At 41.1% G+C, this 72089-nt stretch overlaps 1 protein-coding gene and 1 pseudogene across 2 annotated transcripts; one reads left to right on the plus strand and one right to left on the minus strand.

Annotated features, from left to right (window-relative positions):
• Positions 1–17498: 17498 nt before the first annotated feature.
• CCNG2 (cyclin G2) lies at positions 17499–27470 on the minus strand. Of its 2 annotated transcripts, none has more exons than XM_068542791.1 (8): positions 27177–27470; positions 26056–26193; positions 25243–25380; positions 23542–23792; positions 23266–23344; positions 23066–23164; positions 20582–20787; positions 17499–18792 (listed from the first exon to the last, which is right to left on the minus strand). In XM_068542791.1, exons 2-8 carry the CDS (start codon positions 26191–26193, stop codon positions 18669–18671), a joined length of 1035 nt encoding a protein of 344 aa, XP_068398892.1. In that variant the 5' UTR covers positions 27177–27470; the 3' UTR covers positions 17499–18668. The 2 variants fall into 2 exon arrangements, with proteins under 2 accessions (XP_068398892.1, XP_068398893.1); XM_068542792.1 differs by lacking the exon at positions 27177–27470 and adding an exon at positions 26281–26607.
• Positions 27471–69719: 42249 nt separating this feature from the next.
• Positions 69720–70183, plus strand: LOC137763681 (peptidyl-prolyl cis-trans isomerase A pseudogene; annotated as a pseudogene).
• The last annotated feature ends 1906 nt before the right edge of the window (positions 70184–72089 follow it).

The raw sequence follows: 72089 nt of genomic DNA on the forward strand, positions 1-72089 counted from the left end.
AGGTCTCCTGCAGGGATCTCAGCGAGAGCTCATCTCAGCACTTGATCCTCTCTGCAGGCGCCCTTCACGTCCAGGAGTCAGAAAAGGCAGACAGGTTCTTTGAGAACAGAAAAGAGGAAGCATTATCAGTGTCTGTGATTCACGTTCCTAATGGTCATTTCTCTGAGTTCTTAGATTTTGGTAGTATTTAATCCCACTGTTACTTCGTCCAATAGGAGTGATGTTCCGCCTCTATCTGGAATGTTCTTGTTGAGCACCATGGTCAAAAATGCTGGTTCCACGTGTCTTAGGCTTTTCCTTACAACACTTTATTCACAGATATTAAAGCATTTGTTAACACTGTCATTACATTTCACATCATCTGTGAGTTTTGAGAAGGTATTGTTATTTCCATTGTATAGACAGTAAAAAACGGTTGCACAGAAAATTAGGTGACTTTTCTGAATCATAAGTCAGTGGCAAAACTAGAACCAATATCCAGTGTTTCTGACTCCAGATCAGATTAATTAGTCTCCTAAAAATACCCCGTTTTGGGGGCTTCCCTGGTGGTGCAGTGGTTGAGAGTCTGCCTGTTGGTGCAGGGGACGCGGGTTCGAGCCCTGGTCTGGGAGGATCCCACATGCCGCGGAGCAACTGGGCCCGTGAGCCACAACTGCTGAGCCTGCGCGTCTGGAGCCTGTGCTCCGCAGCAGGAGAGGCCGCGATAGTGAGGGGCCTGCGCACCGTGATGGGGGGTGGCCCCCGCTTGCCGCAACTAGAGGAGGCCCTCGCACAGAGGCGAGGACCCAACGCAGCCAAAGGTAAATAAATAAATAAATAAATAAATAAAATACCCCTTTTTTCCTTCTCCATATGTCCAAAGCCATCATTACCTACAGAATAAATGCCAGTCCTTTAATAAATACCAGTATCTGAAAAGTACCTAATAAGTATCTAATAAACCAGCTTCTAATAAACCAGTTGTTTAACGCTATGTTAAGGTAAGAAGCCAGCACCAACCTTCCATTACAGCTCTATGGCATTTGCTTTGGAGTCAAAAAGAACAGACTCTGAATCCCAGCTCCATCACTTATTAGCTGTGAATTTGGGGGTAAATTCCTTAGTTTTTTGTCAGATGGTAGACACTGCTAGTTGTCTGCCCAATATCTACTCCCCTTTCTGTCTTCCACTGGAAACCTGCCTTGGGTCAGAGCCTCCATCTACCCAGGTAGAAACGCTTGTTTCCCCAGACTCCCTCGCAGCTAGCGGTGCCCACCTCCACATGATGAAGATCAGGGCAATGAGTCATCAGCTGAGGGTTTCTGGAAAGCCTTGCTTCCCTCCATAAGTGTCCACCCCCTACTCCTTCTTCCTATTCAGTCCCATTTTCTTTAACACTAATTTTCATTTCTCTGTATTTTTCCATTATGTTATTGCTTCGATGAAATAACGAGTTAACTAGTTGAAAGGAGAATTCTTATTCCTTTAATACCAGCCAAAAGTACATTTCCAAAAACCCTCCTCAGCATCTCCCCACAGAGCCTGCTGAATCCAAGTCTTACTTGAAAGACTGAAGTTTTTATTGATGTGTTTTCGGACTTGCTCAATTTTTGAGGAACAAGTTACACCATCTGCAAATGATCCAGGCCTGGTTTCTGTATCTCTCTCTTCCTTGTCTTGGTCCTACAGTTGTTCAGTGCCACCTCTGCAAGGACAGAGCATCTTCTCTTTGTCCTTCAGACCCACTCTCAGCTCTTCGCCATTGTGATTTCTAGCCAGGAAATGGAATTGACGGACTGTATAAATGAGGCTCTCCTGCACACTCTCTGGCTTCTGGTTGGGGTAATGAGGGGCCCTCGCAGAGATCAGAAGGAGGGAGGAGTATGAGGTTGGGATATTTTATCCCCCTGGCTCCCACAGCAAACAAAGCCACAGATTCTCTCTCAAGTCATCTTTTCTACACAACTCTTTCCTTCGGGTTCCAGAATCCATATCCTCCTTTCACCTCTTTGGGCCTAATTTGGTTACAGCTTTGCTGTTTCTAGCTCTGGCTCACTGCACTGTCCCTTATGCTTTCCCTATACGCTATCTTTTACCTTTGAAACAGTCCTTTTATTAAACCCTCTTTGAATTATCCTAATTTGAGTGTGTCATCTGTTCCCCTGAGAACACTGACTGATACAGATGAGAAAATCAAAACAGTATATTTTTGTTTCTAAATAGGGCCCCTCAGATGTCTCAGGCATCTAGGGTCCTCATGCGAAGGCACAGATAGACCCTGAATGACTCCACACTCTATTCCCACCCCATACTTCCTTCAACCATGTTTAAAACTTAACTACTCTGTATCCTTTTCCCATGTCTCTGTCTTCCAATGTGACAGTTAATGAATTTGCTCATGGGTGTTGACACATTGATAATGAATTTGCTCATGGGTGTTGATACCTTGATAAAAGAAGGCTGACATAATGTTTGTCTTCCATAAAAAAAAAATTACATCCACTACTCATCTTCCTATACAGCGCCATAGTGTGTATTCCATAGTATTCCATTATTGTCCCACACACTGTAATTAATCAGACCTGAAGATTCACTTAAAAGTACTTGGGCTTCCCTGCTGGCGCAGTGGTTGATGAGTCTGCCTGCTAATGCAGAGGACAGGGGTTTGAGCCCTGGTCTGGGAGGATACCACATGCCACGGAGCAACTGGGCCCGTGAGCCACAACTGCTGAGCCTGCGCGTCTGGAGCCTGTGCTCCGCAACAAGAGAGGCCGCGATAGTGAGAGGCCCGCGCACGGCGAATAAGAGTGGCCCCTGCTTGCCGCAACTAGAGAAAGCCCTCGCACAGAAATGAAGACCCAACACAGCCAAAAATAAAATTAATTAATTAATTAATTAATTTAAAAAAAAAAAGTACAGGCTCTTTTTTATGTCTTCACTGCAGAAGAGCCAATCAAATAGGTTACAGGTTTCAGGCTTTTAATGTTTTAAAACTTGTAGCTGACTGGGACACAGAATGTTAGTTTACCCTGGGGCTTGAATAAATGCAAAACCACTTGCTAAGACCGGAAAGCACAATCTCAGGAAGGACACTGAGTGAATACACACCGCCACCCTTTCCCATGAGTAGTCTTTAGCTTTTCAGGCCTCAAAACCATTTTCTCAGTGCACTCAGTGAATATTGATTTCATAAGGTCTGGCTCACTCTAAGCAAGGGAGTAAGAAACTGATAGGTAAAGCAGAATGCCAACTTACTAATTTAAATGGGAACTTATATATGCATTCTGTAAGTTATGGGTACCAGGCAATGAGTGTATCAGTTAACTGCAAGTAACAGGAAAAAAAAGTAGATTAAACCATAAGTACATTATTAGTTGTCTATTCAACAAGAAGCAAGAGCAGTCTCATCAATATCATCAAAGAACTATACACTTGGCACATTTGTTTATGGCCTCGTGGTTGCAAGATTGCTGCCACCCCAGATATCAATACTGCATGCAAATGCAGAAGACAAATAGCTGGTTATGGGAGAAGGGGGCATGCTTTTCATAAGGCTTTGTTTTTTGCGCAATTAGCTTCCCAGAAGCCCCACTGACCGGAACACGGTTGCATGGTCATCCCGATTGTCAAGATGGCTGGGAAAGCAAGCATCTAACCCTCTAGCCACTGTTTTTTTTTTTGTTGTTGTTGTTGTTTTTTAATTTTTATTATCAATATATATTGGAGTATAGTTGATTAACAATGTCGTGCTAGTTTCAAGGGTATAGCAAAGTGATTCAGTTATACATATACATGTATCTATTCTTTTTCAAATTTGTTTCCTATTTAGGTTATTACAGAGTATTGAGCAGAGTTCCCTGTGCTATACAGTAGGTCCTTGTTGGTTATCTATTTTAAATATAGCAGTGTGTACATGTCAATCCCAAACTCCCAACCGATCCCTCCCCCCTACCCTTCCCCCCTGGTAACCCTAAGTTCGTTCTCTAAGTCTGTGAATCTGTTTCTGTTTTGTAAATAAGTTCATTGACATCATTTTTCTTAGATTCCGCATATAAGCAGTATCATATGATATTTGTCTTTGTCTGACTTACTTCACTTAGTATGATAATCTCCAGGTCCATCCATGTTCTAGCCACTGTTCTGTAGTGGGAGTTGGCATGGAATAGAGATTTGGAAATGGCTTTGGAGAGTGTGGCAGCTGTGGTTGTGTGCCACACCGATCTCCCTTCAAGAAAGTTTGCTCTCCAGCTTCAAGGAGGGCAGTTGACTGGCAGCTTCTAGCTGCAGTGCCTTCTGGATCTGTTACATGTTTGAGCTGAGGCCATGTTCTTCCTGGGTAGCCCCCAGCCAATACTGTACAAGCTGGGATTACTAGGATCTGGCCAGGTCTGCCCAATACAGGACTCCTCTGATCTTTGTTCCAGAACTCCCTGTTGAGTTGGTAGAGACTTGTTCAGATGCATGCCACCGTCTGAATCTCTTCCTGTTTATCCTGCTTCTCCCACACCCCACCCCACCTTTCGTGGCCATTACTGCCCAATAAACCTCTTATACCCCTAACTCCATCTCAGCACCTGCTTCCTAGAGGAGCTGAACTGACAGCAGAGGGCAGCTTCAGCATATTTGTTCCCTAAAAGGAAATCTCCATGGAAATCAAATATTTGTGCTAAGAGAATACAGGATCAGAACAAGTCTACTCTGACTAATATGTTTTCACTGTGAAGATATTCCTCTTGTGGGTGCTCTCTCGTATTTCAGAAAGGACATACATGCCCCCAGCCTACACTGGTGAATAATGGCAAAGTTGGTCTCTGATTCTCTGACTCCTGTTTTTCTGTTTCCACTCAAATCATCCCTGTTCTGTTGGCTTATGCTTTCTTAGCCATGTTGATTCCAACATGGAATGCTGTAGCCAAGCCCTGTTTTCTCCACCTTGGGGCCCAGAAGACATTCTGTTTTCTTTTTTGATCATTTGTTTGCTTATTTTGTTCTGCTTTAAGGAGAATTCTCCCAATATCTGCTGTCTTCCATTATGCGTAGACTCCACAATTTCAATTCTCAGAGTTCTGAAGGAAAGTCACTGCCACTCCCTTTTACTTCATATGTAGTCCTGCTGTGGGCTTTTAAAATAGCATCAGTTCTAGAGCATAATTTCCTCTGAGGAAGTAGCTTCATCTGTTTTTTTGTTCATTCAATTTTTTTTTTTGGTCGTCCCATGCATGGGATCTTAGCTCCCGAACCAGGAATCAAACCCAGGGCCCCAGTAGTGAAAGCGCCAAGTTCTAACCACTGGACCACCAGGGAATTCCCTCAACTTTCATTTCTTAAGCAGCTACTATGTGACGGGCACTCTTGTAGGTGCTGGCCATACAACAATGAAGAAGACACAGGAACTGTCCCAAGAAGCTCATGGAAGCTGTTTCTAAGTTCAATAAAGCTAAAAGAAAAATCAGAAGATGTGAAGTTTCAGCCAAGGGAAGAGTGAATCGCTCATCAGAGCTTTTCTACAACATAAATATTATAAGCTTTCCAGCCTCCATGAGACACAGCTTCAGAGATCTGCAGACTGGCCTGTCCTCTCCACACACACTGGATATTAAATATGGATGTGGTTTATTTTCTGCAGGTCTATGTTGCTTGCAAATGTCTGGCACCACTCTCACATCCACTCTGCTCAGAGCTGCCTGCCTGAGATGGTTCTCTCTCACCAGGGCTTGAAAATTATGGAGCTGCCCAAATGGTACCTACTTCTGGATCAGGCCCACCTGCAGCACATCCCCAAGGATGTCTCTGTTAAGGTCTTTATCCTGGCCTTGGTTTCAGATGGTATCTGTGCTGAATGTGCTTGCCCCATTTATGAGTGCTTATCATTCCATTTCCCACCAGAGTTGTCTATACAATCATTTATCAGTTCTATCCTTCTAAGTGAAAATTAATAGACATCAAGATAAACTGGACTGGGTGTAATCCAGAGCTTAAAACAGACTTGACCAGATCACAGACTGGAGGTAATCTTTCAAAAAGATGACAACCAGTAGTAATGTTAGTCCTCTCATCTAGGATTCAAGAAACTCTTTCCCAGAAGACAAAAGTCTTGAGTTGCTTTGGCGTTTTCTTCACAATTTTAGAATGAGGATGACAGAGCTACACGGGACCTCAGGAAGTCACCGAGTCCCATCCCCTAATTTTATAAGGAGGAAAGTCAGTTCCTGAGCATCAGAGTAACTAGCTTAGGTCAGACAGCTGTCAACAATCTGGGGCTAAAACCCACGATTCCTTACTCCCGGTCCCGGCTCTTTCTAACAGCTGGCCCACACTGAATCTGCCTGGGCTCCCTGGCTTCCCCAGTAAATTCCTCTCCTTCCGTTTTTTAATCCCCGTTCTTTCATCTGTTGTCATCTGCAGCTTCCTTTCCTTCCCTCTTGCTTCTCTCTCCACAAGATTTTTTACATTCTTGTTAGTCCTGTGTTTTTCCCTCTTCCTGAACGCTTTGTTTTTTCTGCCTTTGCTATCAGTAAAGGAAGAAAGCCAATATGCGTGTCTATCTTTGTATCTTCCACATTTAGTACTTAAAAAAAAAAAAAAGCTGGATGTATATGGAAATTCTGAAGTATCTTTCAAATTACAATTCTGTGAATATACTATTAAGCAGACTGGAAAAATAATACTACCACATTCTCAAGACTTAGTACTAAAGCACTTCTGGGATGGCCGTGTAGGGGGGTTTTTGTTGTTTTTTTGTTTTTTGTTTTAATTTTTTTAAAGTTTATTTTATTTATTTATTTTTGGCTGTGTTGGGTCTTCGTTGCTGCACGGGGGCTTCCTCTAGTTGCGGCGAGCGGGGGTTACTCTTTGTTGAGGTACGAGGGCTTCTCATTGCGGTGGCTTCTGTTGTTGCAGAGCACAGGCTCTAGGTGCGTGGGCTTCAATAGTTGTGGCCTGTGGGCTCTAGAGCTCAGGCTCAGTAGCTGTGGCTCTCGGACTGAGTTGCTCTGCGGCATGTGGGATCTTCCCGGACCAGGGCTCATACCCTTGTCCCCTGCCTTGGCAGGCGGATTCTTAACCACTGCACCACCAGGGAAGCCCGGCAGTATAGGTTTTGAAATGATTGCATAGGGGCCCTCAAGACTTCAAGAAAAGACATAAAGTCTCTACAGGGGAATTATAGTCTTCCATAATATAACCAGATCAAAATGTCATAGATGCTATTAGCTCTCTGCCATAGCAGTGGAAGTGAATGACTGAAGAGAGTGAAAAATAAACACACAACAAAAACAGCTACGCGCATCAGGTTAACTGGAGAGGGCTGCTTGGGGGGCAGGCTGATACACCATATTCCATCAGCCCTGGATGGGATAACGCTCAGAACCAAACCCAGTGTCTGCTCTCACATCGTGCTCTCCAAGCGTGGACTTTCTGATTACAGTTAGCTTCCTATGCATTCTGCTAGCAGGAAGGGCATGTTTTGATGGCAGGCATTAACATCCTGGATCCAAGGGAAATCCTCGAATACAAACTAATTAGTTGATACCCTCACTTGCTTTCACTAAAGGCTATTCTACTCCATGTGTTAGACTCTTAGCTCTGGGCCTGCAGAGCTGAGGTCCTGATCTTGAACTCTGGTGACCCCATAAAAGTGTTGTCACCACGAGCTCTGCCCTACAGTCCAGCCAGCTTCCCTCTTTAGCATTCCAAGACCCTCTTTAGCTTTTGCGAGTTGATAAAATAACAAATATCTATTGCGCATAATTGCATGGATTTGACTATGGTTGGGCAGTTGCCCTTCAAGAGTGGGCAATCTAGTTGATTTAAACAGACCAGGAAGGAGTAATGGGTGCTAATGATCTGAGGAAATGGATAATTAGGTCTGCTTCCCTGTGTGTCATCTTTTTTCATGTTCTTCTAATAGCATCGAGAAAGGAAGGGAAAGCAGCCCTGAGAACCTGCTGGGGCCAGCCCTGGTTAAGCAAACACCTAGCCCGCTCTACTCCCTGGACAAAGGAGAAGTGCTTCTCATGGGACCATTTTACTTCTTGCTTGAGCAGTCCTGTCTGTTCCTGGAGCTCAGAGTCCTAGAAACTGCATAAAAGAACTATGTCACTGAGCCTCAAACAGGGGTCCTGCCCTAAGTCCAGGCGACAGCTGTTAGGCAGCTGTACCAGTGTGCCCTAAAGCTGCTTAGCGTACGACGCAAAGGGAAAAAGGACTAGCTCTCAGAAGCTATGTGGAAAACACAGACCCCTGTGGCAACAGCTGGCAGGTAATGTATATCATGAAGACATTTGTGGCATGAGAATGGACACATAATAGATGACCTTTAGAGTTATACTTTAAGGGTTTTTTTCCCATAAAAGTTACGTGCCCAAATCTTTTCAGTTTAAGAAAAATTAATAAGAGGAAAAAAAGGGGGTGAAAGGGAAGAACCCTGGCAACTGGTACAACACAGGCATGGAGGCAGGTAAAATGGGACTCCTTGTCATCCTTCACCTCCTTCCCGGCCCAGATGCTCCACCCAAAAATAACATGAAAGGCTTCCCTTGAGCAACCAAGATAAATGTCTGCTCCTGGAGCCGGGCCCCAAGTTCAGGCACAGCACCACTTCTGAGACTTGGCAGCTTGTCTAGCCTTTGATCGCCTTCCCTTCGTGGGACATGTCAACTTTGCTCCTCTTTAATGTACAAGATGGGACAAGAGCTGGGGCCAGGCAGCTATAGCTGCAGGCAGGGCTTTCTCCTGCACTGCGCAGGGAGGCTTTTGCCTGCCCAGGCCCAGGGGGAGCAGCTGCAGTTGCCTGCCTGCACATCCTGTGAAAAGACGTTCAGTGTTCTGGTGGCTTAGCACGCGTGATGCCCAACGGTGGACAAGCTGGGACGGGGGACCCAACGGAAAGCAGGAAGCAGGTTACTTTCTGAGCCCAGATTTTGGTGTCTATGCCCCCCCATCCCTTTTAGTGACAACTTTCTCTGTGTCCTTTAGGAATCTAATGATCCCATTCACTTTTTCTAAGCTGTTCCCACCCCCATCCCCCATCAAAATCCTCTGGCGCAGAAGTAAAAAAACTGTCACTAATGCGCATTATTGATGGGAGTGTAAACCCATATAACTTTTCAGGGGAGCAGGTCAACCATGTATAAATTTTAAATATGTATTCCCTTAGACTAGACCCAGGAATTTCACTTCTAGAAAGGTATCCTAAAGAAATTACTGCATGGGTAAGCAGAAGTGTATGTTCAAGAATATTTATTGCTGCTCTGATTAAAAATACTGAACAATTGGAAACAATGTAAATATCCATTAGTAGGGGACCTTAAGCAAATTATCCCATGAGCATAAAATGAAACACTCTGCAGCCATTAAAAAGTAGAAAGTAGATCCATGTTAATTGATGCTGACATGTGCCTCATTATATTGTTAAATGAGAAAAGTGTGTTGTAGGAGAGCATATAGAGTAGGATGCCACCTATGCAAAAAAAAAAAAAAAAAACAAAGAAAAGTGCATGTGTTTATACTTGCACCAGAAGACTGAAATGATAAATATCATTTTGTTGACAGCAGTATCTCTGAGGGGTAGCATTGCAGGCATTATCCACTTCCTCTGTATTGTTTACATTTTTAGAGAGGAGACGTAAGAACAGAAAAAATATTTTGATGTATTTTTCAAAACTTCTCAGGAAAATATATGCAATGCCTTCATACCGACAACAACTCACATTTGTAAAGAGCTTCACGGTTCACAGAATACTTTCTTTTCTCCATTAACTTGTTCAGTTCTCAAAACCCTGGGAGGTAGGAAAGGCAGATCTTAGCATTGTCAATGATAAGCAAAGCTAGACGTTAGTGAAAGCAGTGAAAACAGACCCCAGGAGGAGAAGGAGCTGAGCGCCATCCATCTGGGAGAGAGGCAACGGGAGATTTTAAAGGGAGAAAGAGCATGAAGGGAGGGGAAGTGAGTGGAGGCTCAATGAAAAATTATGACGTGTTGGTGAGTGTAAATGTGATTAGGGCAGTTGTGTCTGCTATCCGGCAACTATCGAAGTTAGGATTCTACCCTCCCACAGACACTGGAAGACAGAGGCCCAATCCTTCCTGATGATTACATGTCAAAGGAATGGCTTTCAGATCCTTTAGAAAGACCCTCCTGAGGTGTAGGAGATACACATCTCAAAGGGACAGAAAAAGGATTCACAATTGTCAACACTTTAGAGTAAATGCCTTAGGAAAGGGAGGTCAGGTGTTGGCTAGAACAAACTGTAGATTCTTTTTTTTTTTTTTTAATTGTATTTATTTATTTTTTGGCTGTGTTGGGTCTTCGTTTCTGTGCGAGGGCTTTCTCTAGTTGCGGCAAGCGGGGGCCACTCTTCATCGCGGTGCGCGGGCCTCTCACTATCGCGGCCTCTCTTGTTGCGGAGCACAGGCTCCAGCCGCGCAGGCTCAGTGGTTGTGGCTCACGGGCCTAGTTGCTCCGCGGCATGTGGGATCTTCCCAGACCAGGGCTCGAACCCGTGTCCCCTGCATTGGCAGGCAGACTCTCAACCACTGCGCCACCAGGGAAGCCCCCAAACTGTAGATTCTTTAGACAGCCCTGAGCTTTTCCAGAGAGGAACTCAAAAGGCAGCAGGGTTGTCCCAGGAATGTGGCCTTGGGCTGCAAGAAGCCAGTTAAAGTTCGGCCAAGTCTCTTAGTGCAAGCGTTTGAATGGAGTGTTCTTGCCAAGAGTTTTTGCAGTTCTAGGTGTCTCCTCTTTTGGGATTAAAAAAGTAGTTCTCAAAGAAGTTACGGCCCTTTGGAGATGCACCCCATGGATCTCCCTTCCAGAAAGAAGCTGCCATTCCCCTGCAAGGACAGCCTCCAGCTGCAGCCCCTTCAGGAAGCCCCTCGGCATTTGAGCTGAAGCTATACTCTTCTTGAATAATCCTCAGTCAGCCACTGAGCACTCAGGTTGCTAGACCTGGCCATTGCTACCCAACACGGGGCTCTTCTAATGGGCAACTTGTGTTCCTAAGGCCCAGGTTGGCTGAGTCTTGTCAGATTTGATCACAATCCCAGGCTCTCCCTGCCCAACCCCTCGTCCTTCCTCCCCATTTCTCATTCACATCCCCCAACACAACTATTGCATGCACTTCAGAATTCATCTCAGTACCTACTTCCTGGGGTCCCCAAATAATCACAAGTGGCTTGTCCAAAACTACACTCACAGCAAATAGGTGTTCAAACCATAGTTTCTGAATGCCGTGAAGGTGAAAACTCTATTGGAGATATTTGCATTTTAACCAGATTCAAAATCTTTAGCTAAAGGAAAGACTTTCCAAAAGTGGGAATGACAGAATGAGCTAGAGGGAAACAGGGATGTGAGGGGCACTGGAAAAAAGATGGACCATCAGGACCTCCCTGGAATGACTGAAATCACACCAAATGGTCTTTTAGTTCCATCCAGAAGATTAGAGAACTCATGCAGAGGCAACATCAGGATGCTAGCACCATGCCTTGTACATATTTCAATTACTATGGTTCTCACATTGCGTGGTAACTGATATGTCTGCCTCTCCCTTTAGAGGATGAGCTTCTCAATGGTATGACCTGTGTTTGATTCTATTTGGCATCCTCATTGCCTAGAACAAAACTTAGTACATCATATTAGCTCAGTAATAGTTGAATAAATAATTGAGTCTAAGGGAAGTGGGAGAGTAGGGACAAAAGTGGGGTCATAATTATTATAGCCAATATTTACATAAGTGCATATCAGGTATTGTTCAAATTTTTTATCATGTATCGTCATGTCATTCAATCCACACGGTAACCCCACGAGACAGTTTTGCAAATGGTGGTGTCCGGGAAGCAGACACTGAGACAAAGCTTAGGGTGCAGGATGTTCAGTAGGAAACACCACTGTGATCCGCCCCCATGGCAGGGTGGGGAAGGAAAAAGGAAGGTTGGGTGGAGGAAATTGAGCCACAACATAGACCCAACAGCAGCCTCAGCCAACCCCATGGAGAGCTCTGGGACAAAAGCAATCCATCTGAGTTGTCTTGTGCTGAACCAAAGTGACCAAGACTTTATGCGTCCTCCCCCCTCAATCAGTCATTAGATGCTGGCCCTCCTGGGCAGGGCATGACCTTGGGGGAGGCTGCTTTCCAGGTCATAGTCCTAAAGGGGCCATCAGCGGAAGGCTGTGTGCCAAAAGCACTCCCAGCAGCTGGGGCATCTCGGCAGTACATTTCTGTGTCTGTCACAGGTCCATCCAGTATCGACCCCTTTATACAGACGAAGAAACTGAGGCACAAACACTTTAGTTAATAGCCAGCCAGGTCAGACAGTGAGTGGTGAAACCAGGATCAGACTCTGATAGCCCAGTGGGAGCCTATGTTCCTGTTCACTACAGCTTACTCTTGATTGAGGTGCATGTAATTGTAGCAGTGGGCCACGGCCCCCCGCATGCCCTAATAATGACTTGAAATCCTAACTTCGGAGAGGGTGACTTCATCCTTGCATGCATGAAGGTTGACCTTTACAAACTATGAATCGCTGCAATCAGGAATGGAAAAGACACTGTCGGGCGTGTTACATGTAGAAAAGTGTTAACACGTGTTCTTGTCCAGCATTACGCTAGGCACCTTGAAGGATATAAAGGTTCACGAGAAGCTTAGAGTTTAGGCAAGAGGATAAACCACAGACACATGAACTGCTGCAATCAGGAATGGAAAAGACACTGTCAGGTGTGTTACATGTAGAAAAGTGTTAACACGTGTTCTTGTCCAGCATTACGTTAGGCACCTTGAAGGATATAAAGGTTCACGAGAAGCTTAGAGTTTAGGCAAGAGGATAAACCACAGACACATGAAATAATTATTGGAAAAAAATCCCAGAACAGTAAATGAGTAAGTGGGGGATGACTGCTATGTTGGATAAAGGTAAAACAGGCAAAGGGCAAGTAAACCTTTAACAAGACAGTCCTCTATTGTGACAAAGCCCCAGCCCCATTAACACCAAATGACTGTGGGTCTTGGAACCCAAGTTAATAATAAAGTATAGGGCTTCCCTGGTGGCGCAGTGGTTGAGAATCTGCCTGCCAATGCAGAGGACACGGGTTCGAGCCCTGGTCTGGGAAGATCCCACATGCCACGGAGCAACTGGGCCCGTGAGCCACAACTACTGAGCCTGCACGTCTGGAGCCTGTGCTCCACAACGGGAGAGGCCGCGACAGTGAGAGGCCCACGCACCGTGATGAAGAGTGGCCCCCGCTTGCCGCAACTAGAGAAAGCCCTCGTACAGAAACGAAGGCCCAACACAGCCAAAAATAAATAAATAAATAAATAAATAAATAAAGGAATTCCTTAAAAAAAAAACAACAACAAACCTGAACAACAGGAGAATACTGTGGTTTACTTTACTGGGATTATGAGTAGGATTTTCTTTATAAGAACTTCTATTTTTTATTACTTCATCATTCAACAACTGTTTAAGGAGTACCATCAAGGTTGCAGTAGTAGTTTAGCACTGTGGTTAGGAGCACAGGGTTTGGCAGACAGACTTGGTTTGAGTTAGAGCCCTGCCACTTAACAGATCTGTGTCAAAGTACTTCTCTAATCCTCAGTTTCTTCATATGAAAAATGGGACTAAAGCAGTACTTGTCTAGTAGCATCATGGGAAGCACTAAAGAATTCATGTAAGGTGCCTGGAACATATTAAGTGAACAGTGAGGTTATTTTTTTACCAGTAACAGCCAGAGTAGGAGGAGTTTGGCCCAGATACTATGCTGGGTGCTGGAGATTCAACAATAGCAAGAAAGACAAACATTCCCTGCCTTCCCAGGTCAGACAAGTAAGGTAAGCGGACAAGCAAGGTATTAACTGGTAGGATAAGAAAAATATAGAGTTTTATGGAAACAGGTAGCACAGACAAGGAGACGGAAGTAAGTAAGTAGGTAAGTTCCAGAAAGATTTCTTGGAAGAAAACACATCATCACAACCTTTAAAAAATCATATTATTTGCTGTAAATTATTTGGTTCTGGGCTAGAATGTAAGTTGCATGAGGGTAGGGACATTGTGCGTTGTGTTTGGTTTTGTATATCAAGCCCTTAGTGTGGTACCTGACCCATAAGAGGCATTCAAATAGCTGGTGGTGAATAAGAGAATGAAGCGACTCCTAAGGTGGTAAGTAGGAGTTTTCCAGATAAGGGTGACAGGAAAGGTGTTCCAGGCAGATGAAGGAGTGTGCATGGAGTCACAGGAGGGAGCGAAAGCATGGTGAGTGGGAGGAGCTGAACTGCAACGAGGCTGGAAAGCGTGTGGATGTGGATGCCGTGAGAGATGAAGCTGAGAAGGGACCAAGTCAAGTAGGGTCTTGGAAACTGTGCTAAAGAGTCTGAACTTGATGCTCAGGAGTGATGTTGAAACCAATAAGGATTTTAATCAAGGAAAGGATATAATCAGTATGTGTTTTTTAGAGTTCATTCCTTATTCTGTCAATACACTAATAACTCAAATCCATTTGAAGGAAAAAAATGGATACTGCACATAAGCATAATTAGAAAAAAAAGTCATCTGTCATCTCACCACTCAGAAATAACCACCATTTGACTATAAATAACAAGCAACCTGTCGCAGCTATCTATCTACTGCTGTGTAACAAACCACCCCAAAACCTAGTGGCCTAAAATAAGGATTTATTATTTTTCAAGAGTCTGTGGGTTAATTAGGATCAGTTGGGTGGTTCCCCCACTCCGTGTGGCTTAGCTGAAGATGCTCATACAAGTTGTGTTCAGCTGGGAGTTTAGCTGAGGCTGGAACATCCAAGATGGCCTCCCATCTCCAAGAGCCTCTCTCTGCGTGGGCGCTCTACTATCAGTAACCCAACCTGCTTCTTTGCACCATGGTGGCTGGCTTCCAAGAGGGATAAAAGGGAAGTTCTTGAAGCCTAGGCTTAGACATGCACTGAACTTCTTCCACTGCACATTAGTAGGCAAAGCTAGGCACAAGGCCAGCTGAAATTCAAGGGGAATGGAAACCACCTCTTGATAGGAAGAGGAGCATGTGTACACAGGGATGAGAGGACTCATTGGCTATTGGGAAACTATCTACCACACAATCCAATTTGCTAACCACAAAGCAAAGTTGTTGACCATTTCTGGTATAAATAGTTAGAAAAACTCAGGTCAAGTGACAACTGCAAAGTACATGGTGTTTGGCCATGTAAGAATCTGATAAGTCGGTTGCTTAAATAAGCTGGCACTTGGCATGCATGCCACGGAAGGTGGGAGGCAGTGGGGAACATCATATTAGAACCCAGTGTGCAGTGAAAGAAAGTGAAGGAAAAAGGACGATTCTAGACCAAGAAAATGGTTAAAATTGTATTCTGGAACCAATGCCTGTACACTTAACCTGAGTATTAACTCCAAGCATAACAGGTGAATGAAACACATTATTTGTCCAATCTCGCTTCCTGAGAGTCAAATGGGTGGGGACCAAGGGGTCAGGGAGAGTTGTATTTCAGCATGCACTTTGGCAGAAGCAGCAAAGTGTGCACACCACATCCTAGGAAATGACAGAATTGAAACCTGAAAAGCCAAATCTCTTGCCAAATCAAGGAGCAAGTATGAGACCAAAATGGCAGCCTTCTCCTCATCTCTGCTGTGAATGGGGCAGGAGGCTTGATTCTCAATTTTATTCATCACAATTATGGGAAAGCCAACTGGTTGAATGGCCCGAAAAGGGCATAACCAGGCTCCTGGACTTGTCTGTGAGTCTACTTCGAATGCCTAAAGACAAAGGACAGTGCCTCTCTAGTCCTACCTGTCTTCCTCATCCCCATTGCCATTGCCTTAGTTCAGTCCTTCATCATTTATTGGGTTTTTGCAGGACTCCTGATTGGTCTCCCCATTACGTTATTCATCTCTACCTGCTCCATCTTCCACATAGCTGCCAGTTACCTTTTTTTAATACACATTTTATAGCTCTAGGAAATGGCAACGAAAAGAAAGACCAGAGAAAGGTGCCATGTTCCGATTAGGAAGAGGCCTGTATGTCACAATATAGACTTTATCCTGATTGAGAGGTACCTACTGAATAATTTTTCAGGAGAGACAATCAAATTTGCATATTTTTAAAAGTTTTGCATATTTCAAAAGGATATCCAGGGAGCAAGGGGATCAGAAGTAAGCCTGGAGACTGAGAGATGATTAGGATATTGTACAATAGTAACCCTGCTAATAGAGAACAGGTCTGAGCCAAGCCAGTGGCAGAAAAGTGGAGACAGAGTAGATACGCAGTATAAATCATAAATGGTGACCTCCAGGCCGGAGGTAGCAGGCAAGAAGAAATGAGAAAATCACCTAAGTTTCCAGCTTGAGTAGATGGAATACCTACTCTCAAAACAGACACACAGGAAGAGCAGGTTTGGGCGTAATCAGAAACTTCCAAGTGGGACGACCAGTTTTGAATAAGATAGGTTGGGAGTTCGGGAAAAGGGTCTAAATACAATGAAAACCAGAAAGGAGAACAGATGAAGTCACATGTGGACAGATTCACACAGAAAGACCACGTAGTAAGAAAAGCAATAAAACCCTAGAACAACTGAAGAGGGTTCAAGACTTGCAAAGCCACAAATAACTTTTACAGCTCAACAAATCAAAAACTGAAAGCAGAATATATCGTCTACTATTTGCCAAAATTGCTTCATAAGAGAGGGAGGGTCATTCAAGCAGATTCTCCACTAGGAGGGTAGGAAAACATGTCCCTATTGCCAGGGGAGAAGTGGTATTACGTGAAAACCATATTCTGTATATCTCATTTTCTAACCAACTAGAGCAAACAAAGGTCTACAAAACCAAACTAGATAGGGAAACCCATGCAAAAAAAAAAAAGGGTGGTGGAGGCCACCACTTGCAGATCAAGCCTAAAGCTTGGGAAAAAAGATCCAAAGAGCTAGAGGCTGGCAAGGTCCAGTCAAAGCTAACTCCCCTAGTGCTTATTCACCAAGCGACCTTCTGAAGAGAATTTGCCTTGTCTGCAGAGAGAGAAACTGTACTAACCTGCCAACGTGAGTATTCTGGTCTACTTGATACCTTTTGGCTTTCGCTATAAACTAATAGGCATTCAGGTTAATATGTCGCTCTTTTAATATGAGTACCCCCCCGAGAGAGGTCAACTCTCCAGTGACAGATTCACTTTCAGTATCTCCAAGGCTCAGGGCCAAACTGCAGTGAGGAAATACTACCTGGAGGACTCCTGGTAAACAGAGACAGGGCTTATCCTGGAGGCGCTCCAGCCTCACTTCAAGCCTCCCCTCTGAAATACAGCAAGCACCTTTTCTTTTTCACCAAAAAGTTAAAAATTAAAATGTGACTGCAAACAAGGAGTACAATTCATTAATATTTTTATTTTGAGTTGTAATCTATTATTACTTCAAAAAGATTCACTTCAAAAAACATCCAATGGATGCTGACTTACCAATAAAAAAGTAAGTCATCGTTATATGATTTATAATACAGAATACACAATAAATTATATTTACATGCAATGACTAGACTATCACACACACAGTAAAAAAATACAGGATTTTTATGTACATTTTTAAAGATTTACATTTTCATATAGTTTATAAAGTTTAAAAAAATTCTCTGTACTAAATCTCATGTGCACAGAGTTTATAAATCCCTATTCTTATAGCTGTACCACCACACAGATACACTTAAAACTATAATACTACAAACACTTAGGTTTTTTTTTTTTTTTTACACTTCATATTCAGTCTTGGCACCCATGTACAATACCATTATTTTTGAAACGTGAATTACAAAGGAAATACAATGTAATCATGCAGACTTTTTTAATAGAAGAAAATGAGACAAAATGTGCTACTAGATCAACATTTATCAATTCCATAGTTACCTAGTTCTGTTCAACTTGCTGCACTGCTCTCATACAGGTACATGCAAAACTAGATTATGGATTGTTTTAAAAACATTAAAATAATACTATAGTCTGACAACACTTAGGCATTAGGAATGCAACTATCCAACAACCCTAGTCTGTTGCTTATTTCTGTTTTGGCAGAAACCTCAAAGAAATGAAGATATTACATACTAAAATTCACAGAAATGTCAACATTATAATTCCTAAGTTTCTAGAGTCTGCATCAGATAGAACACTGATCATTTAAAAAAACAAAAAAACAACAAAAAAAAGGTTTTTGACATTTAAGAGTATATTCTCTGCTCTGAGAATGGAGGGGGAGAGAGAGAGATCTAAGATAAACCATTAAAGGATTATCCATTGTCCCTGCAAAGGAAGCACTTGCACACTCCCAATCTGTTTCATTAAAGACACCTGAAGGCTTTATAAAAAAGTTGAAGCTACACTATTCATCTTTAAAAATCTTCTTGAAAAGTAATAAATTGAAGGTATCAGCACCTTCCCTCCTCCCCCATGTAGCTAAAGATCAAGGAGAAAAATAAAGTGCCAATGTCTGAAGTATTGTTAATTGTTTAAGAGGCACTAACCCATTTGATGGCTTAGGATTAAATATGAAAATAGGCCAGATCTGATCTGAATAATAAATAGAAGGTAGGTATTCCAGAGTCTGTGCAATTCCTGCCTAGATGGGGGCTGCACCAGGAAACTACCTACTCCCCCATTTATTGCTTTGAAACCTGTACACACACATTAATTTTGGACCCAGAACAATGAGATTTCTAAGACGGAAAGCACAGTGTCTGTGCCACTTTGAAGCTGAAGAAGAACGTGCACTCCTGATCACCGTGAGGGGAGCTGCTGAGGCTCTCTTCTCCACAACTCATATCTTCACAGGAGTCCTCGCTAAAAGGAAAAAGAGACAGAGAGAAGGATCCCATCATTTAAAACACATTTAAAGGTCGTACAGGCAAAATTAAACTGCTGAACAAGTAGCTCTAGTCTCAGGATTTTTACATTCAAAATTTAAGCTCTACAGAGACAAAATTTAACTTAGAAGGAATTCCTAAAGTGAAGTGTATTGTAATCTCCTTAGAAAATACAGATTTGCTTAAGAGGTTTAAACAAATTACCACTTGCCAAACTATTATTGTTGTACCAAGTAATAACTCTGTCAGCAACTAACTATAGAATTCTAAGTATTTTAAATCCAATAAATGCAAACTAATGACAAAGATCTCCTATCATATAGTTTTGTTTTTTTTTTTTAATTTATTTATTTTCGGCTGTGTTGGGTCTTCATTTCTGTGTGAGGGCTTTCTCTAGTTGCGGCAAGCGGGGGCCACTCTTCATCGCGGTGCACGGGCCTCTCACTGTCGCAACCTCTCCCGTTGTGGAGCACAGGCTCCAGACGTGCAGGCTCAGTAGTTGTGGCTCACGGGCCTAGTTGCTCCGCGGCATGTGGGATCTTCCCAGACCAGGGCTCGAACCTGTGTCCCCTGCATTGGCAGGCAGATTCTTAACCACTGCGCTACCACGGAAGCCCTATCATATGGTTTTGATGTCTTTCTTGCATCAATAATTGCATCACTGAACTTCTCAAATATCAAACTAAGAAACCAACGAGCTAGGAAAATGGAACTTATGGTCTCTTCTCCCTACAGCATAAAACAGTGAAATTCAATAAAATTAAATAATTCACTTTACTAACAAAAATAAACTCTGAATAAGACAACGGCATTTGACAAAACTAAAAATCTCTACAGAACTCTGCCACATCAGTGGTGGTAGTTCCCTTTACTTTCCAGTCATTTAACCCACAGCCTCTTTCCATAGGACCATTTTAGAAATTCATACTAATGTTAAAAAACCCAGAACGCTGTTTTTTTAACTAAACTGTATTTCAAAAAGCAAAGATGCGAAACAAGCAGTTTTTTTAAACAGGAGTGAAGTAAGTCAGAGAACAACAAATACTGTATGATCTCACTTATATGTGGAGTCTGAAAACACAAACAGAACTCACAGATGCAGAGAACAGATGGGTGGTTGCCAGAGTTGGGGGGAGGGGGTGGTAGGTGAAGGTGGTCAAAAGGTACAAACTTCCAGTTATAAGTCCCAGGGAGGTAATGACGTATAGGATGCTGGTTTTTGTTGTTGTTATTGTTGTTTGTTTAATTTTTATTTTATTTATTTATTCTTTGGCTGTGTTGGGTCTTCGTTGCTGTACGCGGGCTTTCTCTAGTTGCGGCGAGCGGGGGCTACTCTTCGTTTCGGTGCGCGGGCTTCTCACAGCAGTGGCTTCTCTTGTTGCAGAGCACAGGCTCTAGGAGCACGGGCTTCGGTAGTTGTGGCTCACGGGCTCTAGAGCGCAGGCTCAGTAGTTGTGGCGCACGGGCTTAGTTGCTCCGCGGCATGTGGGATCTTCCCGGACCAGGGCTCAAACCCGTGTCCCCTGCACTGGCAGGTGGATTCTTAACCACTGGGTCACCAGGGAGGCCCCTGTTGTTGTTTTTTAATAAAGAAAAGAAGTGGGGAGAGGCGGGTACACTTCCAAACTATTGCCTATTTTAATAGAACTATTTCTGGTTAATTTTCTTACCCAAAGAAATGATGGTATCAGAGGTAGGGGCTCTGATACACAAACATCAGTAACATTTAGTCTGGGGAAGTCTCATTAGTCAAGGAACCTGCTTACCTTTCACTTTCATCAAAACACCCCACCTCCGGTATTGTGGGCAACTCAGGAACACTATAGTAGCTATTGTGGAGGTTCTGGGCTGTGCGCCTTGAAACAATCCAAACCAACTTCTTAAGATCTGGTTTGCAACATTCAGGAGAAGAATATTCAGCTAGGCATTTAGAAACTAACTCCCTCCAGTAAACAAACTCGGAGTCATTAACCTGAAAAAAATATTTAAATGAAGAGGTTATGACAGCAGTTCCCAAACCTTGCCACACCTTGGAATCACCCTGCGATCCTTAAAAAATACTGATGCCTGGCTCCCACCCTCAGATACTCTTATTTAATTGATATGAGGTGTCATCTGGGCATCAAGGTTTTTTAAAGCTCCCCAGGTGATTCTAATGTGCAGTCAAAATCTGGTAACCACTGCTTTAGGGGAGAAGCACCACAGGTATAAATCATTTACATAGGATTCAATACAGAGAATACTCTGCCTATCTTAAGAAAGCACACTAACCTAAAAACACTAGGTCTGTTAATAAATCAATTATCAAGTATATACTTTGATAAGTCGCAATGCAAAGGAATTTAACATAATTTACGTTTCTGTAACATAGCATTACTTGGATTGCTAAAATACGCATTTACATTAAGACACCAGACATATGCAAATGGAGAAGTTGCCAATGTGTGAGAAGAGGAATTCCCCCAGAAGGGCACAGTTCCTCCACCACTGGGGAGTGCCCCAATTTATTTCATGGAATCAATTTTCACCGAAGATGTTTCCAAATGACATTATTATAAAAGGTTTAGATTCAAACTAGTAAATTCGTGCTTAAAACAAAAGCTGGAAGTTATGTATTAAAACAAAATGTTTCACGTTGCATGTACTTGACCACAAAACAGATGATGATTTTATATCATCTTGGCCTCCATTTCCACCTAATCCAGTCACATCTTAATCCCCTGGCAGCCTGGCTTCTATCACTCTCTTATTCTCCTGACATCACCTCCTACATCCCCTACATGGGGAAACTGCCAACACTGAAAACCCAGAGTATTAATCAACCCCTAAGCAAAGGACTCCCAAGAATTTCTTATGGTTTCAACTATTATTTCCTCATGGGAAATTGCTAATCTCAATCTCCAACTATAGTTTATCTGGAGTTTTTAGTCCAGACTGCCAAGTATCTGCTAGACATCTACCTATCTGAAAGGTATACAAGTACCTAAAATCATAATTCTTTGATCACAATTAACTTCTCTCCAATTTCCCTCAATGGTACCAATATTCTCTCCACCATTAGGTCCAAATCTTGGTCATTCGTGACTCCTTGCCTCATTTCCATGCTTGGCCTCTAAAAACCACTGAGTTGGGTGTACTTCCTCCTGCCTGTGACCATCACCTGGATATTCTATCTACAAACCGACCCCAAAATGATTCCCACACCCTTCTAGTCCACCAGCTTCCTGGCCGCGAGCCTCTGCTGCCCGAACCAGGTTCCCAGTCACTGTGCCTCTCACGGTCTACCCTCCTTCCCCGCTAACCACATCCCAAAGTATTCCCTATGCTCAGAGACACAGACCCTACGGGACCGTGACACAGAACAGTAAATGACAGAACACCCTGCTTCGTGTTCAGTTCCATACTTCTCCAACTAGACTATCAGTTTAAGAAAAAGGACTGTGCTTACGTTTGGTTTACACCTCTTTATGATTGAAAAACCTTATCAGGCTGGCCTGACAAAGGAGTTTCAAAGAAAAACATAGCTGATGTTATCTTGGTAATGTTACTAAAGGGACGATGATTAGCCTACAGATGTAATGGGATGTTATTCGTGCATTTACTAACTCTACTTCTTAATATGCATTTTATTTATTTTTAATAAATTTATTTATTTATTTTTGGCTGTGTTGGGTCTTCGCTGCTGCACACAGGCTTTCTTTAGCTGTGGCGAGTGGGGGCTACTCTTCGTTGCAGGGCATGGGCTTCTCATTGAGGTGGCTTCTCATTGCAGAGCACGGGCTCAGTAGTTGTGGCTCGTGGGCTCTAGAGCACAGGCTCAGCAGTGTGGCGCGTGGGCTTAGTTGCTCCGCGGCATGTGGGATCCTCCTGGACCAGGGCTCGAACCCGTGTCCCCTGCATTGGCAGAAGGATTCCTAACCACTGCGCCACCAGGGAAGCCCTTAATACGCATTTTAGAACAATGTGCATGGGGCAATGTAGACTGCCGTATTACCAACTGGCAAGAAGACTACAGAAGGGATGTCTAAACGTGGAAAGAAGCTAGCCTAAGTGACCGGGTTCCCTTCCAGCTTAACACTGTCTGGGTTGAAGCTGCATTTGTAGAACATCAACACTTAAGATACAAGAATAAATGAGTAAAAGTTAAAAGCCGCATAAAGTGTTACCTAATGATTAAGTCACCACAGAAAAAATAAAATAAAACACTAGGAAGAAACTTGCTTTAAAGAATAAGTTCTGAAGATATTTACCTTGGAATGTTTTTTAACAAGCAGGAGAATTTCCAATAATTCAATGGATTTCAAAGTTTCTACTTCCAAATTGAGAAGGCACAAAGCTAATACAGATGGCTACAAGAAAAAAAAGAAAAATAGTTTTTTTAATTCAAAATAGAAACTGCGGGGGAAAAAACAGAAACTGTGAGATATATATAAGAAAGAAATTGACTTACTTTTGCTTTTGAAAAGATAAGTCTGCAGCAGCAAGCTTTCAGCTGAGCTTCCAGTTTATCAAGGCTCAGTATTTCTTTCCTATACAATGAAAAGAAAGAACAAAATATTTATTTATTAAACTTCTAAAGATTTAAACAATTCTAAGCATTTGTCATTAAAAGTCCAAGCTGAAAGTTTGGAGCAGGTAAAAACATAAATTTCACTAGTGTTCTAATTCTTCACTGTTACTTATAGCAATGCTGAAGTAGAAAATCTTAATTTTTAATCTCACTGACCTTTCTGAAGTATGACAAAGTACTATAGTATGGTATAAGTGCAAAAAGTTTAAGGCAGTAGTAGCTTCCAATTCATAGTGCAATTTTTCTGAAATTATTTTTTCCATCCGTTTTATGTCAGAAGCAGTACATTTACATTGGCTAATCCGGATTACATCAAGAGTAGACGGAATATTGCATTCTTCTTCAACTATTCTAGCAGCCAGCAAAAAACAACAGACTCCAATGCAAGACAAATGTTTAGGTTTCACCTGAAAAACAAAGAACAAAAGATTTCTTCCAACAATTGTCACTTTAACTTAGCAAAGCAGACACTTAAAAGAATATTGTAATGAGCCCCTATTCTTAAGACAGAACACAATCAAGCTGCTTCCCTGTACTTACCCTTACACACAGTTATACTTAATCGTTTTTACATTTTAAGCTGTCTTAACCTCCCTTTAAAAAACAAAAAAGACATTTTGAGCATTTAAATTACTTAATTTAAATGCAGGTAAAAATTGTTAATGCAAGTTCAAAAGCTAGGTTTCTCACAGAGTTATACATTATATTTCAAACTTATGAAATTCATAATAGTACAACCTCCCCCAAAATAAATTAAGCCTTCCAACACCAAGAAAATATACTTCTTTGGATATAAAAATAATACATTCATCTTTGTATCTTCTTATCTATTTAAGAATCATCCCATACTTCACTGCAAATTTCCCCGAGAGAGATATTGCATCAGATGAGCAAGTACAGCTTATGTACAAGCTGCCATGGACAGATGGCTTCCCTTTTCAGTGCCCTGAAAACTGACCCAGCAGCTGACAGTAATCCTACTGGCAGAAGTATCACCACATTTAACAGTTACTGGTAATTGGTTTTTTTTTTTAATTTATTTTTTATTGAAGTATAGTTGAATTACAATTTAATTACTGCTGTACAGCAAAGTGACTCAGTTATACATATATATACACATTCTTTTTCATATTCTTTTCCATTATGGTTTACCACAGGATATCGAATATAGTTCCCTGTGCCATACAGTACGACCTTGTTGTTTATCCATTCTATATGTACCAGTTTGCATCTGCTAATCCCAAACTCCCACTCCTACCCTCTCCCACTCCCCTCCCCCTGGCAACCACCAAGTCTATTCTCTATGTCCCTGATTCTGTTTCTGTTTCACTAATAGGTTCATTTGTGTCATATTTTGGATTCCACATATAAGTGATATCATATGACTTGCTGGTAATTGTTAATAAGACAGTGGCTCCCTGCTTGGAAAAGATTTCTCATAGTGAAGGCAATAGGTCACCTTTAACATACTGCTATACTTCCATTTGCCATGTTTCACGTGTTTAAAAACACCTAGGCTCAAAAGAAACATAACAGAAGATGAAAATATGAAAACCTTATTTTGAGAGCTATGTATACAGAAACACCTAAAAAAACAGTAGTCTTCATTTTTTCACATCTTTAAAGAGAAGGTATGTAAGAGGTACAGAAAAACCTAACTTAAGATACAGTAATATGCTTACTTTTGTAGTCTCTTAATCTGGACTAAAGATCACAATTCCGAAAATTAAAAATGTTTATCTACAGTGACATAATTACATTCATTTGCCAAATATTTACTGAATCCTTGTATTCTAGGCATCGTGCTAGGCACTGGGTATAAAAAATGAAGTTTTATTTATAAAAACGATGAAATACCTTCATAAGAGCCAAGAATCTGTCCAAAATATTGACAGCCAGGACAAAAGTTTCAGTGCAAGATCCAAAAAAGTTGGTTAAACTCCTTAAATCTTCTACTTTGGCATTTCTCAATCTTGGACACAAAGTGTTATCATTCTGCAACAAAAACCAAGAGCCAAAGTTTATGATTGTCTTAGAACTAGAATGGACAATACACAGAGTTAGATTCAGATAAGGTAATTTTTTCCCCTGAATCTTCAAGAATATGGGGGACTATCACTTAACCAAAGCACTACAGTTTTTCAGATACAAAATGTGTACACAACACTGCTTTTTAAAAATATACATCATAAAAGACATTCAGCAATTCAATATAAAGCAAACTGTTGCCACACTTCCAGAGGATAAGAGCAAATATAATTCAATTCCCTTGTAATGGACATCTAGAAGGTTCCTTGCTTGTTTTCTTTAAAAAAAAAAAAAATCACTTAAGAGCCTACTATACAGAAGTATTGCATAGGCAGAGGGTATTTCCACAAATGACCTGCTCAGTTCCCAGGGAGTCTCCCACCCTGAAGCTGCAGGCTGGGGAGTGCCACATTTGAAGCCACACTTCCCTAGATTTAGTATCACTCTCATTTTTGCTAAGAAACAAAAGCATGACCCTGTATTAAGATTTATCTTAGTACTCTAGGACGACCACTTGTGGTCTTAAGAAACTTTGCAGCCTTTAGTCTAGATTCAACTGAAAAAAAAAAAAAAAAAAAAATTTAAAGTTATCTCCCCAAGCCCTGTCAGCGACTAGAGCAAGTTATCTTTCCTGGGACTTACCTCCGGGGTAGCCTCGATCAAGCTCAGCCCTTTTTCTCGAGGTTGGAATCTCTGTTCCTGTTCTAGGTAGAGGTTCAACAATCCGAAGAGCTGGACCCCTTCACGACCGGCCAAGTACTCTGCCCCCAAATCCTTCATCTGTAGCAAAGACACCACACACAGTTAGAATGTATCCTGGAGGGGGGAGGGGGGAGGGGGGAAGCACAAAAGAGCTGGGGCTAATACCTCCAGCGAGGGGCGCCCCAGCACACCCTGCAGAAAAGCGGGTGAGGGCACCAGTCACGTCCAGCCGAACCCCGGAGCAATCCTCCCCGACCGCCAGGGAGGTGTGGCAGGGGGAGGGGCCGTGGTCACGTCCGCCGGCTAGCGCTGGGTCAGACCGGCCAGCCCCGGTCTCCCAGCCGTTTCACAAACAGGAAACTGTCCTCTGGCGGCGGTGTCCAGACGGTCCGCCCCACCTGAAGTCCCGGGGGGAGGGGTTTCTGCCCAGTGGAACGCACCGGGGGCTCCGAGAGCAGCGGGTCCGGGAGATAGGGGCTTTGCACAACGTGGGGGGAGGGAAAGTCTCGCGACTGAACAAAGAACCGGAGGGAGGAGACTCCCGAGCCCCGCCCCTCCCGCGGAGCCCAGCTCCAGAAGCCCCTCTCGCTGGAGTCCAGCCCCCAAGCCTTCCCCATCCGCTTCGGCAGCGCCTCCTCTGAACAAAACCCAAGTGGCAGAGACCTAGGTCCCAGAGAGCGCTGGGGTGGCGCGGCCCACGCGATCGGGGTCTGGGGACAGAAATCCAGCCCGCCCCGTGCCCAGACAATACCCTTCCATCCACCGATGCCCTGATTCCGCAACTCTGCGGAGACCTGGGGCTGTCAATCCAAGAAGAACCACCCCAGCGAGCCACCGTGACAAAATGAGGGAGGGGGGACACCAAAGAACTGTCTTCAGCCTCCTCGACCCTCCATCCATCCATCGCATCAGCATCTCTCCGCCTCTGGGCGCCCACTGCCCCAGGGCTGAGGGCAGGACCGGAATCGCTCCCCAAGCTGAGGGGTGGGCACTCTGACATCGCTCCTCGCAGTCCCGACCATGAACAAAGAAGCTCCGCGGGCCCGGGTGGGCCCACTCACCGTGCTGGAGTCGCGCCTCCACCGGCCCGCGGCGTCACGGTCGGATGGGACTGGGCGCGGCGGGGACGTCCGGACCTGTCTCCGAGGTCAGGGACCCGCCGCCTCAGTGGTGCCACCGACCGGCATCCGACCCTTCCCCCCTACCACCGCCGCCTCGGCCTCACAGCCCCGGCTTCATCCCGCTCCCCGCGCGCCCACCCTCCGGCTGGGGCTCTGCGCCGGTCCCTCTAGCCCTGCCCCACTATGGGTTCCACCGCCGCTGACGCCGCCACCACCGCGGAGGGCCCAACAAAACCCCTTGTTTTTGTTTTGAGTTTCCGACGCCCCCAAGGGGGCGGGGCACGTGACTCTCCGCGGAGGGATCCGCTGCCTCCTCAACAGACTTTGAAAAAGAGTCCCTCCCCTAAGTGTATGTCTCCAGCCAGCTTTGTGGCCTCCTCAGCTCGCCCTTGCTTTACTGAGCCACTCCTCCCTCCCAAGGAGGAGGATGGAACCTGGGCACGGCTTTATTCCTCTATTGATCCTACGGAGGAAGGAAAGGGAGTGATAGGCGTGAGGGGCGGAAGGAGATAGTTTCTGGTCGCATTGCACCTTTTAAAGGTCCCCGATTTGTTTTGTTTTCGCTGTTTTGAAAAGTCCGCCCAAAGTAGCGGGCTCCCCGATTGGATATCGGTGGGGGCGAGCAGGATGCTGAAGCTCTGATTCAGTCTCGAATCCGGATTGGCTAACTGATTATCATTTGAGCCCTCTGATTGGTTTTCACTGTATCCTGCGCTTCTATCTGCCTCAGGGCCTTAGCAACTCTGGTGTCTGGATTGCGCATGCCTGGGTGGACCACTTCGGAGAAATTCACTAACCTGCCCCGGGGTCTGTACCTTCCCACCGCAATCACCAGCACCGCCCCCCCCACCCCACCCCCGACCCGGTCCCAAGGGAATACCACGTTTGGTTCTCACCTCCGAAGAGCTAGAACAGCTAGATAACTTTTGTGACAACTTCTTACACCACGGGAGGGTTTTCTACGTTCCTTCTTTATTTTGTTCTGCAGGTCAATTTTGCGATAACCAGTCAAGTTATTGTAAAATTTTCGGGGTGCTTACTGAAATATTTACGAGTAAAATGCTATCATCTTTGTATTTGCTTTAAAGTTTACCGACCAAAAGGAAAAAAAAAAAAAAATGGAGAGGAACTGTGAAACAAGATTGGCAAAAAGAGTTGTTGAAACTGGGTGATGGATACAGGAGGGTTTGTTATACTATTCTTTCTACTTTTGTGTACCTTGAAATTTTTCCGTAATAAAAATAAATATTCAATAAAGGGACTTTTAAAAACAAAAACTTACCTGTGCACATTGACGATGTCAAGTAAACATCTAATAATAGCCTACGTCCCGAGGTTGTACTTGTACTGTTGTTTTAATGAAGACTCAGAGAGGCTTCTTGGTCCTTGGTCACCCATAAATTATCATTTATTGTCCATTACAGAGTTGTTATTAAGAGGCGACACCTCTCCTGAGGCGGGGCAAAAAGCAAAGCAAAGAGTGCCTTAGGCTGGAGAAAATTTCACGTGGAATATCTTTGGGGGATGTAAGAGGCTCTCCTCCAACGTTTATAGTTATTTTCTTTACTTTCTCTTGCTTCAGTTCCTCGCTGGCCATCTGCTAAATATGCAAATCGGTAAATAACACTTTCTCGAGTTCTACTCTAAATAATTAGCCCTAAGGAACTGATTTCTCTTTTCTGCCCTTCTGTATGTTTTCTGTGAATTGTTTGGTTACTTGTAAAATTGTTTGGTTACTTGTAAAATATGCACGTAACATAGCTTTCACAACAGCTTTTTCTTTTTTCCAGAGCAGCTAAGGAATTTTAGAAATAGATCCCTTTGCATATTAGCTGGGACTAGACATAGATGTCTGGAGCACAGAGCAACTGGGGGGAGGGCAGCTCAAAGAGCTAATCCTCCTATTTCAGAGAGGTGTGGCCTTGTTCAGGGTTTTGGAAATTTAATAAAATTACATTAGCAGATGGGGACTTTTTTTCAAGTAAAAGGGCAAAGGTAGAAGAGGAACATAAGATACAGAATAAGTGATGTGAAGAAGGAAATGTAAAATTATGTGGTAGAAGATTTTTTAAATAATAGAAAAGATATAAGACAAAAAGGAAGAAATGGAGAAATTGGCCTTTGCCTACATCACTAACTGTTATAAAGGTCTACAAAATGTATACTATTTATTTTATAATTGTTATTTGATGTATCTTCTAACAGGCAGCCTCTTGAATGAACAGTTCTCTCTCAAGAAAGCTTTGTAAATGCTGTTGAATTTCCTCCTCTTTGCAGACCCTGTTCAGTATAGAAAAGACTGATCAAGTTCTCTGATATGGAGCCCCTTGTTTTTAGCCCACGTGTCTTTTTAAGATAAAGGAAAGCAATCATCAAAAAATAACTGGTCCAGTAATTAAATCATCCTTCTTTTAAAAAAAAAAAACACCTCCTTTTAACAATGATTATCTTCTGGGGGAGAAAATGATGCAAGTCTTTTCTTTTGACTCTGCTGATTCTTTTTTGTTTTTGGATGTGTGTTAATTTTTTTAATTTCAAAAAATTTTTTAAAGATTTTTTAATGACAGCCTTCCTCCAGGCTTTATTTGTCCTTATCACGTTGGCTCACTTTGCTGCAGTTGTAGGTCTTAGGTATCAAAAAGACATTCTCCCCTAGGCTAATCAGCCTTTACATGTCAGCTGCCTTTCAGTCTTTGCTAAGATCTCTTGAGGGCAATTTTCCTTCATCATGTGCGCATACAAAATAGGGAATCAGAAATCTGGCAGTCCCCAAGAAGGGCTTGGAGGGGACTTATCTCATTATATTTGGTCTTCTGCAGCACACTGATGGAGGTGCAGTGGGGTTGGGTGATAGTCTGCCCCCCATAACCCCACGGAGGCCTGACAGGGAACCAGCTGTCCTCAGTGACATCTGAAACTGTGAAACTAGAAGGTGGGCACAGAGCAGGAAATAAACAGCAGCACAGCCACACAGAAACAATGCCTTCATTCAGCGAATCCTCGACTCCTGAGGAGTGTCCTTCAAACCTACCCACACTTAAGCTTCTACCTTGAAAAGAAAATGGCACATTCCCAAGTGGCTGCTGCCTTGCTGCCCCAAATGCCTTAAACTCAACTTCCCTGAACTTTGTAAGGCATCAAAATTCCCACAAAACTTTCCAGGTATCATCTTCCTCCTCACAAATGATAGGTTTAGATAATAAACCCTGGCTTTTTATTCAACAGATGTTTAAGGAATACACACTAGATGCCAGGCATGGTACTAGGCAGAGACACAAAAATTGATAAACAAAACACAGTCCCAGAATATGCCTTGGTGTATCTGAGGTGTAGGGCAAAAGCTCCAGCAAGCAATCAAAATACCTGACTTTGAGTCCCAGCTTTCCTACTCATTGGAGATAATTCCTCAAATACCTTGAATAATTTGATTTATCCAGAGCCTTAGCTTTTTTTTTTTTTTTTTTTAAATTCTTTTGGCCAAGCCACACAGCATGTGGGATCTTAGTTCCCAGACCAGGGATGGAACCCATGTCCCCTGCTTTGGAAGGGCAGAGACTTAACCATTGGACTGCCAGGGAAGTCCCAGGAGCCTCAGCTTTCTAATCTGAAAAAGCAAACATACAAATAAACAAATGGCCGGGGGAGGGGAGACCCCGGGGAGTAGTTGTTTCTACCTGATGTAAAGATTAAATACAAACAGGTGTAAAAGCACTTTTGCTATGTACCCCTGGGCTGATGGGACTTTCACAATGCTGTGACTTCAAGAAGGGATCATCCCTAACCTCATCAAAGGAAAGCAGCCCTACAAGGGAAAGAAACTCAGGATCAGGATGGGTAAAGCTGACGAAAGGCCACACTTCCTCTTCCCCTCTGCTCACTATTTCTAGCTCTCTGCCTAGGCTGTTTTCTGTTCTTAAGGGTGGTTTGCAGCCCCAAACTTCCTGTGCTTACAGTAACCTTACTAGCAGAACCTGTAAAGGAGACAGGAATTCTTGTCAGAGGGAGAGAAACAGGGAAAGCATAACCTAACCAGGGGTTGAAGTAATTCAGATTTTTTAACCAAGGGTTCATTTTTGAACATGAACTTGAAAGAATGAGAATTTATAGGCAGACAATTAATTCCTTTCTTCAAGCAATCAGAGAATAAATCAAGGAACGTCTCATATATTCTGCTTTCTGACTTTCTTATGGACAAGACTTCAAATCTGAAATAGCAAATCCAACATTCTAATCTATTTTGGTATAGATATTTTGTTGCTGTTATTGTTAAAGGTAGAAGCATGTTGCACCTTTCAGGGAGCTTATTTATGCAAGGGTTAGGGATATTCATTCCCACATGCTGATGTACTCAGTCTTGGAATTGAGGGAGTTATCTTCACTGTAGAGGCCCTCTGAATGACCACAGCAAGGCTTTTTCCAGCCAGCCAGATTAGCCCCTCCCAGGCCTGCTAGCCTGCAAGTGAGTGAGTCTTGTGCAAACTATCTCTGAAACCCGAGAACTCAAAGCTCACTTGCCTCTGTGGCTGACTCTTGACTTTAGTATCCAGACCTCTTTCTGTTAGACTGAAAGTCAACTGGAATAAATGGAGTAGCCCTGACAAGGTGTGGAAAGACAGGCAAAGGGGGGTGCAACTGAGAATATGGCGATTCCTGAAATCAGAGCTGATTATCTGAAAATGGTGGGTCTGTTCCAAGGCAAATATATCTGAAGTAGCCCAGGCTGCATTCTGGGACACTGTACATTATTATTTACATAGCACATTCCTCTTTTATGATTTATCCCAAGAACCATAACCTAAGTCAAATACTTCCAGTCTTGTCTTGACATCATAGTGCTATGGGAAATTGACACTGTCAGCAAAGAATCACTTAGAAGACATCTGTTGAATATATTGTCTTATTCCTAAAGGAAGTTTTTAGTTTCTGTGAAAGTATTACATGTTCATCTCAAATGAAAAGGCAATTGGCATTTAAAGTGATATGAACAAGTAATATAAGCTTAAATTTTGCTTTTGTTTTTAAGTGTCTTCAGAATGAGGGTTTAACTTCTAAAAATTAAGATTGCTTTATTTCAAGATTCTCAGGTCTGTTTAATTACACATATTATTATGTTTTTCAACCACATTCTGAACAAGAAATTATGACTACATGCAGGAACTAGTTGTTTTTTTTTTCCCTTGTGGGGAGGGGGAGTTGAAACTTTACAGTTTGGAGGGGTTCTCTCTAGGAAAAAGTAGAATTTAGAAATACAAATTAGATATGAAAGTGAATATTTATTTTAAATGGGACAAATCCAGAAAAATTGTAAATTTTTAAAAGTTGACATATCCTCATGTTCCAGTGATCTATTGTTGGGTAATGAATCACCCAAAACTTAGTGGCTTAACCAGCAACAATAAATGTATTATCATCTTCCACAGTTCTGGGTTTGGCTGAGCTCAGCTAGCAGTCCTTGCTCGGGGTTTTTCACGAAGTTGCATTCAGATGGTGGCTGGAGCTGGAGCCACCTTGCGGCTCATTCCTTACGTGTGTCTGCAGTGGACATTGACTGTGGGCTGGGACCCCAGCTGAGGCTGCTGGCTGGACTCCTACATAGGTGGCCTCTCCACGTGGTCTTTCTACTTCTTCATGGCATGGTGACAACGCTCAAAGAAAACCGGGTGAACATTGTACCTCATTTTATGAACCAGGCTTGGCAGTCACATAGCTTCTATAATAGTTTCATATTGCTACTATGACAAATTACCACAGATGTAGCAACTTAAAACAACACATTTACTATCTTGCAGTTCTGGAGGTCTCAAGTTTGAAATGGGTTTCGCTGAGCTAAAATCAAGGTGTCGGCAGGGCTGCATTCTATCTGGAGGCTCTATGGAAAATATATTTCCTTGCCTTTTCCACCTTCTAGACACCACTGTATTCCTTGGCTCACGGCCCCTTCCTTCATCTTCAAAGCCAGCATCGTAGCCTCTTCAAATCTTTCTCAATTCTGACTCTTCTGTCTTCCTTTCCCACTTATAAAGATCCTTGTAATTACATTGGGTAATTACCTGGATGATCTAGAATAATCTCTCCATCTCAAAGTCCATTGATTAGCAAGCTTAATTCCATCTGCAATCTTAATCGCCCCCTCACCATATAACATGCCAGGTTCACATGTTCTGGGGATTAGGACATGGACATCTTTGGGTGCCATTATTCTGCCTTAATCAGCATTCCTTCAGCCACAGTCAAGAGTCTGCTCATGTTCCTGGTTCAAGGGCAAGGGAACAGAGACTCCACCTCTTGATGAGAGGCATGTTGATCACACGGTAAGAAGAGTATGTGAGATGGGAGGTATTGTTGGGATCATCTCTGGAAAGTAAAATCTTCCACACAAATATCAAAAATTGAGGAAATGGACTTCCCTGGTGGTGCAGTGGTTAAAAATCCGCCTGCCAACGCAGGGGACACAGGGTCGAGCCCTGGTCTGGGGAGATACCACATGCCGCAGAGCAACTAAGCCTGTGAGCCACAACTACTGAGCCCACACGCCACAACTACTGAAGTCTGCGTGCCTAAGCCCATGCTCTGCAACAAGGGAAGCCACCACAATGAGAAGCCCACGCACCGCAATGAAGAGTAGCCCCCACTCGCCGCAACTAGAGAAAGCCCTTGCACAGCAACAAAGACCCAAGGCAGCCAAATAAATAAATAAATTTATTTTTAAAAATTGAGGATATGCCATGATAATTTTTATTAATAAATTTCCTGACATGTGGCTATAAAACTTTTTGTCAGGGCTTCCCTGGTGGCACAGTGGTTGGGAATCCACCTGCCAATGCAGGGGACACGGGTTCGAGCCCTGGTCCGGGAAGATCCCACATGCCGCGGAGTGACTAAGCCCGTGAGCCACAACTACTGAAGCCTGCGCGCCTACAGCCCGTGCTCCGCAACAAGAGAAGCCACCCCAATGAGAAGCCCGCACACCACAACGAAGAGTAGCCCCTGCTTGCCGCAACTAGAGAAAGCCCGCACGCAGCAACAAAGACTAAGTGCAGCCAAAAAAATAAATTAATTAATTAAAAAAAGAAAAAAAACTTTTTGTCAATATTTTTGACTGCAAACTCTCTGATCACATCTTCATAAGATAAGAATATTGTGATATAATTTTCTATGGAGAAAAATATTTTAGTCTCTCCCCTAGCATGGTGGATCAACTTTTTTAATTGTTCATATTTTAAAATATTTCTTTCAGTTTTACAATTCATTATTGATATCATGTGATATTTTAGAATTGATGTCTGATTTGAGAAAAACTTTATCAAAATTTTTTCATGTATGAGCTATAAAAGTTCAGGGTATCAGTGAAGACTGGTCATACTCATTAATTAGCTTGTTGTCTGTTTCCTTATTGCAGAAACATATTTTGAGTTTCATGTTATCTTTGTCAACATCAGTATGTTGTATCAAATCAGCAAGAAATTTCAATATATTTCAAAATGATATTATGATTCCTTCCTCTTCATTGATGAGAGTATCAGACAATCCGAGAGCCTATCTATTACTTCTACTAGAAAAGTCTCTCCTTCTTTTAGGGGACTACCACTTTTGGAATGATCTGGAAAAAAAATCTGTTCAAATTAGTGTCTTTATATCCAAGCACATTCCATTGATTTTATCATGCATTTTTATCACTTTTATTTCATCTCATTAATTTTTTAATCAGAATTTTATCTTAGTTCTTAAATAAAAACACTTATAGATGACAAAGAAGGCATTTTTCTTTTACATCCAAATTAGAGGTTTGTAATTTCTCAATTGCTTTATTGAAACATTCCAAAATGCGTTTCCAAATTTCAGTTAAAATGGTGTGTCCCACAACTCAGCTTCCCCTTAGCCAGATCCCCAAAATACTGGTGGACCCTAAGGACCTCCAAACACAAGGGAAAATGGTACAGTGCGATTTGACGTGGAGAAAGACAGCAGCCTTAACTGACTGCAGTTAAAATGTCTTACTTTGGGAAAACTAAAAAAAAATAACACATATGTGAACATTCTGCTAGGGCCCGTCCTGAGACCTCTGAAGGAACCCAGGCAAGCAAGGAGCCCGAAGCTAAATGTCATTAGCTTCACAATAAATCCACACTTGGTCATCAATAATTAACTGTCTTGCACTGTACTAAGTGGTTTATACATACTGACATAATTGTAATGCCCATAACACACACACATGCAGAAATAGAGACCCAGAGAGTTTAAGTAACTTGATCCCACAGCCAGACAGTGGTGGAGTCAGTATTCAATAGCAGACAATCTGATACTAGGACCTGCAGTCTTAACCACTATTTTACGTAGTGATCCTGGTATCCAGGAAGAAGGAGCAAATTGGACATAAGCTTGATCCATTTGCCTATACTTTCTATTAAATTCATACAAAATGGTTGCGTCGGTAGTTTAGGTTAGCCTAAACCAAGGCAATTTGGATTTGGATGTTTTATTAGGAAATTTAATCAATAAACTATCCACCTGCGTGCTTTTGTATGTGTTTCTTTTCTTTGTTTGTTTGTTTTTTCAATAGCAAGTGAATACACTTTTGAGAAATCTGATTTCTCTCTACCAAACAAAACTGAAAAGAAACTGTCCAGATAGAGACCAGACGTACCAGGATTAACTGCCCTTGCCCTGGAGTTTTTAATTAACATGTTTCTAACAAAGCAGGCCAATTGTTTCAGCATAGTTCTACCACTCAAATCCCAAGAAAGTCAGTAGGAAAGAAAAAAGAGGTTCTTTCTTTTCTGCCTGCCTTTAGACATTGCAGGAAGATGTCTAAGACTTTTGAACATCATGTGAGTATGTCATATTAGTAGTTTACAAATGTTTAGGTGCCAGAGGGAAACTGCTGCTGTGTTCCTACTGGTTCTCCTAGGGGTGTTTGAGCTGTTTTCCATCTTTTGACATGGAAGCATTTTTTTGTCTTTACAACTGAAGATTATAACCAACAAATACTTTGCCCTATCATGGCTAGTTCTGCTCTTATATTCTCACCTGCATACCATCATTTTAGGTGGAGGTCAAGGCCCTCTGATCACTGCTGAAAATAGCAGATATGAGCTTTACAGCCTGTGCTGGACAGAAGGAGGATGGAGATGGGGAGGGGTGGCACAAACACAATATGCAGAAGATACAGATGTGTACCCAGAAGTTACCAATTTATTGTGTTTATAGTGTTGTGCAATGTTTGTAAGTTTTTATGATGGATATAATAATATTATCTCTAGAGCTTCTATGTAAATATTGTAGAAAAGTATTGACTCGTTATGCATGAAGATTAGCTTCCTAGAATATTCAGGTTTCCGTAGCCATGTGTTTTATAAATGCAGTCCACGCAATGTTTCAAATTGTTTACTGCCTCTTTTGTTTAGTTTAATAAACATTATCTAGGCAGCTGTTGAGGCACAGTAGTGAAAATTGGAGATACAAAGTGACTATGGTTAGGCCCTGCCCACAGGGAGCTTAGAGCCTAGATGGGGAGAGCCCAGGTGGCAAATAACAGTATTACAGTGTGATCTGGGCAACCCCAGGAGTGTGTACAAAGCATAGCAGCAAGATAGAGAGAGAATAGTTATCCCAGGAGGGGAAGGGAGATTGGGTAAATCTGTTCAGAGGAGGAGATTCTTGGCTGCTTCTAGAAAAATTGATTCTACTGTGTGACTATGTCTTCTCCCTTCAACTCAGAATGTTATATTCATTTTTAAAAGGAAGCAGCTTCTGCTCTCAGAACAGATTAGCAGCACCTGAGCTCCTCAAGACTACATGTTGGTAGAACTTCCACCTTCAGAATGTTCTTTTAACACTGGTATTTCTCAGATACTTGTGAAATTCATTATCCTAACTAAAACCACTGCAAGTTATATTTTGTGACTTATTTAGACTAAGTCAGAATATTGCCACTTCCCTATAAGTGGATTATTTAATATATTGTATTATATATAATATATTTAATATATTTTAATTATAAAATAACTAAAATATATTACAGAAAATGTGGAAAAAGAAAAAAAATTACCTATAACCAAACAATCTAATACAACTAACGTTATTGTGATGATGTAAAATCTTCTGGTCTCTTTTCTGATAGATATATATATATATATTTTATTGTATTGTGAAATATACATACAAGAGAGTATATATAGTATATGCATAATTTAAAGACCATTGATGAAACAAGTGATTGTGTATCCACCATCCAAGCTAATAAATAGAATATAATCTGTACCTTGAACCCTCTGGATGTCTTACTTAGACCACACCCCCACTCTCTCTCCCTAAAAGTAGCGCTAGTAACATTTTCAGTTAATCATTCCCTTCCTTTTTAAAATAGATTACTTTGCATGTATCCCCCAATAATATATTGTTTAGTGTTTGAACTTTATATAAGTGGAATCACATTGAATATATTCTTCTGTGACTTTTTTTTCCTTAACTTTAAGGCTTTTGATGTTGTTGTTTGTTTGCTTGGGAGAGGACCTGAGTGGGAGCCTGCCTGAGAATACCAGGTGCTGTCAGCTTTGCCACCCTCTCCCACTCAACGTTATGTTTTTGACCTTGATCCATGTTTGCCTATAGCCATAGAAATTTTTATTGCTATATAATATTCTACCGTATGAAAATACCACACTCTATTTATCTGTTCCTACTGTGGACGGACTTTGGAAATCCTTCCAGTTTAACACTTTTACAAAAACTGCTGCAATTCATGTTTCCCTTCCATCTCCTTGTGCACACATCCAAGGGTTTTTCCATAAAAGGTAGCTAGAAATGAAATTTCTGGGTCTCAGGATATGTGCATCTTCAACTGGACTGAGCTGAATAGCATCAGTCGGTTTCTAGCAGTTCTCTGTGAGTTTCTGCTGTAACACATTCTCAACAAAATGTGTTACCTATTTTCATAAAACTTAAAAACAAGGACCAGAGTGACTTATACCTCTGTATCCTCCTCTTTACATAAAACTAAGCACAGAGCAGATGCTCAGTAAAAATTCTCTGGTTTCTTAATTTTGGAGAATATATTCTGTAAAGTTAAAGATGACTGTACTTAAATATACCATTATTATTTTCATATATAGGAGAAAGCTTTGCTTTTATTTTCAGATTAATATATACATATATAAACATATATTCAGACACGAACACAGAGAGACACAAAAATACATAATGCTTGTTTAGTAACACAAAACAAGGAAGGAAATAGTATCTCTTCTAAAAAGAGAGAATTCTGAAATCTTTCTACCTTACACACACACACACACACACACACTCACACTTATGTGCATTGTGTGTAGGCATGTGTTTGTGCATGTATATATGTGTGTATACTGCCTTCAATATTTGCATCTGTGAATAAAATGGGTTTTAAAACACTGTCATTTGAACACAGTAATCTAATTCAGAGGCTCACCATTTGGAACCACTGATTAGAGGTTCTCAATTGTCAATTTGTGTAGAAATCCAATTAAAAATACATAGTTTGGATTGGGATTGACATTTACACACTACTATATGTAAAATAGGTAACTAATACGAACCTGCTGTATAGCACAGGGAACTCTACTCAATACTCCGTAATGGCCTATATGGGAAAAGAATCTAAAAAAAAAAAAGTGTGGATACATGCATATGTATAACTGAATCACTTTGCTGTACACCTGAAACTAACACAACATCGTAAATCAACTATAGGCCAATAAAAATTTTTTAAAAATACGTAGTTTGAAGTGAGCTTAAATATATACCTGTCTAAGCAGAAATAGGGCTTTGGTGAGTTACTTTAAACTCTAAATTTATTTCTTCCCTATCTATAACAGATTTTCATCCTCCTACCATCCCCAGCAATTTAAACCAGTTTTGTTTTATTTTTATTTTTTTGGCTGCACCATGCGGCTTGTGGGATCTTAGTTCCCCAAACAGGGGTTGAACCCGGGCCCCCTACAGTGGAAGCGTGGAGTCCTAAACACTGGACCACCAGAGAATTCCCAAACCACTTTTGTTTTAAAATATAAACCTTTTATTCATTTGTCAAGGCAATCAATTTCAAGACAAACTTTGAGATTTAAGCTAAAAATAGTGTATTTGTGTAATTTCAATGTATTTCAAAATCAGAATATAAAAATATAAATTATAGTTCTAAAAAAGGAATGAAAGAAGTCATTTCTTACTAGTCAAATACATAATTTCTATCTAAAGTGTAAATGGTTGCTAAACGATATTGGGTTGGTCAAAAAGTTCGTTCAGGTTTTTCCGTAACCCGAACGAAATTTTTGGCCAACCCAATACATTAAAAAGGGTAACACAAATGCATTTGTTATCTAATAATATTGAGAATTATTAGAAGAACAATTCTTTTCACATAATTCAATTGCAGAGAAGTTGTGTTCCACCAGTTGGAACACATAATGAAATAAGTAGTAGAGAATATAAGCTTTCTAGTATCACACCTGAGGTACTCTAGTGGCTCGAATATTTATAATATTACATATGCTTATTTTCACTGATAACACTTCGTGTTTTTAACTTCATTAAGCAAAAATGAAGTGGCTGGGCTTCCCTGGTGGCACAGTGGTTGACAGTCTGCTTGCTAATGCAGGGGATACGGGTTCGAGCCCTGGTCTGGGAAGATCGCACATGCCGCGGAGCAACTAGGCCCGTGAGCCACAACTACTGAGCCTGCGCGTCTGGAGCCTGTGCTCTGCAACAAGAGAGGCCGCGATAGTGAGAGGCCCGCACACTGCGATGAAGAGTGGCCCCCGCTTGCCACAACTAGAGAAAGCCTTCACACAGAAACGAAGACCCAACACAGCCAAAAATAAATAAATAAATTAATTAATTTAAAAAAAAATGAAGTGGCTGGACCCTATAGGGCCTGAATAATCTGGATAATTATGAAATCTACATTGCATTTTGTACTGTACAGACTTTAACTTCAACATAAATACACATATGCCTGACCTCAGCTGTCTGAAGGTTGAAAGATCCCAAAACCTGGAAGTAGCAGACTCAGCTTTGAATACCGTCCCTGACACCTACTAGTTGAGTGACCTCTCAAAGTCTCCATTCCCACGTTTGTAAAAATAGGATAATAACGCCCATCTCACAAGACTGAAAAGATCAAGTGCATGTGTGTATGTAAATTGCCATTAGTAAACCAAAAAATGCTAAACAAAGGTAAATTATTATTTTTTGGGGGGGGTTCAAATTCCAGCTTTATTGTTGAATATCTGAATGACTTATATGGCAAGCTTAACTTTTTAAAGCCTATTTCTTTACCTGAAAATGGCAGTTTGATGAGGATTAAATGAGGCAATACAAATAGAGAGTTTAAACATAGTTCATGTGCTAAAGGTTCAGTAAGGCTAATTATTATTTCTTGTTACTTATCTTGTTACCTATATCAGGAGAAAAATTGCTTTGAGTTGTTCTTCCAATAATTATAATAGATTATACTGAACTAGCCACATAATCAATGGCCTATGCTTGTGAGAGATCTGAATTGGCTAGCACTAGCTACAGCAAAGGAACAGATCTTTTCTGTCTATAGAGCTTACCGGCCAATATGAAAACTAACCCTTGGCCTTATTAGGTAACTGGGTGAACCAACCTGGACACAAACTATGTAAACATGCCAAGAACATTGTTGCAACGCCCAAGAAATCAGCATCACTATAATGTGATGAATATTACACCCATAAAATGTTTGGATAAGAATTAATATTGCTTATTTCATACAAGGAGACTTCAATTATTTCTTTCTCTTTGCTTTTGTTTTTATATTGCCCTGTCCTTGCAAATCTGTACTCTGTCCTTCCTTATCATCCATTTCTACAACCAAATGGTGGCTTTGACTGTCTCCACCCAGCTGTCTTTTTTCATATTTTTCTCAGAGGTGAACAAAGTGGGTCACCATGGAAAAGAGCCACATGCTGCTTCTCACAAGCCTAATTCCCTTTCCCCCACTGCCCTAGAGGTCAGACATTTCCAAGATATTTATGACCCAAATACAGTAACATGCCAGGGAAACCAGACAGCTGTATGAGACAATTCTGGCTCCAAATTAAAAAAAAAAACCTAAAGTGACACACAACTGAAAAGTATAAAATTTTGGTGTATTGTAGCATGTGACATATAGAACAAGAGTAATGTAAACCAAGTTATCTTATTTCTCCATAAGTATATAATAGCACTGTGTGTCCCCAGAAGTCACTGAATCATGGCAACTTCTGATCTTATTCCAACCAGTTGCACAAGTACTAGGAATCACACACCTGTTTATTTGTTAATGCAACTGAGGGAACTTGATCATTGGGTTTCAATGACTCTAAACTCTACACACGCATTGTATTTCAGACCAAACATATTTCCTTTCATACATGGGTTTTTGGTGATAATTTCCTATTTGAAAAAGACAGTGTGATTAATATAACACTGATAATTCCTTTTTTGTTATTGTTCTCAGGAAACAATCTAAATTCTGTATGAATATTATCAGCCAAGTTTTAGGAATTTGTATGGTTTCAATGAGGGACAGCATTCCTTTGGGATGCAAGACAATCAATTAAATGCATTTACATAACATCATATCCTACTAGAGGAAATATAATATTAGCATGCACACTATAAATTAATTATAGACTCTGACTACTCCAATTTTCCCTTGGGAAAAGGTTTTCCCCACTGCCCACAGAGAGCTTGATTGAGATATGCTAGGCATGGTGCCAGTATCCAAAATGCAAGTGATACTCTCTTGGTTATATGTCAGCTCTCACTGTGCCAGTTCTGGAAGAGTTTTCTAAAACAGTACAAAAACATCGATGAGGAGAAAAACATTCACTTTGGCTCAATGAACACAATGCACAATTACTGTGTGCCAGGTACCACAATGAGCAATGGAAACAAAAAAAAAAAGACACAGCTCTTTTCAGTTTGGCCAAAAGGCAAGCACATAAATAGGTCATTCAAATGAAACACAGTAAATACTATGATAGAGGTGAGCACAGGGCCATGGGGGTATAGAGGAGGAGCTAGATCTTCTTTTCTGAATTTCAGACTCACTAATTCAATAGTCGACTGGATAGCCTTAACTTCTCAACATGTTCAAAACAGAACTCAGAAAATCCCATTCAAATAACTTTGTAGCAACACTACTGTATATAAAATAGATTACCAACAAGGACCTACAGTATAGCACAGGGAACTATGCTCAATATTTTGTAATAACGTCTAAGGGGAAAGAATCTGAAAAAGAATATGCATATGTATACGTATAACTGAATCACTTTGCTGTATACCTGAAACTAACACAACATTGTAAATCAATTATATTTCAATTAAAAATTTAATAACAACAACAACAAAGAAAAAACTTTGTAGCAGACGCTGCAGGTGTCCTGTTCATTTTATCTGGCCTCCAGAGTCAACTCTGCCTGTATGTGAGAACAGCCCTCAACCAATGACTGAGTGGAGGATACATAACGCAGCTCTTTCCTGACTCAGGTGGGATAATTCTGTTATGTTCTCTGCAGTAGTCCCACTGAATCTCTGCCCACTGAGGACCATGATGGTAAAAAAATATATCAAGTGAAAGGCCCTGGAAATTCCTGTCCTTACTAGGATTGTAAACCAAAAGCAATACCTCATACCTGATGGGACCTCAGAGATGAGCACTGCCAGCAAAGATCTGACAAAAAACAGAGGAAGTGATACCTACTGCATCCCCATTTAAGTTGCCTGTTTGGCCTATAGGGGAGTTGGATGGACCCCCAAGAATGACTGTGCAGTATGGTAAACTTCATCGGGTGCCTCCAACTGCAGCTGCTATTTTGATGTAGTCTCTTTTCTGGCAGAAATCAAAGAGTCTCTGGCACTTGGTATGTAGCTATTGATTTGAAAGTGCTTCTTTTCCTGTACCAATTTGCAAGGGCCACCAGAGCCATTTGCTTTTACCTGATGTAACCTCAGTACTATGTCAACTCTCCTGCTCTCTGCCATAATACAGTCTGCAGAGATTATGATCACCTTGTGAATCCACATCAAATCACACTGGTCCACTGCTTTGATGACATTATATTGATTGGACCTGATCATGACCTGAACAGGAAGTAGCAAGTGTTTTCTCATGACTTAGTAAGACATATGCCAATCAGAGAATAGATAAAACCCTATGAAAATTCAGGGACTCATTACCTATGTGAGATTCCTGGGAGTCAAATGGTATGAAGCATCTCAGGATATCTCCTCCAAAGTGAAACGTAAATTGCTGTGCCTTGCACGGTCTACCACTAAAGAAGATGCACTGGGTGGGCCTTTTTGGATTTTAGAGGTAATATTTACCACATGCGAGTGTGCTCCTTAGATCCCGTTTACAAGTAATCTGTAAAGCTGCCTGTTTTGAAAGAGACCAGCGCAAGTGTAGGGTGAAGTGCAAGCTGCTCTTTGTGACCCAACAGACCCAATGATATGATACTTGGAGGATCTGTGGGGCTGCAGGAAGTCTCTGGCAAGCAGCAATCAGAGAATCAAGCGTAGAACTCAGGGCTTCGAAGCAAATCTAAGTCTCTTCTGCAGATAACAATTCTCCTTTTCAGAAACAGCTTCTAGCTGGATACTGATACTGAATGAGTTACACGTAAACCATGTTTCCTACTATGAACTGGGTGACCTTCCTAGCCATAAGGTTGAATGTGCACAGAAACCATCTATCCTCAAGTGGAAATGGTGTGTATAAGATTGAGCTCAAGCAGGTCTAGAAGGCACAACTAAGTGGCCTAGGCAGGTGGCTTAGACTCCTGCAGTATCAACCCCTGGCTCTGCTCCTTCTTCTATAGCCTCACAGGGGAGTTTCTTACTACTAGCTGAACGAGGAAGGAGAAGCTCAGTCCTGATTTACAGAGAGCAAAACAATGTTCTGGGACAAACTGGAGTGGTCACTTGCGGCATTATAGTTCTTCTCAGTAATGTCTCTGGACAATGGTAAAGGAAAATATACCCCGAGGTCAGAACTTCAAGTAATACATTTGGTTACCCACTTTTTCTGAACTAAGAGATGGCCAGAAATATGGATTTACCTTGATGCATGGGTGGTTACCAACAGTTTTGCTGGATGTTCAGGGACTTGGTAAAAAAAAAAAAGAAAACAGGATTGAAATATTGGTGAGAGCGGGTCTGGGGAAAAGCTGTGTAGATGGATCTCTCATAGTGGGCACAGAGAGTGAAGATATTTGTGAATACCCTCAAAGAGCATCCATTGCAGAGATAATAATAATCAGGCAGGTAGAAAAAAATGACATATTCTGTATATGTCAATCAGCTTAATTCACCAGCCACTGGAAGGCTTGCTCAATGGGCCTATGTATAAAGTGGTCACGGCCCAAGAATGGAGGTTATTCATGGGCTTAACAACATGGACTGACCAGGAATTTCCTGGCAGTCCAGTGGTTAGGATTCAGTGCTTTCACTGCTGGGGCCCAGGTTCGATCCCTGGTCAGGGAACTAAGATCCTGCAAGCTGCACAGCTGGGCCAAAAAACAAACAAACAAAACCACAACAACAAAAACATGGACTGACCTAGCTACTGTTCCTGATGAGTACCTACTTGGCCAACAGCTAAGACCAAAACTGGGTCCTCAATAAAGCTCCATTCCCCAGGGGACAAGCCAGCTACCAGGTGCAGGCTGATGGCAGTGGATCCCCACATCATGAAGGAGGCAGAGATTTGTCCCCACTGAAATGGATATGTATTTGGATATGGATTTGCCTTCCCTGTTTGTAAATGCTTTTGCAAGTACCATCATTTGTGCACTTTCAGAATGCTTTATTGACCATCATTGGCATTCTACACAACATCGCTCCTGGTCAAAGAACTCATTTCACAGCCAAAGAAGTGCAGCATGGAATTCACCACTCTTGTCGTACACACCATCACCCAGAAGCAGTTGTCTTAATAGAAGGATGGAATTGCCCTCTGGACTCACAATGCCAGGTGAGGGATGGGCTTCTAGCATATACGATGAAAATGCTCTTTGAATCAGCAGCCGGTATATGGTGCTATCTCTTCTGTAACCAAAATAATGGGGTCAGTAATCAAGGGGGAAGTGTTGTAAATGGATCCCTTCAGTGTTACACTTAATGACCACTCACAGAAGTTTTGCCTCCATACTTGCAATTTTCAGTTCTGTTGATGTGGAGATTTTGGTTCCAAAGGGCAGAATATTTTTGCCAGGAGTCACAATGGCTCCACTGAATTAGAAGTTGAGACTGACACCTGCCCCTTTGGGGCTTTTTGTATACTGGCAGTATACTTTATACTACTGGAATGACTGATCCAGGTTACTGAGGAAAAATTGAATTGCTGCTATACAATGGGTGCAGGGAGGACTACATCTAGAACCCGGGGGGTTCTCTAAGGAGCCTCTCAGTATTTCCATGTACAATAATGAAATATAATGGAAAACTATAGCCTTAAAGTCAGGACAACTCAACAGTCAGATGCTTCAGTATTAAAAGTTCAGATTACACTACCAAGCAAAGAACCCCCATCAGCTGAGGTCCTACCTGAGGACAAATGAAAAATAGAAGGGAAGAGAGAAGTTATAAATATCAGTTATGGTCTTATGACCAGTTATAGAAATAAAGGCTGTAGCAGCTTTGTATATTTTCTTCCTCGATTATTATGAATGTGTGTTTGTGTATGTATACAGATAAAGAGAGAAAATGATTTTATTCTCTCTCCTTCTCCCTCTTATTATTTTACACAAGTTTTGCTGGAGTTTAGCTTTACAATTTAGTCTTTAGTAGAAGAATATTCAGGCAAGACAATGACTGAGTTTGCTGAGTAATTGACATGGTCCAGAGGTGGGTGGTGTGACTGACTTCCAGAAATTGATTCAATGATTACTAGTGAGAAGGTAAAAAATCTTCATTTATATAAGGGAGAGTTGAATCTTGTTGTGTGGAAATATAGAGTTCTTTTTGTTGGTGGTCAGAAGATGGATATGTGTAGTAGGGTAAGTACGGATGCTGAGTAGCCAAGGGGTACACTGTGTCAGTTACCAAGCTATTATCTCACAGCTGCAAACGTACACTTCTATACTCTGCTTAATGATGCTAGTACAGGAAATCCCCAAATCACATTTATGCTTTGCAGCTGGCTTCCTGTTAGGCTAATAGGGTGCTCTAGAAGGATACTACAAGGCTGGAGGATAGTGAATGGACTTGTTGCGTGTTTTTTTCTATCTGTTTTCTGTGCCTGTGAGCTTTGCTCTAGCATCATTTCTTTACCCTAGGAGACAATTTTTTCCCTCCATAGCAGCAGCTTAACTCAGTTTGCCCATTTTTCCTATACTTGTAAAACCATCCTCATTTTGTCCCACTTTAGAGACAATGGTACCAGTTTGCAGACACCTCCCTCTCAGAGATCTGGCTCCCAGTCCAAAGGGCTCCTCTTCCAAACTCAGAGACATCAGCACCAGCTAAGCAGTACCTCAAGCTCTGACATCTCAATTTCAGCTCAATGGGGCTCCACACAAGTTTCCAAGTTTTAATAATTCCAACCTCTTTATTTCACCAGCCTCGGAGTGGTAGCTGTTTCCCACAATTGCTGCCTCCCTAATAATTTAGCATTTTCCTTTTGTCTTTTCCATTACCTAGTTAACGACCTTGTACCTGGTTAACAATTCCTTGTGTTAAATGTTGGTGCGGTTTCTGTCTCCTGACAGGACGCTGACTGATACAGACACCTTCCTAGGATTCCTTCACTTGCTCCCATCCGCCACTCTAGGTTGGAAATTTTTCTCCCATTTTGCTATCATTAACAACTTCCTAGCACAACAATCATCACAGAATTTTGTGATTGCTCTCTAATATCCCTGCTAAATGGAGAACTTTCTATTTCTAAACTACTCATCTTGGCCTCTCCCTTTCCCAGCGTAGTGCCTAGAAAATAGAGACATTCCGTGAATATTGTTGAACAAATGAAAGAATAATTCAGTAAGATTCCCCATGGGATGATGACAGAGGAGAGAGACAGAGGTAGCCACTAGGCCAGTGGCTCGCCCATTTTTTGGTCTCAGGAGTCCTTTACAGAGTAATATACTGGTAAATGTTTAATAAATATATTTTTTCAATCTCTGTACATTTGCTGATTTTTGTTTTGCAAATACTCTCTCCATGTCCAATTTCAAGCCATAAATATGATGGCATTGAACACAGAATTGGAAAGAGATGCTCACCTTGACCGTCATGAGCCAGTGCCAGCCAGCCTGCACACCACTGCTTTACACTCTTAAACATTATTGAGGACCTCAAAAAACTTTATGTGGATTATATCAATAAATACTTATAGCATTAGAAAGCAGAACTGAAAAATTCTTAAAATTTTTATTTGTAAATTCTATCAAAAATAACAATGCTACTACTTGTTGGCATAAATGCTATTTTTATAAAACATTTTTACAAAAGAAAAACCAATTAGCGCAAAAAGGAGGCATTGTTCTACATTTTGGCAATTCTCTTAATGTCTGGGTTACTAGAAGACTTCTCATATCTCCTTCTACATTCATTCTGTTGTCATATGTTGTTTTAAGTATATGAAGAGAATCTGGCCCCATACAGATATGTTATTAGAAAAGGGTTTTAATAAACCTTTTAGATAATTGTGGATATTTTTCATTGATGCTATACTAAAACTCAACAAGGGCAGTATCCTAAAGGTTAGTTACAATGTGGAATCTGAAACCATATAATGAGATTTTAAACTCTATCACGATAAAATCCATTGGTCTATCTTGCATTTTGAGTGGATCTTTTACCCAGCATGATTTTGTAACATAAATCATCGGTCAGGCTTCCCTGGTGGCACAGTGGTTAAGAATCCGCCTGCCAATGCAAGGGACACGGGTTCAAGCCCTGGTCCAGGAGGATCCTGCATGCCGCGGAGCAACTAAGCCCGGGTGCCACAACTACTGAGCCCGCACACCACAACTACTGAGCCCGCGCACCACAACTACTGAGCCTGTGCTCTAGAGCCTGTGCTCCAGAGCAAGAGAAGCCACTGCAATGAGAAGCCCACGCAACGCAATGAAGAATGGCCCCCACTGGCTGCAACTAGAGAAAGCCCACAGCAATGAAGACCCAACGCAGCCAAAAATAAATAAATAAAATAAATAAATTTTAAGAAAAAAGCATTGGTTATTTGGAAAGGATTGCTTCACTGAGTTATGCAGATCTCCAAAATGTTAATATATTTCATTATATAATATCAAAACTTATATTCACTAATATCACCACCAATCTCATTAGTAAAGTTTTTAAGTATTGGGAAACTATTAAGCTCACAGTGGTAAATACAAATTTCCCCAAATTCTAATTTTCGCTCCCATTTTTCTCATTGGCAATAAACACTATCAGTTGTTTTCCTTGAAGTGACAGTTTCACTTCAAGCATTTTTAATGAAGTATCTGCCAAATGCCTGAGTCTGAATAACCATAGTTTTTCTGTCAGTCATTTTTTCCAAGTGAAAATGATGTCCCACGAGAAAAGCAGCTAGTTCAGCTTCTGTCTCAAACACACATGTGCTTTTACTAAAGACAACTATTGTACTTTTCTGTGTGCAGCAGAAATGCTTTATGTATATTTCCCATTTTTTTAAACATAGAATAAATGTATAACCAAGTGTCAGGATTTAATAAAATAAATTCTTGCTCCTTCAAGGACATTCTTAAGAGAAACTGGCTTTGTGTGTGTGTGCGTGCATGTGTGTATGTGGTTTGGTTTTTACTGCGAGTGCATGACAGTGAGAAAAACAATGATTCCTAGTACAGTTCAGTGCCACTGCCTTGAGTCACACTGAGATGCCAGCAATTTTAACCACCATTGCTTTACACCATTAGTGCAAATGTCAACACAGAGAGACAAGATTATAAGATTGTACCATCTTAGCATTATAATAAAAGTAATTTTGACCTCAAAGACTCCAGAGAGGATCTCCCCATAGTCCACTGACCACACTTTGAGAAGTGCTACACAAGACAACTGAAATCATCTCTAGGCACAAGTCCTCTTCTGGGGACTTTCCATATACATAAGGACTATACCAATGTGAAAGATGGAACATGTCCTGAAAGGTGTTTCCCCAGGTCACTATGCTAGAAAGAAAAGAATGGAAAGAAAGAAAAAAAAAAAAGGAAGAAAGACTTACTGAGAGCTACATTAAATAAGTGAATCCTGTCCACAAGTCCCTCCTGAGCAGGCAGCTCTGGGCCGCCATGATCACCATGAGACCACTCAGCTCTTTCATAACACCTGTCATCCCTATTACCATCCAGCTCTGACTTTGAACTGAGGGCACCCAGTATAGAGGCTCATAGAAACCACGGTATTATGAGGACAGTAATACAAGCGCTCCTCTGAAACAGAGATTAACTAGACAAATCAGACTCCCTTTCTAAAATGTAAAAGAAAAAAAAAAAAAAAAGAATCAGCCAGGTGTAGATGGGAGGGGAAAGAAACCACCCAGATAAGAAATGGTAGTCAGGGCTATAAAAGGTCACGGGCATTCAAAAATTATAAAATAAGCTGAAGCTACAAGAAAGGAGACATAATGCGTGAGGAGAAACAATGAGGGAGAGAAAGGCGGCTGAAGAGAAGGTGAGCAAGTAGGTCAGTAGAAGCAGAAGCAGTAAATGCAGAGACAAAGAGGAACAAAGTCACCATCATTGGGTAAGTTCAACAAATTTCTGCTACTGAGCAGCTAACTAGAAAATCCAATTCTTAGAGTTGCCAAGCCAGGCCTTAGCTCTTAGCAGAGATTCCTTTTGTCTGTGAATATCCTTCCAAGACCCCGCTGTTTAAAAAAAATAATGGGTGAATCTCTGTTCCTTGTATCCAGTGGAACCTAATTACCTCCTAACTACTGGGAAGACATCATGCTAGATGTTTTCACATCATTATCTCAATTTTAAACCGTATTTCTCAACTTAAGCCTAAGTACCAACAATGCTCCCACACATCAGGTGTGACAGAAGCTAACAAAGTTGATGTGATTTTCATGTTCCACAAGCCATAAAATACATACAGAGGCCACAATCCAGAAGGGCCTGTGTTGAAGAATTTGTTGCTTTTTCCTCCTGGTTCAAAAAGAGAAAAACTATTGAACTGCATAGCATTAGGGTGATAAGAGAAGAAGGTGTATCCAGTTGAGATTTCTTTAGTTATTTAAAAACAAATCCAGGTGAATTAAATTAAGCAAACAAGGAGAATTTATTATATCACTACAGAGGTAACTCACGGAAGCATAAAGGAATGCTCAGCCTCAGAAAGAGCCACACCTGGATTTCCTCTGTGTCTCTCCGTTTCTCTCTGTGTAACCATTGCATTCTTCTGTTCCTGCACCCTAGCTTTCTCTGTTCCCCTGTCTGTCTGGCAGAAAGGCTACCCACAACTCCTGAGTTTGCAGGTCACCACTCTACCTCACAGGGAAATTGAGTCAATCTCCTTCTTTTCCTCTCTTTTTTCTTCCCTCTACTCCTCATCCACCTCAATTCCATATTCGTAGGGAAAGTGCTCTGATTGGTCCACCTTAGGTCAAATAGTCGTCATTGGTACAGTGAACTGCAGCTGAGAGGCAGAATGAAGGAACCACCTTATATGAAATGGAAATGGTGGTGGAGTAGCATGGGGGCTGGGGCATGGTTGGTCTGGTCTTATCACAATTGGATCACCAGATTGGGGCAGTTGGGTGGAGGGTGGGTTCTTATTATTAGCTGATTGATTCCAAAGGATGACCACTACAAAAGGTGAACCATTTATCTGTACCACATTAAGCAAAACAACTCTTAAATGATTCCAAATGGATATGGCTCCATCTCATGACCTTGGAAAAGGACATTCCACATCCACTACCATCAAAAAAAAAAAAAAAAAAAGCCTGCCGATCTCCAACAAAGTCAAAATGTGTTTTGAGAAATCCTTCCCTTTGCAGACTTCCTCCTACCATGTGCCTTATATCTCAGAGCCACTTCATTACTCAACACGGGCAGACTATCTCCCACGCAATACCCCACATTCCAGACCTGTTCTTTTTCTTTCCTTTCACTCAAGCAAAATCTATCTGTTCTATATTGCAGTCTTTTGCTCCATGAGAGCAGCTGGAAAAGTAACCTGTGTTAGAGTTTTAATGGTCTAATACTGTTAACCATTCCAAATAAAAGAAATGTTTGTTAGAGATAATTTCTTACTTTAGAGGAGTGGTTCTGATGATGGCACGACCTCGGACCAATTTGGGGAAAAAAAAAGAGAAAGATACACCAAGGAAGAAGATCTATCACTGTATGTATTATTTACAATGCAACCCATTTCTCCTAAAATCTGGGGCTTGATGTTTCCTTCTGTTTCCATTCCAAACTGGGAATCTTGTTTTCCAGACCTGCTTTGTAACTGCTGTCTCTGTGTTTTCAGATTATAGCCATAATACTGTGTTCTTTGTATAATAAGTGACATTATAAACCAGAAGCACTAAATACAAAATCCTAATGAGACTGCATTGGTGCAACATCTACTAATGCCCTAAAGAATGAAAAAATTCAGTTTTTAATGAGCCCTAAGAGAGTTTTCAAGGAAGAAAGTTTTCTAAAATTTGCAGTTCCTGTCCTCTTAAAATGCAAATATACAAATGTCCAGTAAGAACTGTTTTTTTAGAAGGAAACATTGGTGTACACCTGCATTTGAATAAGCATTACCCAACTATTAAAATATTTTCAATTAAAAAAAATATTACCCATACTTTCAGCTCTCTTCATTTAAGGGGCTGCAGATCACCTTAGAAACTGACCTACTTAATCTAAAATCCTTTCTATAACTATGGTATAGTAACCAGCAAGATGAGATTATAAATTATTGTCAGAACTTCCAGCTCACTCTGTCAGCTATAAAACCTATCCCCAGATCTTAGGCTTTAATTCTTCTTCTCTCTCACACAAAAAGGCAGTATGTCTTACTGGTTAGACAATGGATTCAGTAACCAGACTTCCTACATTTAAATCCTTCAGCCATTGTTGGGAGACTTTGGGAAATTTGCTTAAGTTTTCTGTGTCTCAGTTTCCTCACTTGTAAAATGGGGGTAATAATAGTATCTACACATACATTATTGTGAAGATTAAACAAATTAATATTGTGGCGCTCTTAGAACAGCAACTGTCCATGCTAATGGTTAGTTATTATTGCACTAACTTTATAACCTCCATTGACTCTTGGTTATGGCTCTCTCCTTGACCTAGGAGAGGTCTCTCCTTGACCTCCTGTGAGTCCTTTGCTGGACAAGGCCAGGCCTGCGGCTTCGCTCTCTGTCCTTGGAGAATCCATCTGAGCAAGAATCCTGCTAAATCAGTTTAGTGAAAATCCCCCACCCTCAATATCTTATCACTCTGACCTGCCTTTAGCAAGAATTCTGTCGAGTGTTCTAGCATGAATCCTTCTTACACCTGATGATTTCTCTTAGTAATTTTCCATCCACTAACCCCTATCCTCCTGCTTGGCTCTAAATCCCCTCTTGTCCTTTCTGGGGCTGCAGTTGGGTCAGATCTCTGTCGGCTACCACAACACCCCACGGAGGTAGTCTCCCTTGAATGAAATCTGCCTGCCTACCTGTCTCTAACAAGCGTCATGAATAATTTTTTCTCTAACATTGCCTTGTCTTTGTCTTTAACTAATCAATCATCTCTTGATGGTTGGGAGGCAGAGTGGGAGGAGAGGCACATTTTGGAGATGGCTCCAATATTTTAATCTTGTTTCTAATAACTTAACCTCATTTATTAATATTTAAGGTGTCGGTGGTGGGATATTTATGCCTTAACTACTTAGGAGATTCGAAAAGGAGAATGTGATTATTTAGAGGCACCAAGCTGTGAGGGTTAGGAAAATGGACAGCAGGAGTTACACCCACCATAAGAACTGGTATTATAATAAAAATACATTAAATTTTAATAAGGTTGGCATTGCAGTTGCAGTTCATTTGTTGAAACGCATGGATAAGAAACACAATAGCTGAATGTCCTACGCAACACCTGGCTGGAGGTTTGCTGAGGATGACTGCCTCTACAGTAAGACCACCAGTTTCTACCTAGGTAGTTTTTATTCTATTATTGTATAATGAGCATGGAAAACCTTTTTTTTAATAATAGAAATGGCTTTTAATGACCACACAGTTATGGGAAAGTGCTAAAACACATAGCATTCATATAGATACATACACATTTACTGTCTTATTATGTTAGTTCATTCTCCAAAGAATATTTTTTTTTTTTGGTCAATATTTTTTTTAATTGAAGTATAGTTGATTTACAATGTTGTATTAATTTCTGCTGTACAGCAAAGTGATTCAGTTATACATATATACATTCTTTTTTAAAAAATATTCTTTTCTATTATGGTTTATCTTAGGATATTGAATATAGCTCTCCATGTTATACAGTACGACCTTGCTGTTCATCCATTCTATATATAAAAGCTTACATCTGCTAAACCCAGCCTCCCACTCCAACCCTCCCCCAACCCCCTACCCCTCAGCAACCACCAGTCCGTTCTCTATGTCTGTGATTCTGTTTCTGTTTCATAGATAGGTTCATTTGTGCCATATTTTAGATTCCACATAAAAGTGATATCATACAGTATTTGTCTTTCTCTTTCTGACTTAGTTCGCTTAGTATGATAATCTCTAGTTGCATCCATGTTGCTGCAAATGACAATATTTCTTTCTTTTTATGGCTTTGTCATATCCCATTATATATATGTACCACATGTTCTTTATCCATTCATCTGTTGATGGACATTTGGGTTGTTTCCAAGTCTTAGCTATTGTGAATAGTGCTGCTATGAACTTAGGGGTGCATGTATCTTTTTGAATTATAGTTTTGTCTGGATATATGCCCAGGAGTGGGATTGCTGGATCATATGGTAATTCTATTTTTAGTTTTCTGAGGAAACTCCATACTGTTTTCCACAGTGGCTGCACCAATTTACATTCCCACCAACAGTGTGGGAGGGTTCCCTTTTCTCCACACCCTCTCCAGCATTTGTTATTTGTAGACTTTTTAACTGGCCATTCTGACCAGTGTGAGATGATACCTCATTGTTGTTTTGATTTGCATTTCTCTAGTAATTAGCAATGTTGAGCATATTTTCATGTGCCATGTGCCATCTCTTAAGTGCCAAAAAATATTCACTGAAATTCATATTGAAAAATGAGATTTTTAGTCTTTAGAACAAAAATGGAGGGGATGTAAGGTAACATGCTAAATGTCCTATGGATAGTAGAAAATGTTGGGGTCTTTTAAAACGTGTACAGACCCACATAATGTTACTAATCCTACCCTAGACAATGCATCTAGGAGACTACTCTGTAACCTAAAGAAACACCTATTCAAGTGGGTTTGGTAGATGAAGAGCCTGAGAAAAGGGTTCTAGTATGTGTACTTTATTGAGCTAATGTTCTTTAGGAAAAGCTGGAGGAGGGGAAGAAGCAGTATGGGAAAGAGCTGAGCAAGGACATCTTCCTAGGTAGAGTCTGGGAAGGAGTATGAAAGAGTGGAAATGAGTCAGTCCTCAGTTACCCTTGGACAGGGGAGACTCCCAGGAGTCTCCAGTGAAGTGGCTCCACTTAGCCAAGGTCAAGACTCTGGAGAAAGTCATGGGTATGAGCTGTTAGCCAAGGCCCTCGCAGCAGCTGGAGGACGGCTGCCCCAGCCTGTGAAGGGGATCTGGGCTGGGCTACATTGCATACCACACCGCTGTTCATTGTTCAGTGATGATTTTTAACACATGATGGAAGGCACTTCATTTTGTGCATTCTTTGTATCCCTGGTACTTATCAGTGCCTAGCATATGGTAGGTTTTTAATAAGTTGTTTCCTTCATTTAAATTACATTGAGAGCCTCCTATTGAATTTACAAAGCAATTTCTTAAAAGGGTCATCTAAATTCAGATTTGATTTTGCAGTCTTGTGAAGTAACACTGTGGTGTTTTCCTTCCTGCCCTGTCACCACCCTGGCTGCTTACATTTTACAGTCTTCTCTGCATATCAATAGGAGCGGAAGGAAGTGTGGTCTTGTGGTCGGAAGAGTAGCTTGAGAACCCGGAGACCTAACCTCACCTCGTACTGGATACCCGAGAGAAGTCACTGACCCTCTCAAAGCCTCCAATTTGGGGAAAGGAGACCTTAACATGGGCTGTTTTACTTCCTTTTAGCTATTTGTGTCTGTCTTACTTCTCTCTCTCTTTTTTTTTTAATAAATTTATTTATTTATTTATTTTTGGCTGCGTTGGGGCTTCGTTGCTGTGCATGGGCTTTCTCTAGTTGTGGCGAGCAGGGGCTACTCTTTGTTGTGGTGCGTGGGCTTCTCATTGAGGTGGCTTCTCTTGTTGTGGAGCATGGGCTGTAGGTGCACGGGCTTCAGTAGTTGTGGCTCTCAGCCTCAGTAGTTGTGGCTCACGGGCTCTAGAGCGCAGGCTCAGTAGTTGTGGTGCATGGGCTTAGTTGCTACGCGGCATGTGGGATCTTCCCGGACCAGGGTTAGAACCCCTGTCCCCTGCATTGGCAGGTGAATTCTTAACCACTGTGCCACCAGGGAAGTCCCCTTACTTCTCTTTTTATGTTAAAACTTTTAACGTTACACATTGTGAATGAGAACTCTCTAAAGCACCTTCCTCCTGGAGAGAGGAGTCTGGAGGTTATGATGTTTAGAGAACACATTCCTGGACTCAGAATCCTGAGGTGCTGGGCTTGCACACTCTGCTGTGGGAAGAAAAGAGCTAAGATGAGCTAGTCTTGGCTCATCCACCTTAATGCACATGGGCTAAAGGACCTCATTCTGTAGATACAGATGCATAGAGGTGGGCAAAGAGGGACCTGAGCAGTAGAATCTGGCGAGGTTACTACCCGAAGGACATCGCTCCCTCAATAGAGAGGCCACTGCACCTCTTCAAATGCCTCTTTAATTCTCCTTTAGATTTCAACCAACCTCCTCATAGATGTGGAGAAACTGTCTGGTAACTATTTTCTCCCTGTCCGCAGTCATCTAACAATACATACCCACAGAGTAGGGATCTGGATCATGTTCAGAAAGCCCTAACTTTTCAAAGGAATGGAGATAGGATGCCAAAAATTATGGTATCGAAACTATGTAACTGAGGGCATCAAATCATTGAAGATCAGGGAATAAGAGCCAATGAGGAAAGTACAAAAATCTTATTGTGGAGGATATCTAAACCCAAGCGCTCTGATGGAATTAATAGCTTAATTAAAATGTTTGCTCACAAATGACATCTAGATCCAATTACGTATTAATAAAGGCTTTTATAACCACAAATTATACCTGGTATTTACCTCGTGAATAATCATCTGGCTCCATCAGAGCTGAGGAAGGTTGGACTTGGGGAGAAAGAAGAGGGACTTTGGAAACTGATTTAGGGAGAGAATCTCTGAAGTTGACTCTGCATGTGTGTTTTCATTGTGAGAGTAGGTAACTGTGTGAAGTTGGGGGGAAAGCTGGAGTTGGAAGGCAGGATAAAGAGACATAGGATACTTTATTATTTATTTATTTATTTATTTATTTTTAAAGTAATTAGGTTTTGGGGGGGGTTTTAATATATTTATTTATTTATTTTTGTCTGCGTTGGGTCTTCGTTGCTGTGCGCAGGCTTTCTCTAGTTGTGGCGAGCCGGGGCTACTCTTCGTTGCAGTATGCGGGCTTCTCACTTCAGTGGCTTCTCTTGTTGTGGAGCACGGACTCTAGGCGCGCGGGCTTCAGTAGTTGTGGCACATGGGCTCAGTAGTTGTGGCTCGCAGGCTCTAGAGCACAGGCTCAGTAGTTGTGGCACACGGGGTTAGTTGCTCCGCGGCATGTGGGAACTTCCTGGACCAGGGCTCGAACCCATGTCCCTTGAATTGGCAGGAGGATTCTTAACCACTGCACCACCAGGGAAGTGCCATGGGATACTTTAAAAGCTAGTAAACAGAAAGTTCATAGACCTCTAAGGATAAATCTTGAGTATTTCAAGAATTTTCCTACATTATTATCTAGTCTGTTCTCAAGGGCTACATAGAAATCAGATTCTCCTCTCTAGAAACTGACTCTCACAGGAGAAAACTGCACAACCTCCCTCATTATACAGTGGCAGGACCGGATGGAGAACTCTACTACCCCATCTATCATACCATGGTAGGGCCAGATGGTAAATAGGTTGAGGGAAAGGAAAGTTGGTTTCTGCTGGCTAGTCCCTTCTCAAGCATGGGAACCTTATCCATCGAGGGATTTAGTTCCCTTGCATATATCACATCCCTATCCAAACCTTCTCCTTTCTTAGCCTCCAACCTGCCTCAGAGAGCTTACTGCTCAGCAATGGGTATAGAGATACCTACAAACAAGTTGGGTCGTCACTGCTGAGTGCATGGGTGCCGGGGTAGAAAGAACATTAGGGAGAGAGGGAATATGGTAGAAATTTAGCAGTGCTCATCTTAATTATTTTTCCTTTCATTCCTGGGCACACAGGAATACTTCCCAGCCTCCCTTGAAGTTAATTTGGGGCCATGCTCAGGCTCCAGCCAATGAATTAGAAGTGGAAGTGATGTGTGTCATTTCCAGCCTACGGCAGTTGAGAACACATGTGAATTCTCACTCATCCCCTGCTTCAGGGTCACTGGAAGTCTTGTGTTCCAGATAGAGTAGCTGTAAGGTGAAAGCAACCCGGATTCCCAAGTCATCACTTGGAAGGGAGCTGCCCTCAAAAGCTGCTGAACCTCCAGTAGACTCTGCAAGAGTGAGTTTGGTAAGGTTTGAGGGTCTGTTTATTGATGCAACACAGCAGAGCCTCTCCTGACTAATACAGGGAAAGATACAGAAAGAGATGTGACGAGGGGCCCAGAGCCAGCCCTGCTCTCCTCACCACTTCCCAGAGCCCCAAAGAAAGGACCTCTATTCTAGAAAAGGAGGCATTAAAAAATCTTCGGGGAAGGTGGACCTTAATATCTGTATGCTTCTGTATTGTCTTTTACAGTGGGAATGTACTTCTCATGTCATTTAAAAAATAAAAAAGAAGAAAAAGACCTTGGGCAATTTTGAGAAGAAGCCTTTCTGATGAGGAATTTGGAAGACCGCCACATCCCTCAAAACTGTTTCTTTCATTTATAGAAAGATTTATTTGGGTTACCAAATGCCCATTTAAAAAATGACTCAGTGAGGCAGCGTAAACAGAGTGAATTCCTGCACTGGTATGATTTCAATCACAAATGCTGGTGGTTACTGCCTGAAGACACAGCTTGGGTCAGCTTCACTTGGCAGGTTGATGGTGTAGAATGCCAACTTGCTCCAGTTGGTCAAGCCTGACTTTTGTCCCCTCACAATGATGAGCAACAAGACTCAAAACTCTTTCAGCAAAATGGGATGGTTTATGGTGATCAAGTGTATTTCCTGCAAGTAGCCTGAAATGCTTTGTAGAAGAATATAAAGTAAAATAAGATAATACTTAAAAATTAAGTGCTGCTGACTTGTAAAAAATGTGGGATGACCACTCTTCTGAATAAATCACAAGAAATCAGAGAGGCTGGTTTGCATACATCCATGAAACATCAGTTCACTGTCCTCTGAGAAAACGAGCTTCTTTATTCCTGCTGTCGGTGGCACCAGGAACTGAGTAAGACAATAAAAATCAGCTTCATAAATTCTGCTTCACAACCTTGGTAGCACCGTGGGGCTTAGATGCTCCCAGCAAGTCTGCCTCATAAAAATACCTTCACAGAAGCTTCTATTTGTCACCAAATATTGAAGAGAAAGAGGCCCAGATGAACAAGAAAAACTTGAGCTCTTCTCTCTCCCCACTCCTCTACTCCCCCTGCTGCCTACACTTCCCAAAACTATGAAAACCTCTCTCATCAGTCACTGATTCTCCTCAGTGATCATCTGTTCACACATGGGCAAGAACTCAGTGAATTTTCCCTGTAAGCCTTTTATCTCTCATTGTGGAGCCGTGGCTATTTGACCCATTGAAGGGATTTCACACATCAACACTCAGACAGAATGTTTGGGGGATAAAGGGCCTATGCAATCACATGAGGATTATTAGCAGGTTGGTCTAGAAATGGAAACTAATCAAGATCATTTCATGCCACTGGGGCGAAGTCAAAAAATCACAGCTCTGCCAGTCTCTCCTCTTCCAAAGGCATCCCGCTCTCCTAAATGAAGATCTAGAAGGCTTCCGGAAGGCCTGTCTCTATGAGCTCTCATTGGTGGCCTGCTTTCTCCCCACCCTGGACTCGGCCTTGACTTTGCATGGATTCTCTGGAACACCCCTTCTTCTATCTCCGGGCCCTGCCCTGTCTTAGCCTCCTGAGCAGGAGTTTGGGCCCCCCTCCCTACTTCCAAATTTTAACATTTCCCCTTCCTATGCTCTTAAGAATGGAGGTGGATACTTTACTTTTTCTAGGAAACTTGGTTTTGTCTTCATTATAGAAATATATTTTTATCCCACCCCTTTTCTGAAATTTTGCAATGCTCTGATTTAATAAGGAAATGCCCTAGGTTACTTGATATAAGAAAATGGGTTTGTTATCACTTCTTAAAGCCTCATTTTAGCATCCGTTCATTATTAGAGGCCCCCAGAATTCCAAAACTCCCCAAGTAAATGCATACACATATCATCACACTTTTTTTTTACATATTGTGAGGACTCTTTCATTAAGCCTGAGTAATTATACTGAAGTTAAATTGGTCTGAAAGAACAGAAACTGTGACTCACTCAGTACTTAAACCCAATTCCAAGTTAGTTACTATGATAAAACAAGTATTTGTTTTTGATTCTCCATCTGTTTCTGTGTTACATCTTATTCTCTCCAAAAATAATTTGAAATTTTTAGAAAAGTCTTAAGATTTCCATTGAGGAAAATTGATTCATTGACTATGTTGTAAATATTGAACTAATTGGAGTAACAAATAATGATTCTTTCAAGTTGTCTAAGTTTTATTTTTGGAACTAAAATTCCAAAAATTAGATGGACTAATGGGTGTTTCTTTTAATATAAAGTATCTTAATAATAAAACTACTGAATATAAACACCCTGATGGTTTTCCTGTTGCAACTTTAAGTTGTTATGTTATTTGAGTAGCTTGAAATCTTCACAAGCCTTGGGCAACATGCCATGTATTGTAGGTTGAATATTGATCTATGTATATATATTTTTAAATTAATTTATTTATTCATTTATTTCATTTTTGGCTGCATTGGGTCTTCACTGCTGCACGCGGGTTTTCTTTAGTTGTTGAGAGCGGGGGCTACTCTTCGTTTCGGTGCACGGGCTTCTCATTGCGGTGGCTTCTCTTGTTGTGGAGCACGGGCTCTAGGCACGCGGGCTTCAGTAGTTGTAGCATATGGGCTCAGTAGTTGTGGCTCGCGGACTCTAGAGCGCAGGCTCAGTAGTTGTGGCGCACGGGCTTAGTTGCTCCACAGCCTGTGGGATCTTCCCGGACCAGGGCTCGAACCCGTGTCCCCTGCATTAGCAGGCAGATTCTTAACCACTGCACCACCAGGGAAGCCCCTATGTTTATGTTGATCTATGAACATTTATGACCATTAAAGCAAGAGATTATATTATTAAAATGTTTAAGGTCGTACAGAATAATATATAGAGTTACGCAAAAACTCTACTTAGCCTACAGTTTCCTTCCCTCCAATATCACACTAATAACCTGGGATGTTAGCTAGGAGATACAACAGAAGAACTGGGGTTTTATTGTCTCTATGTTCCTCTCATGTTGTTTGTGAGTGTTGAAGAACCATGAAATGATCAAAAGGGAGACAGCAGAAGCCAGAAAAAACATAGAAGTTGCAAGAAATACAGATTGAATAGCCAGTCCCTTAATAAACTGGTATTAATGGTACTTTCAACTGTTGATTAAGCAAATAAATAAATGGGGTGAGGGTTTCCAGTTTGCTAGGGCTGTCATACAAAGTCCCACAGACCGGATGGCTTAAACAACAGAAAATTATTTTCTCGCAGTCCTGGAGGCTGGAAGTCCAAGATCAAGTGTTAGCAGCTTTGTTTCTCTGGAGGCCTCTCTCCTTGGCTTGTGGATAGCCTTCTTCTCCCTCTGTCTTCACATCGTTTTGCCTCTGTACATGTCCGTGTCCTAATTTCTTCTTAAAAGGACCTAGTCATATTTGATTAGAGCCCACTCCAACAACCTCATTCAAATGTAGTCACCTATTTAAAGTCACCTATCTTTAAATACAGTCACATTTGAGGTACTGGAAGTTAGGATTTCAACATATAAATTTTCGGGGGTCCTGAAATTCAGCCCATACAGGGTCCTGACCAAGCCACCTGCTGAAAACACCAAAAATTCCATTTATAATATACAAAGCATCTTTTCAAATGCATCAACGAGCCTAGAGGGGAAAAAAAGATATACACAAAGACCAAAACCAAGTTAAAATGGGAACCTTGATAAATAAACAAAGCAGTGAAACTGGTTTCACTTTGAGGGTACTTGTCAAAATCCGGTGACCTTAAGCACCTTAAGTTTTTTTGTTTTCGTTTTTGTTTTTCTTTAATTTGCGGGGAGCAGAGAACAGGAGATGAAACCCAAGACCTACCCAAAGTGAGGAATCTAATTAGAGCCCCCCAAAACCAAAGGGATAAACACTCAGTATAAGGGTGAGCTAGAAATAAGCCCATCCCCTACTCATGCCACCAAATCATGGGACCACAAGGAAAACTGTCACTCTTGAACCATGGCATTAGGTAGAGGGAAGAATATTCCTCCTAATCATTCATAGTTATAAACCAGCCTCAAGCAGGTTTGTAGCCTGAATTTATGCTACTTTTGTTGCCCCCAAACCCCTAAAGCTTAGAATTTAATTTAAAGTAGTCTTAGATTGGTCTTGCCCCCAGGTATCTGGCAGAAGTGTTCTGGTTATTGACTGCTGGACAAAAATCCACACTCCCTCCAACTCGGTATCATAAAACTGCAGGAATGTTATTATACTCATGGATTCTGTGGGTCAAGAATTTGGAAAGTGCAAAACAGGGACAACTTATCTTTGCTCCAAGGTATCTGGTGGCTATCTGAGAAGACTTGAAGACCGGGAGGTGACTCAGGGGCTGGAAGCTATAATTACCTGTAAGCCAGTTTACCCGCAGGTCTGGTGGTTGATACAAGCTGTTGTCTAGGACTTCAGCTGAGGCTATTGGTGAGAATACCTACATATGACCTTTCTATGTGGCTGCATGGGCTTTCTCACAGCATGGGGGCTGCTTCCAAGCCCAAACCATCTGAAGAGAAGTAGGGTTAAACTGTGTTGCCTTTTATCTCCCAGCCTTGGAAGTCACATAGAGTTAATGAGCCCTCCCAGATTCAAGGAGCAAGAACAAAGACCCCGCTTCCCCATGGGAGGATTGTCAAAGCCACATTGTAAGAAACGCATGTGGAATGGGGGATATTGTGGTTGCCATGTTTGGAACCCACAATCCACCATCCAGAAGCATAGGCAAATTCTTTCTGGAAGAGCATTTTTTCAACTCAGGTTTCAAAGTTTTTCACCAGATAAAGTTTCAAAGAATAGCAGTACAAGAATCACAAAATACATAAAATTCATAAAGAAAGAAGGCATTTTACGCAAGAGCCAGCAAAAATAACCAACAGAAGAACCAGACTCACAAACCTTCAGATATTGGAATTATGAAACACAGAAAATAAAATAACTATGCTTAATATGTCCAAAGGAATAAAGGTTTAAAAATATGAATATGGAAGAAATGACTCTAAAATTGACCACGCAGATTTGAAAAAGAACCAGCAAGAATTTCTAACAATAAAAATATAAGAAATAAAATTTGAAACTCAATTGACAAGCTAAACAGCAGATCAGCCACATTAAAGAAAAAAAGTCATGAACTGGACTATAGATCTGAAGAAATTATGTAGATTACAGCACAGAGAGTCAAAGTGACAGCAAATATGAAATAGAGATTAAACAACATGGAGAGTAGAGGAAAAGTTCTAATACCTACTAGAGTTGAAAAACGAGAGGAGAGAGAGAATGAGGTAGAAGCAATATTTGAAGAGAAAAGATCTGATAATTTTTATGAACCAATGAAAAAGATATCAGCTGACAGTTTTAGAATTATCCATGAATCCCAAGCAGGATATATAAGAGGAAATCCACACCTAGACACATAGTGCAGCAATCCAGAAACAAAGAAAATATTTAAAAGTCTATCCTTCCAAGGAGTAACAATTATGCTGACGTCAGACTTCTCAACAAATATATGAAAGCCCTAAGGCAGTAGATATCTTCAAAGATGTCATCCTAAAATTATATACCCGGAAAAAAATATCGTTCAATAATGAAGATGAAACAAAGACATTTTCAAAAACAAGAAAATGCAGAAAGAGTTTATCACCAATAGATCTCAACAGAGGATGTTCCAAAAGATTGAAAGAAGGAAAGTGATTTGAGATGGAAAGTCTAAGATGCAAGGATGAACGGTGAGCAAAGAAAGTAGGTAAATCTAAATAAATATTGACTATATATTATAAATATATATTTATATCATATATAAATATATTTACATATAAAACAATAGCAATAATATCTTATTGAGTTAAAAATACCCAACAATTGCACGTAAATCAGGAGGGAATAATCAAGACCAAAGGTGTTTCGAAGATCCTCCTCTTATTTAGGAGAAGTTAAAGATGCTACATGATAGGGCTTCCCTGGTGGCGCAGTGGTTAAGAATCCTCCTGCCAATGCAGGGGACACGGGTTCGAGCCCTGGTCCGGGAAGATCCCACATGCTGCGGAGCAACTAAGCCCGTGAGCCACAACTACTGAAGCCTGCGCGCCTAGAGTCCGTGCTCCGCAACAAGAGAAACCACCGCAATGAGAAGCCCGCGCACCGCTCTCTGTAACTGAAGAAAGCGCACGTGCAGCAATGAAGACCCAATGCAACCAAAAATAAATAAATTTCTTAAAAAAAAAAAAAGATACTACATGATAAATTTCTAAAGTAACCACTAAAATAATACAAATGGAATGAATAAAACAAGAAAAATTACTCAGATAATGAAAAATAGTCATGACAGGAGAAAAAAATATAAAATGGGAGACATAAAATAATATCTTAGAACTAAATTACCCTAGTAATCTAACAAATGTAAATAAATGGGCTAAATGCTCCATTTAAAAAAAAAAAAAAAACCTATCAGACTGGATAACAACAACAAAATCCAGCTATGAGCTGTTTACATGTGTGCTGGCTCTTCCCTACTCTTCTCTGCCTGGCTCTGGGCCCAGCTCTAAGCCCTGCATCCCCTGAGATCTTTTGCTCTCTAACTTCTGGTTGGGTTTGGCCAATAGCAGATAGGGGCAATAGATCACAAGGCAGGAGGAGAAAATAGGGGTATCAGTTCCCCTAGGTTCCCTCCCTGCTGGGCCTGAGTTTTTCAGTGATTGTGTTATCTCTACTTAAGACCACTGGTCCTGCAGGTGCCCCCTCTCCCAGCAACAGTTTATATTGGGTTCCAGTAACACTCTTCCCTTTCTTTGACCATTCAGTGCTAGGGTATACACGCTTCTCCCTGTTTTTAGTACATGAGTATTTCACCATCTTTTATTGGTTCCCTTAATGCTGCCCACACCTTTATAAAGAATTTCTTCATTAAACTCTCTTCAGTTAACATTTTGAGTGCGCTGCCTTTTTATTTCCTGCCAGGATCCTGACTCACAACAGAAGACACACCTAAAATATAAGGATACTAAGAGATTGAAAATAAAAGGTTGAAAATGTTATAGCATGCAAATACCAACCCCCCAAAAGCTGGTGTCACTACATTAAAGTATACTTTAAGATTAAAAAGCAATATTAGAGATAAAAGAGATATAAGATGAAAAATTCACTTCATGCTTTAATCTAGCATTACTAACGTAGCCTCAAATTACATGAAGTGAAGAAAACTGAGAGAATTAGATAAATCTTTCAAACTAGTAGTGAGTAAAAAAGATAAAAATGATCTAAAAATAAGAGTTTGTTTTCAAAAAGTACACCATACATTTGAATGGCTTTATGACAGGCTGTTTATTTTTCTAATTTTATGTATAACCCTTAGTTTGTATTTACCTGAGAAGAAATTAGTTGGCAGCAGAGAAAGATAAGTACAAATGTAGAGGGTGGCCAGAGGAAGCCAGTTATGGTTTAAAAACTAATCTTTCTTGCAATGACTATGACTAAGCGTTAATATCATTAATAAATATACCGACCTAAGAAAAATACTAAAATTCTAAAATGGTCATGAAAATGATAATTTATGAAAGAGAAGCTAAAAATGACTAAATAAACAAATGGGAAAATGTTCACTAGCAAAGAAAATAGAACAATACATTACTTTCATATAAAGTTAACAAAAAATTCTTTAAAAACTAGATCTAATACCCAAAGCTGTCTAGGATAAAATAGACACTGTCATGTACTGCTGGTGGGAGTAAAAATTAAGACAAGTCATTTCCTTTATAACACTTGACCCAGTAATTCCATTTCTGGGAATCGATCCCAGAAAATAGTTTGAATTAATGATAGAGATTCAAGCACAAAAAGGGAATGTTATTGATAATATATTTGTTAAAAGATAGGAATGCTCTTCTCTTTCTTTTCCCCTTTCCTTCTTTCTCTCTTCCATTCAGTTGTTCACTTCTTGAGCAATTCAACCCCAAACCCATTAGATTGGGGCTCTGCAAAGTAGGTGTCCCCGTAGGTGAGTGGGGGGAGAGCCATGGTAGCCTGTGTGGGATGGCAGAGCACCACTGGAGAAAAGTGTCTCTGCAGGGGATTGACTCAACTCAGGATGCAGGAGCCCCAGCAGTAAGAGGAGAGCCTCTGTGGAAGGGTAGAGGGGTAGCCCAGAGCAGGGTGTCATAGCTCAAGCAAGGTGAGGAGGGCATTTGCAGGGGTGAGAGTGTGGTGGCCATTAGGGGAAACAGTTACATATAGGGGATTGGTCAAGTAAGTAAATATATTGAGGTGAAGGGAGCCAGGTTTCTCACTTCTACAGAAACCAGTTACAGTTATATAAAGGGAGAAAATAAGAGTGAGATATTGGCTTAGAATTGGGGATATTGGTGTAAACTCATGGCTTTCAATATAAAAAAATAGATATAAAAAATGAACATAAACGCAGGTATAAACACGTGTATGTATATGTACATATGTCTGTTATGAGGGTTTGGGGGCAGTGTCACCCCTACAGCAAGGAGCCCACTAGTGCATAGATGTTGGTTTCTAAATATTCTTCTCCACTAAAAGGAACCAGGGCTCTTCAGAGAAATAGATGATTCCAGTGCTGGGGCAGGGAATGTACAATAAAGCTGGAGCACCTTGCGCCAGAAAGTAAGGGTGGGTTCAGAGAGTAATGGGAACATTTCTAAAGGACACATAAGTCATTGACTAAAATAGAATGAGTCATACTCATTCAGATGATATAAACAAACGGATAAATTGACTGCTTGAAAAGGAATGACTATTTAAATAGTCTTCAAGTATCTCCCTACAAAATATTTACTATTTATAAGGGGGAAAAAAGATGTAACCATGCGCTGGAAAAGCCTGGCAGACACCACCTTAATAAAGTGATCTAAGTTAACATCACCATTGATGGGACAAATTGAAATCATGCGTCATCTGATAGGATACAATGAGAAGAACACAGCATTGTTTCTGGAATACACATACCAAAGACACATGACTTGAATCCAATTACGAGGAAAGATCTAACAAACCCACACGGAGGAACATTTTACAGAATAACTAACTTGTAATCTTCAAAAGGATCAAGGAAATGAAAATCAAGGGAAGGGTGAGGAGCTGTTCCAGATTGAAGGAAACTAAAGAGACATGACGACTAAGCACAATGATTTATTCTGGACTAGATCTTTTACTATAAAAAAAATTATTGGAACAACTACTGAAACATGAATAAGTTCTGAGGATTAGAGAGTAGTAGTGGATCAACATTGCTTTCCTAATTTTGGTGATTGTATTATGGAAAACGTCCTTGTTTGTGGATAACACACACTAAGGCATTTAGGGAGACAAGAGGATTAAGCATCATGTTGGCAACTTATTCTCAAATGATTCGGGAAAAAAAAGTTATTTGTTCTGTTCTTTCAACTTTTCTCTAAACTTGAGATTGCTGCCAAATAAAAAAGTTTTAAATATAGAAACAATCTAAATATCAAATAGCCTAGTAGACCTTCCATAATCTGGGTCCAACTTCTCTAACTTCATCTGTCACCAACCCACCAGGCACCCATCCCAATGCTCAACTGTTTTGTCAATGTTCTCACACCCTACACAGTGTAGTTCAATTTAGCTAGACCATATTTCGTCCCTTTATGCACCTGAATGTTTTATTTTCCTTCAAGATTTGATTCAAAAGTTTCCCCTAGAATATGGTTCTCTCTTCTCAGTGTGATTAGCTGCCCCTCCAGCTCTCGCAGCATCTGGAGCTTCTCTGGCTCTTACAGAGCGCACTCCTTATTGTCATTAATGTACTCAACTCTCTTCCCCTCCGAGCGTCTTGAGACAGGGACTGTGTCTTCTTTGTCCAACAATCCTCATTGCCTGACAGTGAGTAGATTCTCATAAATCTTTGTTAAATCAAAGGGCAAATAAACAAATGAACTGGTCTTCTGCAAATACAATCAGTCCTTCCTCCACAATTCATTCTCAATGGAATAGCCAGAGTGATTCATGCCCCTTTCTCCTGAAATGTCTCTCTAGGGCTCTCTACAAAGCTTAACATTGTGCCAGAGGCAAAGGGAAAATGTTTAAGAGATTCAGATCCATTTTCATGGAGCAGGCTATGAAGGGTGAATTTGGAGTTGAGAGACAATAAATTAATAACTAGCATAGGGTCTATAGTAATTCTTTTAGGACTCACTAATTAATAGAGCATAAAGTGCCAAAGAGTCACTATAACTTCAGAAATACCTTAAAATATGTTGACATGTCTGAGTCGCTATGCTTTTTTAAGAGACAGATATTATTTGGTGAGCCTATGGTTTTGGAAATCTCTGGCACAACACCAAAGCCTTTGGGAACTGCTAGTCAAGAAGGTGGTGTACAAATACCTTTGCATAGACCTAATGCCCTTTACAATCTGCCTGTGTTATCTTCCCAGATTTCTTTCACAAGACTTTTCCAGATTCTTTTCACAAGACTGTCTCTACATTCTTCCTACAGTATAACCAAATCAGAATAACCTGGCAAATTCCTTCTCATCCTTCAAGACCCTATTCAAATTCTACCCTTTTTCCTAAGCTTTTCCTGACAACCCTGGCACAGTTATTCTCTCCATCTTCTCTATTCCCACTGAAGAAAATGTATAGAATACATGCAAATTCCTTTTTGGAGGGGGATAGGGATAAATAGTTATAAACTTTCAAGCACTGTTCTAATTACCTTATACTTTATATGCTTTATACTTTATATACCTTATATACTTTATAAAATTCTTTACATAATTCTTAAAAAACTTAATAAGTGGCTACTACAATTAGTGGCTACTACAATTAGTATCTCCATTTTGCAAATGAGGAAACAGAAGCTTAGGTTGTGTAATTCTCATTTAGCTATTGAGGAGCAGAGCTGGAAAATGTACCCAGACCTGGGCAATTCCAAAACTCATGTACTAAACCATTATGCAATATATCCTTCCAATATTATCACTTATCAGACAGAGTGTACTGTAATATTTTAGTTTGCATACATGTTGCCTCCCTGGATAAAACTCTTTCAGAGACTGAATCTTACCCACCTTTGTATTCTCAGCATTTACACAGTGCCTGGAAAATAATAAGGGCTCAGTGTTTTTTTTCTGGGGTGAATAAATAGCAATTGTACAGATAGCAGTAAAATATAAATCAAAGTACTTCCTGATTGAATATGAAAGTAATGGTACAGACAGTAAGTGGTCTTAGAGGCTCTGAGAAAAGAAAGATCCATGTGTATTGTAGCATTCTTGAAGACTTCATTGTGGTCTGGAGCCAGACCTTAACTCAAAAAGAGAATTTGATCTGACAACAGGAAAAAAGATATAGGTGCAAAAGTCAAGGCAAAAAAACCTGCAATGAACATAGTGTGTGTATGGTGCATTAGTGAACTCACTCTCAGTATAATGTAGAGAGAAACAAAGGCTGATATTGGATTGGAAGGGTGGGGGCAATTTGCAGAGCATTTTGGAAGTCATGTTGAGGGATTTGGATAGCATGGAAAAAAAGACGAAGAGCGTGACTTCCGGTTTCATGTGGAGTTTGCATTCCAGAAAACCACCAGTAGCTGGGTAATCTGGGAGTTTCTTAAATGTTCTAAAATTCTTCTGGCCTTGAAGACACCACCACCCCAGAGCTGATGGCCATGGATGGTGGGCCCTCGGGCCACATATCCTATGAGCTGTTTGCAGACAAATTTCCAAAGACAGCAGAAAATTTTGTGCTCTGAGCACCGGGGAGAAAGGATTTGGTTGTAAAGCTTCCCGTTTTCACAGAATTATTCCGGGATTTATGTGCCAGGGTGATGACTTCACACGCCATAATGGCACTGGTGGCAAGTCCATCTCTGGGGAGAAATTTGATGAGAGTTTCATCCTGAGTCATACCAGTCCTGGCACCTTGTCCATGGCAAGTGCTGGATCCAACACAAACGATTACCAGGTTTTCATCTGCACTGCCAAGACTGAGCAGTTGGATGGCAAGCATGCGGTCTTTGGCAAGGTGAGAGAGGACATGAATATTTGGGGAGTCATAGAGTACTTGCGGCCCAGGAATGGCAAGACCAGCAAGAATATCACCGTTGCGGACTGTGGACAAATCTAATAAATTTGACTTGTAGGAAAAAAAATCTTCCAATTGTACAATTGAATATTTACAAGACTCTTCTGAGGATTAAAATAATTAATCCATGTAAAAAAGAACTTAGTGTAGCAGTCAGCACAGAGCAACTACTCAGTATATATTTGTGGTTAATGTCGTAATTATTGAATATTATTAATGGGAGCCACATTCTAGAACCACATGATATTAGCAATATTCTAGAAATCTTAATCCTTCTGTAGGAATGGGGGAACCTGGAACTTGACAGGTTAGGTGACTACTGAAATAATCTTGGCCTATAGTTAAAAAAATTTTTTTGATTACAACAATGAGAATGGAAATAAGTAACTCTGAGAAATGAGTTTAAGGAAAAAAATTATAGAATTCACAAAGTAATTGCAGTTGAGGGGCACAGAAAATGGAGGCATTAAAAAATAACTTCAGTGTTTTAAACTCTTGAGCTCAAGAAATGTAGATTCCATTGGAAAAAATACAGACAGTGGGAGAAAATCTAATTGAGGGGAATGAAATGATACTGGATTTGAGGAGGAGGAGATAATTGGAAATCCATGGAAAATATCTAATCTGATTGAAGAGATAAAGGATTGGAGTTTAGTTAAATGACTAAGACAGCAAGTATACATTTAAAATATTATCCGAATAAAACTAATTAAAATAGTAAAAATAGATAAACTTTCCTCTTTAAAAAAATTATGTCATGGGGCAAAACCAAGGTTTGACACATTGGGAACATCCAGAGTTAAATTATGGAAGAAAGTAGAAGAGCCAATGAAGGAAAAATGTTCTCAGAGGCAAGAGGAAGACAGGGTAGAGCCCTGCTATGAGCAAGATATGCTATGTACTCTGAAAGGCAAAATTAGGCACGAGAGCAGGCCATTATATAGACTTTTAGTAACGTGATGATGAATGGCCATGTGAGGAATGCAAAGAAAGCTAATACAAGAAGACCTTCTCAGCAAAAAATAAAGAATGAGGCAAGGTCATTTGCTGAGAATGATGGAAGAAGATGGAGTTGAGTGCTTAGTTGGGACCTTGGAAGAAAAGATATGAAATTCTTGAATTGGGCAATCTGAGGAGAGTTTATAGAGTTGTGAGCAAGGATTAGGAAGAAAAAGGGATGGTGCGTTACTCCAGGGCTAGCAGTTGGGAAAACTATTACCATCCCTGGGCCTGGAGAAGAGAGAGGAGGGGGCAGTTACTGGGACCCAGAGAAAGCTGTTTGGAGAGGACCACTTGGCAGGAGCTGTGGCCTTTAGGTAAAGGGACATAGCCAACCTGCAGGAACTGGTAAGGGGGGAGCTGGGGGAATAAGTGGCCTGACCTCACTCTCCTCTTGCCCTCTAGATTTCAGGTAAAGCCATTAGCTGAACCAAGCTGGAAGCTAGAGGGCCAGGGGGCCGGATTGTTACAATCTCATGGATAAGCTTCCTACTGCACAGAGCAGGATAGATACCGTGGGAAGTGGATCCAGCATGACTGCTTACCAAACGTAAACTCGATCGCTAGTGGGAAGCAACCGCATAGCACAGCGAGATCAGCTCTGTGCTTTGTGACCACCTAGAGGGGTGGGATAGGGAGGGTGGGAGGGAGGGACATGCAAGAGGGAAGAGATATGGGAACATATGTATATGTATAACTGATTCACTTTGTTCTAAAGCAGAAACTGACACACCATTGCAAAGCAATTATACTCCAATAAAGATGTTAAAAAAAAAAAAAAAAAGAGTGGGGAAGATTTGGCAGTGCCACTGTCGGAACAGGGACGGGGAGCCAGGGGATGAAAAAGAACTGCCAAGCTTCTCTAGAAGATCTGGTTGATGCTGGTCAGTACTTTAAAATAAAGGTACTTACAGAAGAAATTAACAGAACATTGTAAATCAACTATACT

Source organism: Eschrichtius robustus, chromosome 4, assembly GCF_028021215.1.
Source record: "Eschrichtius robustus isolate mEscRob2 chromosome 4, mEscRob2.pri, whole genome shotgun sequence".
Lineage (NCBI taxonomy): Eukaryota > Metazoa > Chordata > Mammalia > Artiodactyla > Eschrichtiidae > Eschrichtius > Eschrichtius robustus.

What these genes read in the sequence shown, in the direction of transcription:
- CCNG2 (XM_068542791.1), bottom strand. Translation starts at nt 26,193, where the DNA reads ATGAAGGATTTGGGGGCAGAGTACTTGGCCGGTCGTGAAGGGGTCCAG. An exon ending in GATTCTTGGCTCTTATGAAG is followed by an intron (nt 23,793 to 25,242) that starts GTATTTCATCGT and finishes TTTGTTTTTCAG; the next exon opens with GTGAAACCTAAACATTTGTC. An exon ending in CTTTGTCATACTTCAGAAAG is followed by an intron (nt 23,345 to 23,541) that starts GTCAGTGAGATT and finishes TTCATTGTATAG; the next exon opens with GAAAGAAATACTGAGCCTTG.